The following is a 72,089-nucleotide window of genomic DNA, read 5'->3' on the forward strand; positions in this document are numbered from 1 at the left end:
TTTATTGAAATATGGAAGACATAGGTCCAAATCTCATCAGATCCAGAACTATTAATCCTTTATATATAACATCCCTGGTGAGTTCTATGCTGAAAATGCATGACTGTAAAAGGTCCTGTAATAATTTTCTTTTCATATAGGTTCTGGTGGGGGTTTTTTTGTTTGTTGTTTTTTTTTTTTTTTTTTTTGTATGTGTGTGTTTGTGTGTGTGTCTATCTTTGTTTTCTCTCTGATAGGATTGCATCACACTGCTGAAATCAGGAGGCATCTGAGGTCTATATGAGCTCAAAGCAGGAAGAGATGCCTTCTTTTAAGCTCTGAGTCAATCACACTACTTTCCTGAGAAAAACACCATCTACACCATTTGAAATTGTTCACTGGTATCATCCAAGCACTAAAAAAAAATTTAAAAAAATAATTTACACAATCCTAGATACACTGTTACAAAAAATCTGTTTTGGAAAACTGCAAACTGTGAGGACATACTTTCTCTGAACAGGTACAAATGGTACCATGAAAGGAAAATTAATTTCAAACTACTTATATTTTTTCGTACACTTATAGTATCCTTAAAAATATTTCTGCTTTGCCAGATGGAAAGGGATCATATTTAACAGATGTGCAGAAGTCATGGAAGATGATTTTCAGCACTGAGTTACACTAGTGAGAACTTTTGTGATGTTCAGAAAGTGTTTTGAGATACGAAGACAAAAAGTACTGAAAAAGTGCAAAGCATTAACATCACATTCGATGGTGAACAAACAGAAATGAGGGGTTCATTAACATGTATAAGATAATTTTTCTATTCTAGATTACTCTGTGTTTAACCCATTGCACAGAAGTGTAGATTCCAAAGTTATTCTAATAGCTCCACAGTTCTTTTTCCCCCCAAATTACAATCTTTAGACATGACTTTAACAGAAGATACAAAAAAACCCCAAGCACCTGCTTTGTTTAATATTTTTCCTGCTATACTTCTTGTTGCCATACTGAGAGACAGCATCAAAATACCCCAGTGCATTTTATTTCTTTCCAGTATAGCCTTTCCAGATTGTTTCTAAAATGATAAAACTTCTACCCATGGAGAAACTATTAGCATAAAAGATCCAGGACACTAAACCAGCTATTCATGAAACTTTTTTAAAAATTATTTTTGATAAATTTCCCTTTGGATCATGGAAGTTAGAAAATATGATATTCTTTTACTAGTGGTGGTCTTATATTTTCCACTTTCACTTTGAGTTCTCCCCTGTTTCCTCACACAAGTATTGACTAAAGACGGATTGAGCTTAATCTTATACAGTTTTTCTAGTCATCCTCTCTTTTTTTTTTTTTTTTTCACTAGCTAAATACTTCCATGAATACTTACCATTGTTTGTACATAACCTCAACAAAGATCATGGCAGACTGCAGCTGCTAGTGTCTGTTATACTGTTCTTGGGACTCTGTAGAAAATAATGAAATATAGACTGACTGATTTCTTATTTAACTACTGAAGAAATTCAGGAATCCAAAGAAAAATTGAATATCCAGTGCCATGATATAGAGCCTGATAGGTCGGGATGTGTATTGTGCCTTTGTGATTAAACCTTTACACATAACATGAGAGAGGCCTTCTGAGTTTTAAAAGTGTATGTCGGAGTAGTGTCCACAAATTTTATCTTTGTTTTCCATTCAAGCATTAACCTGGCATTGCTAAGCATTTGTGTGCAATGCTGTTCTTCAGAGTAAACCGGTTAGCTTTATAGCTCTTTCTTTCTGATCTGTATTTTAACTTTGCACATATACATGTTCTGAGTTTCCACCATTTCACCGTCCTTTCCAACTTAATTATTTAATTTGTCATTTATTAATGTTATCTATTTTTTTTTTTTTTAAATATGCAACTGTTTCTTATAGTATTTGTGTATGTTTATGTATACATGTACATACATTGCCAGAAAGGTTCACAGAACCACAGAATCGTTGAGGTTGTAAGGGACCCTTAGAAGTCATCTGGTTCAATCCCTCTGCTTGAGCAGTGTCACTTCTAACAGGATGCCCAATGACAATGTCCAGAGAACTTCTGAAAAGGTGTTGAAGAGCTGGTGGGCTTGTTTGGGTTTTCTTTTTGTTTCCATCACGTAACTAAATTTAATGAAAAAGAAAAAACTTATTCAGAAACCTACATAGAACAAAAATTTCAGTGTCAAATCAGTGAAAATCCTATTAATTTTAGATTTTAGACTCCTGTGATTTAATAAATGAACAGTTCCTATCAAGTTAATGGATTAATAACAATTTAACCTTTTTCAATATAATTTCTCATACTTTGTTATGTTTTTGTAAGTGAAAAGCTTGCTTTAGCATTGACTTAGTTCCATTAACTAAATCATACTTCCTGTCCTGTTATAAGTAATTTACAAATTTGCCAGCCAAGGAAAATTAATATGATGAATCTTCAGTAATTATTATTGGTTAATTAAAAACTAACATAACAAGGTAATTAATAAACAAACCTTAAATGCCAATCAAATCGTGGTTTGGAAAAAAAAAAGGTTGCAAAATTGTCATTAAAATCTTTACTCTCATGATTGATGAACAACAAAAAATCATTAATTTAAACTCTTTGGAAAGTTGTGCTGAATTTCTTATAGCACAACAATGTAGAATTTGGTTACATGTCACTTTCTTTTGTAGGATGTTTTATACTCACTTTTTATAAGAAATGAAACCCATGTCATGGGTCAAGGGATGAAAAGTGTTAGCTGGAACACCTATGGTGACTAGAGAAATAAATATTAATCAAACTTTCAAATGGAGAACTCAATTTTAATTTTTATCTTAATAAAATTTCTTGTATTCTGTTATTCTTTCTGAGAGTAGAAAGGGGAAAGATTACAGGAGGCACAGTATGTACCTGTTTAGAGAGTTAAAGACAAATTGGCTTCATATTGTATGAGTGATTTTCAGATCAGGCTGATATATTGGATTAAGCAGATTTCTCTTTAGGCTGGTCAGAATTGAAATAGTTGGTAGGAGAAGAATAGAATAGAATAGAATAGAATAGAATAGAATAGAATAGAATAGAATAGAATAGAATAGAATAGAATAGAATAGAATGGAATGGAATGGAATGGAATGGAATGGAATGGAATGGAATGGAATAGAATAGAATAGAATAGAATAGAATAGAATAGAATAGAATAGAATAGAATAGAATAGAATAGAATTCTAATTATCTTCAGAATCAATGAACAAAACCAGCCCTTCCCCATCCCTTACGATGGTGTGTTATATCCTAAAATGAGAACTAAGGGCTGGGAGAGGCAGGATGAAACATTCTATGGATATGTGTGTCAACTGTCATTGTAAACATGGTAGAAATTATCAATAGGTAAAATTAAGTACTGAAACCAAAACACCACCCTAAGTAATGGCAAACCTCATATAATATTTATTTTATCAAAGCATGTTTATGATATAATTTCTGTAGCTGTAAGAAAATATATACTACTAATTCTTTGTGTCTTCTGCAATCAGATGGCTTCATCAGGCATTCATTCAAAAAGATGCTCCTGTGGGGGGGTTTCTGTTAGATGGAGATTTGTTATTGAACCAGCCAGACCCAAAGGAATTTCAAGGCCAACTCAAAAGCTGAAAACAGGACCTGCCATGGGAGAGAAGCAGTCCTACAATAACAAGGCCTCAACATGACATAAATCAACAGACCTATCATCAGTGAGACTTCAGCATGTGGACAGCTCGTGAACATAGGTGATATCCAATCAGTGAATGCATGATTGGAGTGTGGATGCATGATCAGAGAATAGTTGCATATATAAGGAGGCTTGTTTCTGTAATAAATGGCTCTAGTGTGATTCACATTGAATTGGAGTGTAGGATCCTTTATTCGCTCCAACAACATCCTTCATTTTAAACCCACAAAAACTGTGTTCGCACAGTCATTAAAGAGTCCAAGCAATGTGGCCCTTGATCATCATGCACCCAGCAAGGTTATGCTGCTTTATATGGTGTTACCTTGTTTCTTTCCTAAATTTTTCCGCTGAGAAACTACAACTATTTATGAACTCATGATGCTTGATGTTTAATAGTGTTTTGAGAAATCAAGTACAGAGCTTTTAATTCCATATCGTGATTATATACATACGTGTATATATATGTTTATACAGTACGGAACATTAAGATTTATATCTATCAGCCAAATTCAGACAATACCTGACTGTATAACCTGCTCCTCTTCATGGGTTACATGAGTATTTAAATGCTACAACAGAAATGTTACACCGATAATTTGGATACTTCTTGAACGAATATATTTCCAATTCCTTCTTTGGATCCTGAATAAAGATTTTAATTAGCCTGACCAGCTGTGGAAAATTATCGTTGAGGATAAAAATGTCATAACTTTTAAATGGAGTTATTTCTGTATATGAGTACACATGGATGCCTCCTAACAAAGGCCAAGCATCTGCTCAGAGGAATCCCAAGACAGTAAGTCACAAATTTGTCTTTTACAAATAAAAATAAAAATAAAAAACAAACAAACAAAACAACAACAACAACAAACAAACACACACACAAAAGAAGCAGTAGTATATGCACAAGTTTTCTTGTATCTGATGATACCTGCACAAGATCTCTGGTACAGAGATTGTCACAGTATAAGAAAGATATTAAGCTACTGGTGAGTGTCCAGAAGAGGGCCATGAAGCTGGTAAAGGGTTTGGAGAAGAAGCTGTATGAGGATTGGCTAAAGTCACTTGGTTTGTTCAACCTGGAGAAGACTAGACTTCTCATCACAGTCTACAGCTTCCTTGCAAGGGGAGGAAGAAGGACAGGTGCCAAACTCTTCTCTTTAGTGACCAATGACAGAACCTGAAGGAATGACATGAAGATGTGCCAGAGGAGGTTTAGGTTCAACATTAGGAAAAGATTCATTACCCAGAGGGTGGTGGAGCACTGGAACAGGTTCCCCAGCGAGGTGTCACAGCCCCAAGCCTGACGGTGTTCAAGAAGAGGCTGGACAACACCCTCAGACACATGGTGTGAACTGTGGAGTTGTCCTATGCAGGGACAGGAGCTGGACTCGATGATCCTTGTGGGTCCCTTCCAACTCAGGACGTTCTATGATTCGAAGAACAATAGGTTGTTTTTTTTGTTTTCAGGATATTTGTATTTTCTATTGATGAAAATGATAGGCAGAATTAATTATTTGCAAATACTTCTGCTTCATTTCCTATGCCTATGTTCATGCCCTTCTTTCTTGGTAGAGCAGGATATTTCTCACCTGGTGGTAGGCTTCCTGCACATTTTCCTACATGGTAAACTGAAAGAGAGGTCTTAATGACAGTGAATGGTCACTTAAAGTTAGTCTTTAAAATAAGCTACTTCTACTTACATCAGTAAGCCTGCTATCAGTTCATAATCAATATATGTCCTGTGGGTGACTTACCTCATCTATCTGGAGACCTTTCTGAGGTTGTGATTATCTTTTAAAAAGAATTTAATCTTTTTTTTTTCTTTTTTCAATAATTGTCTGAACAGAATATGTGCTGATTTTTAATGCATAATTTAGGGAAAATAAATGTTGTGTATAGTTATGTGAAACCAAGGAAATCTAAGGGCTTATACAGTAGACAAACATAAGAAATAAGAGATACTGGAAGAGGACCACAGAAGACATAAACTATCATAATAACAACACCTTTTCCTGGGTATGATTATTTTGTCTTTTTGTAAATCTTTATTTAAGTTAAAACCTGTTGGAGAATGGCTAAATGAGAAAGGCCATGGATCATGGGAACGTTTATACGGGCAGAGCCAATTCTAAATAGTATGCTAGCAAGACTAGGCCTCAGGCCTTGACTGAAACTGCTAGTCATGCTGACAGCAGCAGAACAGCAGGGACACCGAGACCCTGGAGTATCGTAAACAACTTTGAAGAGGCGAGAGCCACAAGAATGAGGGGGATGTACAACTAGCTAATCTCAAGTAGGAGGACTCCGTAAATGATTAATTAGTGACTTAATCCAATCATAGATTGACTAGTAGGTATAATTAGTGTGAACTGTATAAATGAGCGCTATTGGGGCTAATAAGTTGAATCATGCTTTATCACTCACAGTGAGTTGGCTGCATGTCATTCCCCGCCGCCCGCAAAAACCCCCAAAATTAAAAAAGGAAAAAGAAAAAAAAAAGAAAAGAAAAGAAAAGAAAGAAAAAGAAGCTGTCTTTCAGCAGGAAAAGCTTCCAGCAAAAATGCTTAAATTGGATCTTGTAAGTAATATGAGTTTTCTTTGTTTTGTTTTGTTTTGTTTTTTGCTAAAACACTGTCCTCATACTCATATATGAATTCCATATTTGCAGTAGTCTTATTATCAGGAAAGAAAACACATCTATCATTTTTTTTTTTTAGTGGTTAGTGGGATCCAGTTATTAAAAAAAATCACGGGTTTCGTTTCAGTTATTGAACTACTGCTAAATTTAAGCCATTCTATCTGTTCTGTGATGACACTGGCATCTTCTGCACCATGTTTCTCTTATTGCACATTGATGACTATACTGAAGTAAATTCCAAAATTGGAGGTTTTAACCATCAAAATGGAAAGGTAATAACAATACAGACAAAGGAATTCTGCTTCAGTTGGTTTCTTTTCCATGCATGATGCTAAAATTGACTTTGCCTCATTTCTTATTTCTTTTGTTGTTTTGTAGGACTATTTATTTTCTTTATATGTGACATGTTAGTAACAGTAACAACAACTTTTTAAAAATAATTCTTACTGGAAGACAAGGTGATATATATATAATTTTATTAACTAAAAATAATAGCAAATATGAGGACACCCTCCTGTGACAACAAACAAACTCTGGAGTGTTTGTGGAATTTGTTATTAATAAAGTAGAATCAAGTATTCACTCCTTGAGGACAAACAAATTGAATATTTATCTGCTGTATAGTGACTTGCCTGGTGGCATTTAGTATTAATAATTTACAGAATATACTTAGAATATTGTGTAAGAACAGAATATGGGGGAAGATTTCTATTGGTTGCAAGGGCAGATAGGCAGGTCACTAAGGATCCTTAATAGTTAAAGGAAAGACTGAGTTAGCCTACGCATCCTGCCTTTGTTAGTGGAGGAAAAAAGATATGTAGAAATAGGCAGGTCCATAAAACAACTTGCATTTTAGACATTTAGTTAGGAATGAGATTAACCACCTCTGGGTTCTTCAATCCTTCAATCCTTCAATTCCTTTCCATTCGAAAGAGTACTGAATAGTCATATTTGATAAATGTCTTTGTTTATTTGCTTAAGGTGCCTTAGCAGTCTCTGCACTGTTAAGGGTCCTCCTTCCCGTATGGTTCATGTCACATACTTAGGTAGATCCTTTATAGAAAGTATTAGAGACATTAGCCTAGAGTAGCATTTGGTCCAGGTTTCCTCTGAACCCCACAAGGAATTTCTGTAGATGTGGTGTTTCATTTTCTGGTTTTAAGTTCTAGGTGGCTGAACTAATATGCCATGTGACATTAAATTGATGTTTGACAGCATATAGCTTATATTAAAATGTCTTGGGACACTGTGTGACTTCCAAGAGTGTTAGAAGGGTTTGCAGGTGGTATTTGGGGTTATAAACCCTGTGAAAATGTTGAAGGACAACAGTGCAGAATAACGAGAGCCCAGTCTGTTGCAATCTTTTCCAACTGACTATAAAGATTGATCTCTGAAACAAAGGTTGCCTTTTTTTTTTAATTGGAAGAAGTATATTTTGATTCATGTAATAACAAATAACAAAACAAACAAAGCAACAAACAAAAAAACAAAACAAAACAACATCACTTGGACTACTAAAACAGGGCACTTGAAAAACAGTAGTATTTCACAGGAATGTTGGCTTTTCTGAATATTTCAAGACAATCCAGACATTCTGCTTAGGAAATTTAATCTCATATTGCTAATTTACCTACCTAGAAAACTATAAAAGAGATCTTTGTACTAAGTAATTCTGGCTAAAACCAACATTTCTGCACTTTCAAGTTCATGTAGACAGTCTGAAAGCCTGACTTGTGACTGAACTACACTACAAATTCATCTCTCTTTTTTCAGAAGGTGGGATAAAAGCAAATTGTGGTTTCCCTTGTATGAAACAGGTAGCACTCCTGTTGCTGACAGACTGGTTCTCCACATCATATGTATAAACATAATAATTTAGGGTTTTCATATCTTGTGGGTTTTTTTTTGTGGTTTGGTGGTGGTTTTTTGTTTGGTTGGTTGTTGTTTTTTTTCCTAAAGAGCATTACTGAACTTTTTTATCAGTAGGAGATTTTATAATTTGTGTTACTTTTTGCTAGTGTAGAAGCAAGAGCCTGGACTTTTAAAAATATTTTTGAAAACTGGGCTTTTAGAGATTGATCAGGATGATGCTGTTCCCTTTTCTCCCCAGCTGTTGATATGCAGATTCCTAAGAAAATAATCACTACCCATGCAGTTCTTGATAATCAAACGTGAAAATTAAAAGTAACAACAAAGTAATGACCTAGTATTGGTGTTTGCCAGAGAATTGCTAAGATTGCAACGTGTCAACCACTCAAAGCCTAGAGACATGTGACTCTTCCATTCTATGAACATGAAAATATTCATTCTGTGAGAAAAGTTCAGAATCTCTTGAATCTCTTGTCTTGCTTTTTTTTGGAATAATTCTTTAAAGCAACAAGTCTTCACTGATCTTTGATGCCTTTTATCAAGCTATGTGTTACTACTTGGAAATACCTCCTGACTTCATGTACGTATTTATTTTCCCAAGCAGTATTCAATTTTATGGGCTTCATTTCAGACTTAAGAAAATGTTTTCAAAACAGTTGAATTGTAATTTAACTTAATTGTAAGGATTGAAATAATTCCCTAGCATTATAGCAATATTTATGAAGAAACTAATCGTACACATCTCACTACCAGTCATGTTCACTTATATAAACAAACTGGAATTTATTTTGGGTTGCCTATATAGGTATGGAAAAACAAATAAAATAAAATAAAATAAAATAAATTAAAAAAAATTATGGCTGGAGAATGTACATAATTATTTCATTGATACCTATTTCCAAATATAAAAGCTAATTTATTGAAATACACATAAATGCATCTACACTTTCACTCATGACAACATATTGGCTTTCACTCTTTGGGCATACAACATAATGTGAGGTGTCCAGTGTAAATAATAAGGTAGATTTGGAAAAATAACATCCTAGAAAGGAAGTAAATATTAACTAGAAGCAATGGCCTGAGACTTTATGCCACTGAGAGGACAGCCTAAGACTTCATGATCTCTTTGGATTTATGATAACAGAACTTACAAAATTATCCTAAAGGATTATTTAAGCAATTATTTTCTGCTCTGGCTGTAAAACTCAATCAAAACTTAGCTAAGGTTTCAGCATATGAAAATTTGAAATGACTAATAAGCACTGGAGTTTGGACTATTAATTATTCAGAATCCATCTGTTCTTGGGATGCTCCATACCCAAACAGCTTTGTTATAGGCAGTGTGCACACATCCTCCTCATATAAAGGAATTGAGCACACATGGACCATGAGTCTGAACAGACTAGACCAATCTGTCTTTGCAATTCTTTTTTTACAGCAGGTAGGTTAGTTTGGGTGTCAGAAACAAGGACTGAGAATAGGAAAAGTATCTCTTTTGATTTGATAACTGACACACAGGTCGTAGGGAGAACAAGAAAAAAAAAATGCCTGTTCTCTTTTGCAAGACAAAGAGTTAAAGCTAAAGACTGACAGAGGGGATGTGGGTTTACAGAAAGAGAAGCAACATGTAGTACGAGGAGCCAGTGCAAGGCAATTAGTAGGGGCCCGATATACAAAGAGGCTTTTGCTTTCACAGCAGTTCTCTACTTCATTCTGTATACAAGGTATAGAATGCCTGCATATTTTTCCTTTTTAAATCTCTCCACCCTAAGTGCTACAAGAAGGTAAAAGAACCCACAAATCCTCAAACATGTAAGCAAAAAATGTAGTTAAAAATTAAGAGATAAAGGTGGATCGAGTTTGTATTTATACAAACAGAACCAATTCAGATGACATGACAATCTAAAATTTTGCATTATCCTTCTGGGGTTCACCCTTAAAATATTTTATTGTTAACAAAGAGCTCAACATCTATTTGTATTTTTTAAAAAAGGAATATCTGACTTCCTGCTCCATAGTTCTCAGAATCACAGAATCACAGTTCCTGTGTATGTACTTTGTTTCTTTTAGATTCTCTTTATCATGTGTATATTTTACTTACTTATTTTCCCCTGACTCCTTTTCCTTTGTTGTGCTGAGCCTTAGAATTTTCTCCTCCTCTCCTCTCCTCTCCTCTCCTCTCCTCTCCTCTCCTCTCCTCTCCTCTCCTCTCCTCTCCTCTCCTCTCCTCTCCTCTCCTCTCCTCTCCTCTCCTCTCCTCTCCTCTCCTCTCCTCTCCTCTCCTCTCCTCTCCTCTCCTCTCCTCTCCTCTCCTCTCCTCTCCTCTCCTCTCCTCTCCTCTCCTCTCCTCTCCTCTCCTCTCCTCTCCTCTCCTCTCCTCCTCTCCTCTCCTCTCCTCTCCTCTCCTCTCCTCTCCTCTCCTCTCCTCTCCTCTCCTCTCCTCTCCTCTCCTCTCCTCTCCTCTCCTCTCCTCTCCTCTCCTCTCCAGATATCAAGGACTGGATCTGCAGTTGCTTCTCAGCACCAGGAGTTTCATGCTGGTGCTTTTAAGGATGCACATAGCCCCTTGCAGAACCCTCAGCATCCTCTGCCAAATCTTTGTCCTTTTCTTCCCACCACATTCACCATATGAACCTTTTCAAAAGGATTGCACTTTAAATATTTCAAGATCATGGAATGATTTAGACAAAAGTTGTTGTCAAAATCATCACTTTTTCACGTGGAAAGAAGTCCAAATTTCTCTTTGAAATAATTTCTGTGCTCTGGTTAGAAATGATTCCTGATGAACTCTTTCATTGAGGCACAATTTTTGGGCCATAAGAAGGTGTCATCTTATTGAATAGGTGGGCGGTACTAGGAATCTCAACCCACTGCGTGTTACAGTTTCTATCCCAATTCCACAGGTCTTTTCCAGATATTAAACTCATTCTCTCTGGTTAGGTCTTGCTGTGTTTGACATATAACACTGCATGAGACAGTTTATGCTATACTGCAACGAGTCCAAGTTCTGAATAAACCGTAAGATTTTATGCAGTTCTCAGGTACCTATATAGTAAACCCTTACTTCGCACTCCAATGAAGTGATCAGAAAGTTGCCTTCATTTTCTCTATCCCCTTTCCTTAGACATTAGTTGCAAAAATAGGGAGTATTATTTGCTATTTCAGAGCAGCAGAGAATAATCAAGTAAAAATGATTAAATAAAATTCATTGGTTCTTTAAGGACAAACATGTCCATTGACCTTTGAATTTTAATTTTAATTAAGCCAGTACTTTCTTCCAGTACTATCAATTTCATATGTGCTGCTCACCCTTAAAATGAAGTTCCTGAGTTTACTTAAGGAAATACAATTGTAGAATAAACCTGAATAAAATTAAACGGGGAACACTGAACTACAGCAGAAGTGACAAAACCTCCTGGATTTCTCTGCAACATATACCTCTGCAGAAAAGAACCCATACAAACATACAAATCACCTCTGGCCTGCACATCTCTGGGAAACAGGGTCACTGAGTATAAAAGATACAGCTAAAGGTTGATAATTTGAATTTTTCCTTGGGGAAAATACTGTTTCCAAAACATTTTCACTCTGGGCAAAGCACTGGGAGTAGCCAAAACAATAAAACCCTTGAATAAAAGAAGTAGCGTCAGAAAGGATGACGAAGCACAAAGTAATCTGGAGTTCTAGCAATACCCTGAGTTGTGGATGTGTTTTGGAAGCACCCAAGGGTTTTAAAGACAGATTTGATGCCTCTAACACTAGGAACAGAGAATTTTTCAGTGATATATTTCTTTACTGTCATTGTATGAATAATCTCTTGCTAAAATACCCATTTGATTATCAAAGGTTGAATTATGGAATATGGAGATAAATATGTAATTCAGTCTTCTTAGACATTCTTCCTAAAGTTTGTTTACATTTTGACACCCAGAGGTTTTTTGAAGAGAACTATCTATAGTAAGTTCAACATCTTTTTCTGTTCTAAAAGTAAATTTAGAGACCATTACTGCAGAGGTAAACTTTGTGTTATCTTTTTTTCCCCTTTGCATAACCTTGTGTTTGTAGATGTTTGATGCCATTTGCCCATTATGCAGAATAAATGCATGAAATGTCCACAGAGTCCAGTGCTCTCTTACTTTAGCTCCTCTTATTTCCTGCCTTTGTCTATCTGTTGGCTATGCTTATTTGTTGATTTGCAATTTGAAAGTCTAACCTGTCACTTGAACTTACAGATTTATCATTCTCTACAGTTCTTCCTCTTAGAATGAAGTGGTTTATTTGATACATAATTTAGAAAACCATTACCATTTCAGAATTTTCAGTTTACAGGTTAAAACCAAACTGTGAATAGCATAGTGTGTCATATGTCATATCCCTTGCAGGATCTCTATTACTATCAGTGGTTTGATGCATTAGGCAATAGATGACTTTGAGTTATTTTTTGATTGCTTTTTTCCTGGTGGTGAAAAACAGTAGCTGAACACAGTGCTGCCTTTTTTTTTTTCTTTTTTTTTCTTTTTTGTTCTTTTTTTTATTATCTTTTTTTATTACCCTCCATACACAACAGAAATAAAAGCAAAGTTCTCAAGGTCATGAACACAGAAAATAAAGACTAAAAACTCCAGCATTTAGAAGTCCTTTTGGTCTGTCAAGTGATATTCTCCATCCCCAAGGTTTCAAGTGATTGTTTTCTTAACTCTATCATGATCTAGAGGGTTCCCGACTATCCCCATTGTCTTTTAACTACTTGATTCCATTTCTCTTTACAATTACCCTGTTGGTCTCATTTATATGTCTGTGCATCTTTGGAACATCTCCATTATTAAATGATCTACAATTCATGATCTGTTCTTAAATAAGCACTGCTTTATTGAAGCCACAGCACCCACATAGGCACAGAAACTTATTAGTATAGCATTGTGCTTGTAAAAGCTGACAGATGAGAAAGACAGCTGCAAGGACAGAGCCAGACCCCACTAACCCACCAGAGATTGAATCCATCAATCAGAAAAAAACACAGTAAAAGTAAAAAGAGAGAAGAGATCTCTCCTGAATTTTATTAGGCCTGTTTCCTGTCCTCCATTCTTTCACTTTCATGCAAAGGGAGGAGGGGGAAACATCCCTGTGCTGCTCACGGTAACACCATGTTTGTTTGTGTTTTGAACTGTTTCTTTATTGATTTGTCATTCTAACAGCAAACAAATTTTCCCAACAATTTAGGTCTCAGATAACATCCCAATCCTAACCACTCAATGCATTTGCACGGATAACTCCTACAACCTGGGACAGTCCTTTGAATTTCAGTGGGATTTGGCAGCCCTGATAGCACTATTGCAGTCTTGAAACCTTGGAGTGAGACGTTGTTAAATGTAATACATAAAAATAGGAGTGCAGAAGTAATAAATTAAATAAACATTAAAGACATCTAAATTACATAAACATTCATCAGAAACCATAATTAATAACACAAAGTAATAACAAGAAATTCTTATTCTGTCTCCTCTTGCTTTCTCTGAGCAGATACACTAGAAGTAACTTTGTAAAGGATGACATTCATTAAGCATTTATTTATTCAACTAGAATGAGTTTTTTATTTTCCTTCAGAGATTTAATAGGGAATTTATAGTTATTAGTTTCACAAAATTGGAGTAAAGAATACAACTTTATCCTAAGAAGTAAAAGATGTCCTCGATTTCTGTTAATTTTGATATATGTTTAAAATGCTTAGAGGAAGATTTACTGTGGCAGCACGAGAATGAAAAAAGCTTCAAGATAGATTGTTGCTGTATTTTTTCCCTTCCATGTCTTTGGATTTATCTTTTAATAAGTGAGGATAGAGACACACCTTCTGTATATGTGATTTATACAAAACTCATCACATTGCACTATTTTTTGTTGCTATGTTTGAAATGTGACAATTATTTGAAATTACACTGCTCTGAAGTTGAGCAAATTCCCAGTCTTCGTTTTGGGTTTAAAATAATATTTGGGATTAAGGAATCAACTAATGGCTTCAATCTTAAAATTTCTCTAGTGAAGGGTAACATACAGGAAATGTATAGAAAGCACGAGGAAACTGACAAAAAAAAAAAAAAAATCACATTTTCTTATATTGCTATTATGTCTATCATTAAAAAAGTATAGACTACAGAAAAATTACTGCCTAAGGACCACAACAAATCAATGCTGCAGTTAGACTTTTAATCCTAAATCATCTAGTACTTCTTCTTTCACCTTCACATCATACCATACTAGTTTATTGTTTCTAATTTGTGTTGTCTGACAACACTCAGTAATCTTTTGCTCATATGCATAAATAGAGACAAGAATCTTAAAACAATTGGGCTATTTGGAGTTTAAAGTACATAGGAGAGAGCTGATCAAGTGGTTAACAAAGAAGTCTAAATGCTTCAAGAGCAAGTTATACACTTAGACTTTGTCACTGTTTAAGGCTGGGTTGGCAATTAAGTGGATGACAGATGCTCTCTATCAACCCCTTCCTTTCCCAGAATGGAAAAGGAGAGGATAAAAGGGAGAGAGACTTATGGGCTGGAAAATTTTTATAAAAGCTTTGAAAAACAATGACAAGGAAAAAGAGTATAATAGTAATACTAGTAATACCACTACTACCAATAATAGAAGTAATTAAATATATGCAAAACCAATATTGAGCTTCTCCAATAAAGATCCAGCTGATGCTGCAGGGCAAGCAGCAGGAAGTCCTGGACTGGACTCAGCAGCAGATAGGAAACAGATTCATGAATACATGGATCGGGATCAGTAAGGGGCTCCAGCCAAAACTCAGGTGAAAGAAGGGTGTTTATATAATGTGGAGAAAGGGACAGACCACCTGGGGCAAATATAAGTTAGAGTATGCAGGGATGCAGTGAAGAAGGTCAAGCTCCATTTGGAAGTAAATCTGGTCAGGGATGTCAAGTACAACAATAAGGGCTTCTTCAAGTTTATCAGCAGTAAAAAGGTAGTTGGGGGAAATGTAGGTCCACTGAATGCCTTCTTTGCTTCCATCTTTACTGCTAGGACCAGCCCTTAGGAATCCCAGATCCTAGAGACAGGAGACAAAGTCTGGCAAAAGGAAGAGTTTTCCTTAGTTGAGGACAATCAGGTTAGAAATTGTTTAGACAAAATGCAACATCCACAAATCTGTGGGCCCCAATGGGATGCACCCAAGAGTGCTGAAAGAGTTGGCAGATGTTATTGCTAAGCCACTCTCCATCACCTTTGAAAGGTCTTAGAGAACAGGAGAGATGCCTGAGGACTGGAAGAAATCCAACATCACTCCAGTCTTCAAAAAGGGCAAGAAGGACAACTCAGGAAACTACAGGCTGGTCAGCCTCATCTCAATTCCTGGAAAGGTGATGGAACAACTTACTCTGGACGTCATCTCCAAGCATGTGGAGAAAAAGGTCATCAGGAGTAGGCAGCATAGGTTCACCAAAGGGAAATTATGTTTGACCAACCTGATAGCCATCTATGAAGGTATGACTGGCTGGGTAGATGAGGGAAGAGCAGTGGATGTTGTCTACCTTGACTTCAGCAAGGCTTTTGACACATTTCTCACAACATCCTCATAGGCAAGCTCAGGAAGTGCGGGCTGGATGAATGCATGGTGAGATGGATCATGAACAGATTGGATGGCAGTACTCAGAGGGTTGTGATCAATGGTGCAGAGTCTGGTTGTAGGCCTGTAGTTAGTGGGGTTCCGCAGGGATCAGTATCTGGTCCAGTCCTGTTCAGTTACCTGGATGAGGAGACTGAGTACACCCTCATCAAGTTTGCTGATAATACCAAACTGGGAGAAAAGGTTGACACACCAGAAGGCTGTGCTGCCATTCAGCAAGACCTGGACAAGCTGGAGGACTGGGCAGAGAAGAATCTGATGAAATTCAACCGGGCAAGTGTAGGGTCCTGCACCTGGGGAGGAATGATCCCAGGCACCAGTACAGCTTAGGGGTGGACCTGATGGAAAGCAGCATTGCGGAGAAGGACCTGGAAGTTCCAATTGACAACAGGTTGACCGTGAGTCAAAAATGTGCCCTTGTGATCAAGAAGGCCAACAGTATCCTGAGGTGCATGAAAAAAGTGTGACCAGCAGGTTGAGAGAAGTTATCCTCCCTCTCTACTCTGCCCTGATGATGCTGCATCTGGAGTACTGCATCCAGATATGGGTTCCACAGTTTAAGAAGGACAAGGAATTACTGAAGGGAGTCCAGTGGAGAGCTACAAAAATGATTAGGGGCCTAGAACACCATTCTTATGAGGAGAGACTGAGACAGCTGGGTCTGTTCAGCCTGGAGAAGGCTGAGAGGTGGGCTTATAAATGCTTACAAATATCTCAGGGGTGAATGTCAAGTGGATGGGACCAGATGCTTTTCAGTGGTGCCCAACGATAGGATGAGGGGTAATGGGCACAGGCTGAAAAAGTAGGTGGTTCCATCTAAGCATGAGGAGAAACTTATTTACTTTGAGGGTGTCAGAGCGCTGGAACCAGAGAGGTTGTGGAGACTCCTTCTCTGGAGACATTGAAAACCTGCCTGGACACATTCCTGTGTGATCTGCTCTAGCTGAACCTGCTTTAGCAGGTGGGTTGAACTAGATGCTCTCCAGAGGTCCCTTCCAACCCTAACTGTTCTGTGATTCAGTGGTTCTGTGACTCATTTATACCCTTTCACTTGTGGAATGTGAAAGCTTTGGTGGTGTCCTTGATTTCTGTAGAGATAAGTGTAAACATGGGTCTTTCTCATACCAGTCCTACCATTACCTTACCAAAAGCCGTAAACATCAAGTGTTATGAATTCTAGGAGAAGACACTGTCTGAAAAGAAAATGTAATCCACTTCAGAAAGTGCAGTTACTTAGAAGAAACTTAATTGAAATGAAACATTTCTGAAAGGAAACATGGAGGAAGTTTCTAGATGTTTCTAACAGAAGCCACCCCTATAGCTGCCCCCAATACCAAAGCCTTGCCATGCAAACCCAATTCAACAGGTTGTTCTAAGCACCATGTGTGATCCACAGAACATGCAAGACAGACTGGAAAAAGTGATATGAGACTAAGAAGAAGCAGATGGTGTCCAGGGAGAGGGAAGGAAACACCTTTTAGGGTAAAGGAGCTGCTGAAGACACAGAAATGACATGGTGCACTGTGAGGGAATAGGAGATAAAAGTAATCTCATATTATTACAATGACCACTACAAGAGATAAGGTATCCCCTAGGCAACCCCTGGATATCTGCAGAAATAGAGGCACAGAGGCTGTAGGAGATATGGAATACAATTCCAAAGAGGTCAAACTAGGCTTCATTAATGTGACTTCTGACAGTATAAATGAGTTGATTTCTCATTAAGAATAGGCAAAAGGAGGAGTGGGAAGGGGAGATCCTCTGGCCTTTTTCTGGAAGAGGAACTTTATTTTCCTACATTTTTTCAGAATGCTCAAATCGTATCAGAGTATGTTCCTTATTAATTGTTAAGCACATTTTTCTGTTTCTTAACAGGTAAACAAACAGTATTAACTCTAGTGAAGACTATCTCTATTTTACATGGCGTAGTTTTGTTGTTATTCCTATTTATTCCTTGTACTTATTTTTAACTCTTTTTTTTATGACCTGTCCAGAAAAGAAAGTAATTCATGGTTTTGGGGCCTTACCTCTCTTACTGTCTGTTCAATGTATTACCTACAAGATTCCCTCTCCCCACTTAATATGAATATTTTTCGTAATATTTAACTTTATGGCTAGTCTATGGGCATATCTAAGCATACCTATCTACTATGACTTCAGGTGTACAGTGTTTATTCTATGGATTATAGTTAAATATTTAGGTGGTCTACAAGGAATCTTCATTTGCTATGTTATTCCCTGCCGAACACGCAAACTGCAGAAAGCCTGTATGTTAGAAGGGAGCATGTTTGTAGGAGCTTGAGTGTCTGGCAAACAGCTCACTGCAGCTATAGTTTAATCAGCTCATTCTTTGGCATTTACTTGCTGCTTTCTTGCCTGAAGGGCAAACACTATCCTAATGAATCACACAAGGACAAATTACTTTTCCAGGCTGTGATTAATTTTCACAAGCTGACTTTAATCACTGATTAATTAATAGAAGATTTGTTGATTTACAAAAAAGCACAGTATTATATTGATTTGTTTTTCATGAATTTAATGCAGTAACAAGCTTTTATTTAGAAACTAAATGTGTTGAGAATCCATAGTAGAAAGAATAATAATGTACAGAGTACAGATCCTATATGGCATGTTGTATTTGCCTGCTTGCTGAGTCTTTTTAAAAGCAGAAACAGGTATCAATACAACTTTAGCTCAAATCTGCCTGTTGCCATGCCCCCCTCCCCCCGCCCCGCTTCTACTCGACAACCAGGATTAAGACTTTTTACAATCTTCACATCAATATTTTTGTTATTAAAAATAAATGGTTAATATCAGCATATGATTTATATACCAGATGCAGCAAAGTCTACACAGAGTTCAAGACATAGATACAGTTCTCCCTACCATGGAGTATTTTCTACATAATGGTTTTATGTTATTATTCCAGAACTAGAAATTGTTTAAGACAAAATTTAACTGGAAGTACTTAACAACATCACATATTTCTCTATGATATTCTGACAAAAATAATAATTTGAATTGTATCAAATATATGCTAAATTGGCTAATGGGTTTAGATCTGCTTGGCACCCCATTGTGAGGGCTCCCCTATGCAGGAGGAGCCATAGCAAGAATCTGTGACTTGAGTCTAAAGGCAAAGAAATTTAGATAAAAAGTGAAATACAAACTTTTAAGAGTTATGCGACAATCAGTCTAGGAGATTGGAAGATCTGTCATTCAGGAACTCAGTAAAAGAGCAACATAGGGAATGTACTGGCAACATGGTCTACAACAGATCAGAACAGAGGAATTTATGGTCTCTTTTGGAGATGAAATCCTGAGGCCCATGGAAGTTACCTGACAGGTGACACCAGACTTTTCTCGCAGACACCACTACTTAAAATAACAAAATGAGCAGTGCTTATGATATAGATATATTTTGTGATAGTTAAGAATATGTTAAACTACTCTAATAGCGCTTCTGTTCTGCATACTACAAAATCCAACTGACATTGATAGAAGCCATAGAGTACATATAGCACTGTAGCTGGGATTTGTTCTCACAATAGTATTTTTCTTTTTCTTCCTACAAATTAATATCCCCCTTCCACTTATACAGAGTGGGAGAATTGCAAAGTTAAAAGATTTTAAATAGCTACTCATGTTTTGTTTGTTAGGGATCTTTTGGTTTTGGTTTTGTTTGTTTGTTTGGGTTTTGTTTGTTGTGGGTTTTTTTGGTTGGTTGGTTGGTTTGGTTTGTTGTGGCTTTTTGTTGTTTGTTTGGGATTTTTTCCTGGTTTTTTTATGTGGCAGAGAAGTTCCATTAGTTTTATGACACCCTTGAAAAATGTCACATTGTATAACTTGACTACCATTTATTAATGAAAACCAGTCATCTAGGTTCAATGTTTGCATGCTGAAATCAAGGATTATTTAGAACAAATTTGACTTTAGTTTTTGACTCTTCAGCCAAGGAGTATAATGCTCACTTAGTGCCATTATACCTGTGATTCTTCTCCACAGTAACACTTTTCTTCCAATGGCAGCAGCAGGAGGCTGAAAATGCAGTTTAGCACATACTCTGAAACAGCGAATTTGAATAGTCTTTGTTGAGAGGGAGCATTACACTTCCACTGGGCACACAACTCCATTTCATAATTAAGCATCAATTAAAATGCTATTAAAATAAAATGTTATCCTGTTGTCTTTTCAATGATGTTATCTTGGTAATTCATCTGCCTAATGTCATCAGTTAGCCTACTAGACCCAGTGCCATTAAGGTTAATGTGCAACATGTTTAGACTGTATATTGATGTGTCATAACATATGTCAAACATGAAATCTGATCATAATGATGATGGACTCACAAAAGAATATACAAAGAATAAGGAAAACATGTGAACTGACTCCTATCTGAAATATTGTGTTGGGTTTCACGTAGGTGCTTGATGATTTCAAACATCCTCAAAGAACAAGGTAAACAAAATTGAAAATGGAATGGAGCTTGAAGAAGTCTGTTCAGAGATATGCCGACACACAAACATATTCAGGGCCTAACTGTCCTTGAGTGCTCAAACAGACCTCTCAAAGCCAAACGTCAACATTTTGTTACAGTCCTCCATGGTAATTTACTGGAAGGACTTTTTTCATCACAATGAATAGCAAAAATCACAAGTGCCACGCATGTCTATTTCCCAATGTGTAATACACAATCTAACTAACGGTAAATGCTAGGCAGCCTACATTTTCTCCATGATTTTCTGTGCTTACTGAATTAGCAGCTTAATCCAAATGCTGTTGGAATAATTATTTAAGAGCATCACAAACTGCATTCACTTTTTTACTTTTTCAAGAACACTTACAACTGAGATAAATAACTGTACTAAAAAGGCACATGCAAGTTTAAAGTCACTGTCACTTCTTCTATTTATACATGTGACATACTGAAAAATAACTTGCTGTCTTACAGCAAGTAAAAAATAATTTTTTACACATTTCTTCAACAGCCATCATCAATCAAAATATAGATTTGTTGTCGAAAGATTAACCTCTTGATATGTTTGAATTTTCTCTATTGTATTATAATTTTTCAGTATGTAATGGATTCCTCAGCATACTCTTTAGCAAAAAACAATGCAAAAATCATCTTATGGACTGTTAGCTAAAGTAAAGCTTAAATACCTTAGATACAGCAACAACGTTTAACTAGTTAAAAATTAAATTTATGTATTTATTTTAAATTTCCTTTTATCACAGTAAGAGTTTCTTTGCTGATAGGGAGTCCCTGGAGGGAGACAATATGCAGTAGATACACTTACCTGAAAATGAGAGCATCAGATTTATTTGCCATATAGCACCACCTAAGCAAATCTGTGAAAATTTTTTTCTTTTTTTTTAAATGACTACCTGGAAATATAATCTACTATGGGAAAAATGTGGGTTATGGACATCTGATTATGACTTTCCAATTAAATGAATCGTGAACAGAAAATTTAAGAGAAATGCACAAAACCTGTTCTATGGTTTGTTGTTAGATACTGCTCCCTAAGTGTTAGTGGCAAAATTCCCACTGATTTGTATGGAAATCAAAGGAAAACCTAAATGTGATATATAATTTCTAGTTAATCCAATATTCTCATTTAAATGCTTAATAGTGTTTGACAGGTTTGGGAGACAATCACCCAGTTCCATTGTTATCTGAAGAACCTTTTGTTTTTAATCCATGTTTTTAATTTATGTACTCAAATGGACCTAGGTTCCCATGTCAGAACATCCGTATATTGCTTTCTGAGTCTTTAGAACTAGTAGTCATTAAGAAGGAAATCAAACAGATGTACAGCTTTTGAGTTACTCTGTCTTTATTAGAGAAAACAAATTGTTAAATAAGATTCAGACAAGCTATTGTGGAGAACAACCCTCATTGTCACTTCCCAGACACTGAAGTAAGGAGCTTGGTAGGTAAAAGAAAAGGTCAAAATCCTGACTCTGCCATTCACTATAAAATTTTCAGGGGCTTTATCCCTTTCCAAAGGTTTTACTTGCAGAGTAATGAAATTCAGAAAATGGGAATCCAATCTAACTATACAATCATTGAATATATGGGTTGATTTATCTCACACTGAAGCAGACATATGAATTCTCTTGTTAAAGTTTCCCTATATTACCATCTAGGGAAACAAGAACAATGGCCTCGACAAATTTGATGTCTAACTTTTACATAACAAAGTTAGACAAATTCTACCCTTAGCGTTCTCAATAAGGTGAACTTTTACCTAAAATACAGGTTATTTTAAAATCTGAAATCCTTTACATTCTTGTCAAAATTAATATCTTACAAGCTGTTAGGTATTTTGAATATTTTTACCAAACAGAAATATAACTTGAACAGGGACATGTTTGTAACTGTCATAACCAAAACAGCTATTGGACATTCACAAAGGGCAATGAGGTTTTGTTTGGATAAAGCCATCCTACATCCTACCATTACTTTTCAGAACAGAAAATTCATGACTGTTGATCAATACTACTCAAAGACTTTAGACCTGTTCATGTCAGTGAAGATATGCTGTTCAGGCTTCATTGTACTTCAGTCAATGACTCTCTGCTTTCTTCAGGAAAACGTTACGATGCAGTCTGTATGGCTGAGAGAACACTAATCTGCTTCTGAGTTTTAACCTGTGTCAAGAGATTTGTCAAATAAATAACACCATTCCAGACATAAGGGAGGAAGTATGAACTTGAGGATACTGAATACTATCAAATCACATTTTAAATTAGAGTTGATGAAGAAAAACCCTGAAAAACAACTGTAAAATACAGAAATGAGAATTGTCCACCTGGCACATCACAGTTATAGTGCCTTCAATCCTCTGGCAAGTGGAGGAGAAAGAAGAGCTCCCCCATGCTTAGGTAATTATCATTATCTTTTTTTAATACATAATCATGCGGAGTTTGTGCCAGGAACCATCCATCACCCATCTGTGGCCATGCACAGAAGTTATGACCGCCTAAAAGCTGGTGTAATAGACTACTGGCTGTGTGACAACTGGTTGGAAGACAGACTGCAGAAAAATCTATGATCAGAGGATGGAACCTGTGAGTTCAATCTACAAACATTTCCTAGGCTATTCTGTAACTGGCCATGGCAGATCGATGTATTTACTTGTAATGAACTTGCTTTCCATCATAAACCTAACATTTACCTAAACAGTGTAACCTCTAGGAATTCAAAGCTATGGCCTCTCAGATCATTGATGAAATACAAGTCTAATTTTGTTTGTGTATTTAAAGCAACATATTATTACAATTTCCATGTTGATCCTATATTCTTAAAATGTATCTTTATGCAAACTATAACACACACTATCAATTTTATTATTTTTGCCAAAAGAGACATTAGAACTGTGATGAATACTGAACCCTTGTTTTGCATAAATACATCAGCAATTTCAAAGAAATATTTAGACAGTGAGAAAATACTCTGATCTTTTGGAAAGCCTGTTCCATGCAAACATGAAAACCTCAGTTAGAAAAGGGAATATTCCAGAAATATCACCTTCACAGTTTTTTTTTAATTTCAACAAAACAATGGTCAGCATGTTTGGTATTTGTTATCACCAACTCTAACCTAAGCTGATCCCTTCCTAGACTTATTTCATCCAGTAGAAAGACATAGGTTCCTCCTAGACAAGAAAAGTAGCAACTGAGCTTTAGGTGATCTGAGTTACACTGACGGTGGAACAACTTTCTCCCTGTTGGCTGCAGGCAGAGCCAACAGAGCTGACCAATATCTGCAAATGCTTCTCCACTCTCCCTACTCTGTGTAGGTGGGTTTGAGTAGGTACTGGTAGAGCCATAGAAGACAGAACGAACACACAAACTGTACTACATGTGTCCCACCTTGAGACAATGTGCTTTTGATGTCAATTCAGCTACAGAGGTTAACACTATCTGCAGATGTAGGAACGGTAGTTCATCTGCAGGAAGGAAGTTCAGAGTAAAGAGAACTAGATGGAGCAACAAAACCAAGAGAAATACACTGAAGTGAAAGGATCAAAGTGAAATAGGAGGTTAGCACAAGCTCCAGCTGTCCTCCTTGACTGCTGACTCAGTAGGTCATGCCAACAGACAGATGTGGGGTCTCCAAGTTGTGGTGTGATCTCACCAGTGTTCAGACAACACTTCTCTTCTGCTATCACAGTTCAATGTTTTCAAATTCTGGTTTGAGTCGTCTAACTGGATTTATTACACTTCCTTAAATTCAGAGCATCTAATGTATTTCTTTGCACTACCTAAATATCCATAAGATAAGTGTGTTATTTTTTTCTTAAGCAGAATCAATAAAATTGGGAGGAGCTGTTGACACTCTTGAGGGCAGAGAGGCCCTGTAGAGGGATCCAGACAAACTAGATACGTGGACAGTCAGCAACCATATGAAGTTCAACAAGGGCAAGTGCAAGATTTTGCACCTGTGACACCGCAACCCTGGACATTCTATGATGCTATGAATACTTTGGGCCAACATTGCACAGACTTCCTGTGCAAAACAGACGATCCATTTGAAATTAATAGGATGTAAGTCAGTTAAAGATTTTTTGACTTTTCTGCACCACAGCTATGAGCAATGGCTACTTCCATGAGGTTTTCAACTTCAGAGAACCAAAGCTCATACAGACTTGAAAACTGTGGGCTGACGCCACTGATACCACTAACAAACCAACCTCTTTACTAACTATTGTCAGAAAAATTCCCATATTAGCCCTAAAATTTCACCACTCCACTCAGAAAACAATGTCTTGGCAATCCCTCTAGTACAGCTATTTCTCGTTTAGTTTCTTCAATTTTTTAATATATTGCTTTTAAAGAGCTCTAAGTAAATCACTTTTATAATGTTTTTATTTGAAAAACAGTAAGAGAACTGTTTCCGGTTTTCTTCATGACAATTTATACCTTATTATCTCCTTTATTTTCAGAAAAATGTGTTTTCATTTATTTGAACTGATGTTCATTTTTCATTTTATTTATAGTGTTGGATATATATATAAAAGAATCTAATTACCTCAACTTTCTTAGCTTTCTTAGCTCTTCTACACAGAAGTTCATCATAAGTAAGGGTATCTTTCTGCCTTGATTTGGAAAGGATTTTATTTTCAGCAACATAATAATTGCCACAGCTTAAGAGAAAATCAACTTCATATTCAGAAACAGAACAATTTTTTGTCCAGATGCTAATACTGGTATGGTTTTGAACAGAAGCTGCAAAAACAGAGTTATCTTGCTGTCTTATGTTTGTCAATGGTTTCAGTGTTATGTGTTGTCCCACTATCTGTCTTTCAGGACATCCTTTAGATGAATCTGGAGTAGTTTATGTCTAAATAAACCAAATAGTATAAGATTCATCAACATCCAAGACACAAAGGACGGATGCAGCTTAGAGATAGAAAGTGATGACTGAAATGGAAAAGTAAATTTTCTCTGCCTTTTTTTTTTTTTTTTGCGTTTAAGTTTCCTAATTTTAAAAGAACTTGGAGATAATAAATTTAAGATATAAAATGAAGTATTTTCATGGGGGTTTTTTGCTTTTCCCTAACCATCTGTTGCAGGCCACTTTGAGAACAGGATACAATTTGACCTGCGGAGCAATTTCTTACCTATAAACAGACAGAAATCTAGCCATAACTTTTTAAAATGGAACATTAACTTTTGCTTCCTTTATTCCTTTTGACACTGAAGGTCACAATACAGAACAGCTTCTTATTTAAAATGTACATCTGGGAAGGGTTATGAGAGTTTTGGACATGACCATCCTGCAATATCGTTAAATTGTATTACCTTCTGAAAATATTTTAATTAAAATCACACAAATATTTAAAAAACAGGGTTATCGTGGAATCATAGAATGTCCTGTGTTGGAATGGACCCACAAGGATCATCGAGTCCAACTCCTGTCCCTGCATACAACAACCCCGCAGTTCACACCATGTGCCTGAGGGTGTTGTCCAGTCTCTTCTTGAACACTGTCAGGCTTGGGGCCATGACACCTCCCTGGGGAATGTTTTCCAGTGCTCCACAACTCTCTGGGTAAAGAACCTTTTCCTAATGTCTAACCTAAACATCCTCTAGCACATCTTCATGTCATTCCCTGGGGTTCCTGCCATTGGTCACTAAAGGGAAGAGTTTGGTGCCTGCCCTTCTTCCTCCCCTTGTGAGGAAGCTGTAGACCATGACGAGGTCTCCCCTCAGTCTCCTCTTCTCCAGGCTGAACAAACGAAGTGACTTTAGCTGCTCCTCATACGGCTTCCTCTCCAAACCCTTCATCAACTTCATAACCCTCTTCTGGACACTCTCCAGTAGCTTAATTTATATTGTGGCACCCAGAACTGCACACACTCCAGGGTTATGTGTTGCTGTCAAAGGAAAACTCTGTGTTCAACATTTCAATGATGCTAGATTTCTAGGAAACTTCCATCAATAAAGCATACTGCTTTTAGTTATTTTCTCAATTTCAGCATAAAAATATACTAATTAAACATATATTAGAGAATCAAGTATCATGCATATATAAGTAAATTATCCACGAGGAAAATAAATAGAATTCAAACCCTCTTTTTGACAGATTTTTTGGTATCTTTATTAAATTAAAACAAAATCCAAAACCAAAATCCTTTCTGAAGAAAGAAAAATTACGAGAAGCATATGAATATATACTTGCATACAAACTTAGAGTTTTTTTGAGATGTCGAGCTATTGCCATGCTACATTAGGTATAGTAATTTAAAGAGACTACTGCAATATTTTGATACTTAAATAGAGTAATGTCAAGTTTTTACATATCACTGATGTCTTTGTATAATTAGAATAAAGTTGAATTGCACAATATAAAAGGTAATGCATGACGGTAATAACTACTTCCAACTGTCTGAATGATTATGAATATACTGTAATTAATTATAAAAATTATTATTATGATTAAATCATTAACTTTAAGAGATTATGGATAATTAAGCATAATTTCATTATATGAGTTACTTTTCTGTATACATGCAACTGCATGTATAGATAAAAACAAATCTTTGTAGATTCAGAGATTTCACCTTGAACCCTAATTACAACAGTGGTGTACTTTGAAGCTTTTGAGTCAAGATGGAATCAGTGTGCATTACTAAATAATTTGTAAGACCCTTTGATTTTCCCATGAAGTTTTATTACAGAATTACATATAATATGGCTCACTATAAAATTTAGAAAGTTTGAAGAACGTCTCAACTTTAAACTTCACAATCAATTAAAAATAGAATTTTAAAATATTTTATTGTGACACTTCCCTCAGACTCTTTTTAGCATCACTATATCACAACAATAATGAAAAAGTGAAATATATTATTTTCAGTAGAAGAACTAATTATTCAAGAACTAAATTTTCAATTATTATTCTATTTTAACAAATCTTCACAAACAAAATACGTGAAATATCACAACAGTAAATCTTAAAACTGTATGGTATAGAATGGACAACTTGGTAACACAAGATTTATCATCTAAAGAACAACACACATTATGATTTTTAACATTATTTTTTTATTACTGGTATAGCATTACTGATAAATAATAGTGATAATAAAGATATAATTTGTTTGATCTTGTGTACCTGCTGTTCTTGTGTGTTTCTCAAAATACCTTGCAATATGCTGATGTTTTATCTATTGCATGGTTTAGTTCCACTCCATGTAGAATTTATACTCCATTTATAAGTATGGAAGATTTGTTGATCTTTATAGTGTTTTTTCTAAATTACAAGCTTGATATGGGTCGTATGATATCCTCAAATACTCCTCAGTTTCCAGGCATTCTTCTGTTTCTGTAATGATTCTCAGGAGCGAAGGTCAGAAATAAAGTCCCTGTGCAAAGAAACACATATGCAGGCTTTTAAGCTTCTTTTGAGGAGTTTCTTTTTTCACTCTTTCTCTGTATATGCACATTATGAATCAGAATCAGTTTGGCCCTTTGTTGTTCACTGAAGTTAAGCCCAGGAGAAAAGCACATATTCAGAAAATAATACTGACATAATGATTTTATAACAAAATATTGCAACAGAAGACAAAAGTAAACTCATCTGAGATGCAGAGCCTTTCATCTCTAATTTGCCAGTCATAATCCAGCCAAGCTCAGCAATGCCTCACAGTCAATACTGCCTGATGAATGTTCAGTGGCCTACGAGAAATGAATAAGCAGTCTATTTAATTTGCTTCTAGGCAGGATTTCCTGTTGCAGAAAAACATGTTAAAACTTCACTTGCAGCCTTCAATGGAAAAATAAGGAGCACTAAGTATTTAGAAAAACTGATCTTCTGTGGTCCTCAATAAACCTTTCAGGCAGTTTGATATATCTTAGTAGAGTTTGCATCACTCTTACTTTTGTTGTACTATCGCTTGATATGGATGAAATGCTTGTTCAGAAGACTTTCATAAATACTGATAATATTATCTTTAAATTGATATCAATATAGAGGGATCACTGATTTTACTGGATAACTGATTAGTAAATTTAATGATATAAAGGTTTCTATAAAGAATTAATTAAAGTAGGCCTCATACAAAGTGCAAACAGATGGACTGTCTGCAAAGAATGTGATTACAAGGTTGAGATGACAATGTGAGAGTAATAGTCCTAGCATATGTATAAATATATATATATATAAATACATAGACATTTAAATGTAGAAACAAAATAGGAAAATGAAGTTTTTTGTTACAGGGTCACCTAGTGCCTTATAGTAAAGGTAACTTTAAATAACCAGTTAGGAATGCAAGTAATTTTGTACCACTATATAAAATGAGAGTACAAGATGAAGTATACTTTACGTTAGGTAAGGAAGCCTGCTTACTGCTGTGACGTCTTGCCGTGTCCGTAGGAAAAGTACTCAATAATTTTGCACTTCATTTCTCCTATGGACTGTCATTTTTCAAAGTCACAATATTATTAGGGAAAAAAAATTATGTTTAAAATAATAAATTGCATTTGGATTAAGATTCTGAGAATTACCTATTGATTTTGTGGAGAAAACCAGAATTTACATGATCTTGGGGCAAATAAGCTTAATTTAGATGGGAATTTCATGTTGGTTTCCACTCCAGGCAAATTTACATCAGACTTTTAATGAATGATGCCTTAGTATAGCAGCTAAGGGGATACTGAGCAAAGGAATATAATAGCAACATGAGGGGAAAAAAAAAAAAGAAAAAAAAAAGGGAAGGGGAAAGAGAATAATTCTTTAAAGGATATTAAAGAAGCTAAGAAATAAAAGAAAAAAGTGACAAAAAAAAAAATCACATATGATTGCTGACAAAGATGTAACAGTAACCTCACAAAGATAAGTGTAACATAGCAAAATATTAAAACATGAGCATTCACTTAAAAAGAGACAACTGTTCTGAAATCAATGCTCAAGGAAGTACAGTTTATGTATGGCTAGCATCTAAGTGATGAAAAGGATGGAATACAATGCAGACTTCCCAATCCTTTAAAATGAGAGGTTCGGATTTGATTGTTTTCAATAAACCAATCTCCGTTCCTATTCAAATAATGGGAGAAAGATGTTAGCAACAGAAAGAAAAAGGACACCAGAGTAACTCATATATGTATAATAGATATGTAAGACTGGAGAAGTCTTAACCCTGTTAATCTAAGAAATTTACAAAGAACGAAAGATATGGGACAAAACTCTTCACTACTTTACTAGTCTGACAGACCTGACCCTGGCTAAATATCTATAAAGATGAAGTAAAAAAATCACCCTACATGGGATGATGGTATGAAACAATGTTCACTCCCATTGTATTTAGTATGCTTTTTATTAATTATCTGGAAGAGGCCATATGTATGCAACACATTAATTACATTTACAGATAATGCTTCTGATTAATTAGGTAATGTTTGCAGATCTCTTTGATAGTGCAAAGCATTATTTGGTACAGGATAACAAATAGTCTGACAATAATGCTACAGGAGATGTTGTACATAGGTTAACAATAGAACATTAAAAATCCCTGGAGGATTGAAAAAATGTTGGCTGAAAACATGAAAATCAGCATACCTGTATTACACATCTACAGCATACATACTCAGTGTGATGGAGTTGCTCATGAAGCAACAATGTACAAAAATACCTCAGGGTAAGAGACAGCAACAAAACAGGTGTCAGCAGTTTCTGAACAGCTGCAGATTTAGAGGTGCATGGCAGTTGTTGGGAGAGCTGAGTGGGCTATAGTATTCCCATTGCCTTCCTCCTCTGTTAACACTACTTACTACTGCAAATGCTCCTCTGAGTTCATGAGAAGTTTAGAACTGCTGATCTGTGCAGCCACCTTTCCTTCAAAATAGGGCTCTTGAGTAGTAGCAGTACAGGTCCTAAATGTTAGAGAAGGGTAATTAATTAATTGGTTAGATAGAACCACAAGGATTCCCTTATTTAAAAAAAAAAAAAAAAAAAGAAAAAGCTCTGTTATAATTTTATTCACTTGTCTGAACAGTATCTTATTCAGTGTTGGAGAACCATTTTTAGCTCTTAAAGAGATGCAAGACCAAGATGTGACAGTAGTTCTCAAGGTGTTTCACAAAAGTACTAGTCACTCTACTTCTGGATTTAGGCTGAGTTCCCTGAATAATTCTAACTGTGAAAAAATGAATTAATAACTCAGTTAAACATCTTTTCACCATCCCATTGATCAGTACACATGCTGGGGATACCCTAGACCCAGCTTCAACATCCTTATTAACAGAGGAATTCTGAACCTAAACCTGTCGTCACCACTACTGATCTCTCAGACATCAAGGTGACCACATATAGGAAAGCTGAAGCTCCATTACTAATGGTGCTCTGGTTTGTAGGACCGCCTTACTGCTTATAAAGCTAGAAATTTAGAAGTCTTTTCTCTTTTTTGCTTGGTGGAAATAAAAGACTACAAATTAGTAAGGTGATTGGCAAAATAAAATTATTTCCTGTTTTTTGTTCTTAGAGTTAATACTTAATTCTTACACTTTCTTTTCTACAGCTATATTTTCTTTTTAAAAATCCTCATATGGAAACAAAATATTTTGTTTCAAGTCAAAAATTACACCTTAATATTTTGTTATAAATAGATCTATTCATAAACAAACCACTTCTTCGAATACAGAGAAGCTTTTCTTATCAAACCCAAGTAGATGGAAATAGTTTATTTTGTTTGGATTACAGCAACCCTTATATAATTTTTCAAGTTCAGCATTCAAACAAGAAAATAAACAATTTCTCAGGCCTAATTAAGAGAAAAAAAATATTATTCTTAATGTGTTTCTCTCTTCTTTAAGCTTGTTGTTTTGTTTGGTTTTTTTTTTTTTTTTTTTTTTTTTTTTTTTTTTTTGTGATTAGTAAGAAACTAGCTTGATCTAGTTTGCATGAGAACTATGTTTTTCATGGTCCTCAAAAAGACCTGAAGTGTTTATATCAAGAGTGTGGGTACTAAGCCTCATTGCAGGTCTCGTTATGTATTTGTACACAGTAGTAATTTACAGCATCAGTGGGCTATTGCACGGGATTGTACTATACTTCCAAGTACTTTAGTAAGAATTCTTTTCTCCTGCTGTACCCCCTGATATGTAAAAATAGTAAAACCAAAATTCAGCTCCTCATCTACTATGAGATGTCTTAGCTTAATTATAGAATCATAGAATAATAGAATAGTTTGGGCTGGAAAGGTCTTTCAAAAGTCACCACCATCTACAGAAGAAATCTGTATGACTAGCTCAGGTCAGATGGTATACTATATGGTCAAAAGCCAAGTGAAAGGAAACCCAGTTATCATGATTTTTTGGTATAGCTGGATTTTTTGAAAGATCTGTTGTTCATGTCAAGCATCACTTGACACTAAAAGCTTTCTCCTGTTTTGGGAGAAATTAAATGGTAGATTCTTACGAGAACATGGCATCAAACTTTCTATTCAAAACCATCTACTTAAACAGGACAATCTAGTTCATTTCTGAAGAGCTCATTCTTCATTTTTACATGCTAAATGTTACACATTTTTATATTTATACTAATGAGTGGGTAATATACAATGTCCGTACATTTAAAAATTCTTACTTTGTCAGGTGTATGGTATCAACACAAAATTACCTTCCAATAACAAACAAATTCTTGGTCAATGGAGGGATTTTTTCTATTTTAGTCTCAATCTGTGATTAAATCACTAAACTCTAATCATACTTCAATAAGAGGACTACAACAAGTATATTAAGTGATATTGTCATTAATGCCAGATCTTTAAATAACAGCTGCAATGGGAACAAATAATTTTAGGAAAACAAACAAACAAACAAACAAAAAACCAAACAAAAGTATATGAGAATGCCAGAATAAAGGCATCTCAAACTGGATAAAGTTCCCCATATCACAAGGAGAAATATAAGACCCACAAAGAAATCTCCCGTCATGGTGTAATCCCAGTAGGCAGCTAAGCACCACACAACCGCTCACTCCACTGACCCCATAGTGTGATGTGCGAAATAATTGGAAGAGTAAGAGTGAAAAAAACTTGTGGATTGCAAGTAAAACAAAACAAGGAATTCATTCACACCTTCACAGCGGCAGGTAGGTGCATCATGTCCAGGAAAGCAGGGCTCAAGTAGCAGTTACTTGGGAAGACAAACACCATAACTCTGAACATCCCCTCCTTCCTTCCTTCTTCTTCTCCTAGCTTTTATTGCTGAGTACATAACCACATGGGATATCCCTTTAGTCATTTGGGGTCAGCTTCCCCAGCTGTGTCTACTCATCACTTCCTGTGTACCCACTGCCCACTCGCTGGCGGGGTCATGTGAGAAGCAGAAAAGGCCTTAACTCCATACAAGCAGTGCTCAGCATGTTATCAACACAGTGTTCATCACAAATCCAAAACATAACCGTATACAACATACTGTGAAGAAATTTAACTACCCCAGGCAAAAGCAGTACATGTCCCAATGTAAACTATGTATGAAAACTATATGTAAATTATCTCTTATTTTGATTATTTTTTCTCTCTGAGCAGTTTGCAGATGTCAGTGTTGCAGTACATATATTATATTGCTTGAATATTGCTGCATCCAATTCATGTCACAAAAATGGTCTATTATTTTCCCATCTTTATCTCCTTATATTACATCTGTCTTGTGAGCTGTGGTGGGCTGACCATGGCCAGCAGCCACACATCTACTTGCTCATTTTCCCTGCAATGGAACAGGGGTGATAATCAGAAAAGCAAGAAAACTGGTGGGTGAATTAAAAGATGGTTTATTAAATGAAGGAAAACAAAAAAACCCCAACACCTAAACCAGCAAGCAATATACAGGCAATCACTCACTGCCTCTTACATGCAGATCGATATCCAGCCACTCACCAATGAAGAGTTCCTTTCTAAGATCAAATTCCCAGTTTTTATTGTGGAGTATGATGTCATGTGGTGTGGAATATCCCTTCAGCCAGTTTGAGTTGGCTCTTCAGGCTGTGTCCCCTCCCAAGATCTTTCCCACCTCCAGTAGACTCACTGAGGGCTGGGGGAAGACTGAAGAACAGCAAAAGAATGTGCTGAGACAAAATTTGAAAACCATTTGTTCTGATACAGAAAAATCTAGTTTTTGTTCCATCTTCAATTCCTAAAACATTTTAATTTTTGCCCTTCCTTTTATTCCATTAGCAAGAATACTTTTGACAATTCAAGGGGGTGGTGGGGAGGTGGGGAAGAGAAAAAAAGATGAGACAAATTTTTTTCTTTCAGTTTCCCCAAGTTCTTTTTCCAGTGTCTGAGGACACTCATGGATGTTTTAGATCCATGTCTGATTTCATATGCTTTTCCTTCAAGCTTCTGGTGACACGTCAAAATTGGTAGTTAGTCTTTTTCCACATCAGTAGTTCTGTCTTTGTTAACTAAGGCAGGTTTTTCTTATCTTGTCATATGGAATCCTTGTACCCTATTTCACAAGATGAAACATTAGTAAAAAAAAAAAAAAAAAAATTCAAATGATATGCCTGTAGTTTCAGCAGGCTTTTAATGCTTTTACTATAATAAAGTACCATTATCGAGAAGTGTCAGAAGTATCTTAACATCAGAAACATAATTTTGAACAGATGCAGCTCTAATAGCTACAGTAAGCAGAGAAACGGCCTATGTCAGAAATGCAGAGAACTGTTCTGCTTGCAAGCGTAAATATACAGGCAGATACATCAGCATTTCGTAACTTTCCTAAGAAGCCAAAAGACTTAGATAATGTTGCCTGTCAATGTTACTTGAAAAGGCAGCAAGGGGAAGAATTTTTTTTTTTTTTTTAATTTTTGCATGTTTCTAGATTCTGCTCTGTCTCTGTTTCTGTCCAAAAGAACTCTACATTCAAAAAAAAAAATGGTAACATTTAGAAATTAATACCTATTTTGTAGAAAAGATAAATTTCTGTGCTGCTTCACCAGTGAAAATCCTGTAAAATGTAGGTTCTATAAGGAACATTTTGCAGAAGACAAAAGAGCTTTCCATAACATTATTATGGAAGGACTGCTGCCTGAGAGCTGACTCACTGCATAATGCCTGGACTGGTCAAGAAGAAACCATGGGAAGATGAGAAAAAAGTTTCATTTGGATACCAACTGCACAACTGATTAAAGCTCTATTTAATTTTAGTAGACACTACTGTTGAAAACAGTTCAATCCATCATTATAGATATGAATGCATATTTTCAGACAAATTATTGGTATGTAAATGATGAGTTCCTTTCCTTTTCTGCTCTTACAGTGAAGTCAGGGATGTGTTATTTCAAGTCACAGCATCTCAATATACTATGACAATGTATGATGACCCTACAAAGCATATAGAGAAGTAAATCCTCATACGAAGAAACTGACAAGCTACAGCCGTGATGTGCAGACTCACTCTTCTCTGCTGCTTTAGAACATAATTAGGAAATTATGTTTGACTTAACTTTGTAATATATTCTGCTATACTTCTTATTCTAAACAACATATATTCTTCTTGTTAATCAACTGAATTTTTTGAGCAAGTAAAAAATAAATTAAATACTTCGCAGAAATGAAAAGATTTAAAGGTGAGAATTACAGGATTGTTTGAAGTACTGCTGAGAATAAAAGGCTTAGGTTTTGGCATGCTTAATTTTGTCTGAACTATACTTTAAAAGAGAGGAGTCAATGCACAAAAAATTCTAATCAGAGCCAATGCAATCTTTAACTTTTTTTTTTTCAATTATTTCTCTGCTTAAATTTTGTTGAATAATCAGAAAAAAAACCAAACAAACACCTCATGAAAAGGGGAAAAATCTATCCACATGTAATTGTTTAAGCAATAATAGAATACATTTTTCTTATAGAATAATATGGTAGACATTGTCATATTGGACACTTTGAGCTATTCAGAGAAGGAAAACATCTGGATCACAAATGTCTTTATTGAAATTTGTTTACCATATGATAGAAAGCTGCTGCCTGGGTAGTTTGGCCAAATCAGTTGTGATCAAATCTGTTCTTCTCTAAAGATGCTTATTAATTAAGACAAGAGGCTAGAATAACTGGACTTCTTTTAAAACAGTTTGGATTAATTCAGAAAGACTTCTTAATTCAGTCACAACTATGAAATCCAAACAGTAGCATGAAAGTTTAACATATCTTTTAATAAAATATAGCACACTGATATAAATGGAGCAATGAATATTTCCTTATCAGTTCCTAGACAACCATCCTACAGAAAATGTGTTTGAAGACTAATGAAGTCATAAGTTCTATTAACCAGTATGACAAATTTTTAAAAGCAACAGTCACATAAAGATGCAAAGTTCTGTCCAAGCTTCTGATTGTACTACAAATATGACTTAAAGATGTGACAGTGAAATGCCTTCTTTCTGCCCCTTCAGGAGAGACCCTGCAAGACAGATTTTTGGCTTCAATTTAGTTATCTAAGGAAAGGTAACATAAAACTTACACTATCTCCCCTTCTCTCCCCTTATAGCAGCTCTGCTCCGAACCATAGCTACTGCCACTGACTGACCACTTAGTCAAGTCTTTTTATTATTGAGAAATAGTAATTTAAAATATTAACAGTACCACTAGGAAACTAAATTGCTGAAACATACAGACATTGAAATGCATTTACTGCCTTTTAGATATCCTATACACAAAAGATCTGTTGTGTGTTGTCTTGAAAGCATATATACAAATATACATTCAAGATTGAAGCTGAAGGAAGAGAAAAAAAATCTGGATTTGTTTATATTTTTTAAAGAGTCTATGAGACAGTTTTCAACTCAAAGTGGATTTTAAAAAAATCTTACTTCTTGGATATCATGCTGTTAAACTCTAAGAGCCCTTCAAAACTCACACTAAACTTATCTGAGAAACATGTTCTCAAGTAAATTAAAGTGACTCTCCAAAATGACTAGCTGATCATTTTCAGTGGAAGCAGTGGGACAGTGAATATCATAGAATCATAGAATTATTTAGGTTGGAAAAAACCTTTAAGATCAAGTCCAGCTGTAACTCTTACACTGCCAAGTTCATCACTAAAAGATGTCCCTAAACACCATGTCTCCACACCTTTTAAAACACCTCCAGCCACAATGACTCAATCACTTCCCTGGACAGCCTGTTCCAATGCCTGACAACCCTTTCCATGAAGATGTTTTTCCTACTATCTAAGGAAAACATCCGCTGGCACAGCTTTAGGCCATTTCCTCTCATCCCCTCACTTATTATGTGGGAGAAGAGACCAACACCCACCTTGATACTACCTCCTTTCAGGTAGTTATAGAGAGCGATAAGGTCTCTCCTCAGCCTCCTTTTCTCCAGGGTAAACTGCCTCAGTTCCCTCAGCTGCTCCTCATAAGACTTGTGCTCTCGACCCTTCACCAGCTTTGTTGCCCTTTGGACACACTTCAACACCTCAATGTCTTTCTTGTAGTGAGGAATCCAAAACTGAACACAGCATTTCACTGCCTCTGTCTCTGTAAGAAGAGCTGTGTTTGAACTCTGAAAAACTATTGTATAGCAGCATTCGTTCATTTATTCCTCATTCCTGAAGCAAAAGCAGAGTTAATCTTAGACACAGAAGACATAATGACTGGTCTAGGTGAAGTTTTGTTTGAGAGTAATTTGGAGAAACTGCACTGTATTTTCAGTGAAGAGACAGTAAACATTACAGAGTCTAAAATTTGTGTTCCCATATTTAAGCAGTGAGTTACAGTGCCATTTTTATTTCTTCCCTGACTTGCTCTTCTGTACCTTGTATAAAGGTCTTGCTAGTAGAGACACTAGGTACCTAGTATTTCTAGGAATGTATGAGGCTGAGATTTTATTATTTTTTAAAAGATTTCATGGAATTTCCAACACTCATTAGAAAACAAAACTTCGTTATTGACTTCAACTCTGTAACCTGTAGCTGACATGCAGTACCAGCCCCATTCTCCTCACACCCTGGCTCCTTACCAGCAGGACTGAAAACAGGCCAGGCTTTTATATTGGCCTCACTGTAGGATCAGCTAAGAGGGTTCTTGACCCTCCCTAATGAGTTGTCGGCTAGAACAAAGGTTGCAGACACCCTTGGGTCAAGGGCAGGTGACTGAGCTCATTAGAGGCTACTGGAACTTCCTTGGGCCCACATTGTGTTCTCCTTACCTGGCAGCTGCATTTCCATTCACATCTCCAACTTTACAAAATCGACAGACACAACACTGGAGCGGAGATCAGTTTTCCCACTGATCTCCTATTCACAGCCAAATAAGTTCACCTTCCTAGTTTTCCATCTCTCATTCAGCATTTCCAGTTTGGTTTGCTTCAGTTTTTTCAAGCTTACTGAAGTAAGGACTTTGTCTGTTTGATAATGCCTAGGAGAAATGCTCTTCCTAAAATTAATTTACTGGATAATTTTTTCTTATTTTTTATTGACCTATTTTGTCTTCCAAACTTAACCAAATGACTCCTATCAGTCTATTCCATTTTTTTGTTCTCCTATTGTGTTCACCTCAGAAAGCACGCCAGTTGAGGAGACTGATGGGTTTCATTTATTTATCAACTTTCACAAAATAGGTTTACCACTGTTCATGAGTAACTCCCACTGATTTTTGCTGTATAATAATAAATGAACAGGACATGATCCTTCATTATTTTAATGGCTGTCACATGAAAGCTGAAAGCTTTTTGTTTTGGTTTTATTTTTAAAGTTGTCAAAGGCTAAGGCTACAAAATAATACAAGCATTTACATTTCTATTTATTTTAATTTTGGTCACTGTTGTCAAAAACTGTCATCTTGAAACCCAAAATTCAATGTCACTGAATCTTGGAGAAGTCCTTTTTTACACTGCAGTGTTACTGATATCATTTCTGGGTATGTCAAACAGTGATAAAATTCAACATTAATAGAGCTTATTGGACCAATACCTAAATCATTCTCAACTTCTTCATGAACTGCAGGCTTTTAATCCTTCCATGTTGTCTGAATGTCCTATGTATGTCTTACGTTTTCAGAAAGGTGTACGTTCCATGGCACTGTCACCACCTTTTGTAATTCAAGACCTAAATATTTAGAAATCAAAATTATGATTTGTAAAACTTGCTTTCAAACCACTGTTTTGCTTGAATATGTTCTGTTCAAAAAGACAAAGTAAGGTTTAAATCCTGTGTGTCATTACTTCGGAGAAAGTTACAGGGAGAAACCCACAGAGCTACTGAAGCGGAAACTAAATGACAAATGTCTTTTCTTCTGAGTGACAGCTCTAATCAGTAAGCTAGAAAATCACACATATGGTTATTATCTCCCATGCTTTCTTTCTGTCTTTGGTTCAACAATCTTTGATTATTGCATGAAAAATGAAACAGTTTCAAAATGCAGGACTGACAATGTCCTTGATCTGTGTATGTGTCCCTCAGGCAGAGAAAGACATTTTAAGTGTACTTCATACGAATATATGACTAACCACTAAGTGATAAAACGGGAACAGAGAGGTATCTTCTAAACTAAAGGAATTCTATAATGTTATAAAATGTTATTTAAATATTTGGAAAAATATGTGTGACTATCATGCTTTTGGAAGGGGTTCAAAGGTCCAAATCCCATCAGAGGAAAGTACTTCTCAAGGAGATACACCTTAGACACAGTCAGAGAGATCATACCTGTGTCCTCAGATATGACCTCTTCTACTTCAGTGTGCCACCTTCTTTTCATCATCCCATGCTTTCCAAGGATTTCTTAGGGATGGACATTAAAAGCTAAAATGAGATTGTAGACTGTTCTTTAAGGATCAAAGTTAAAACTTAAGTGTTACAAGCACTCTGATATATATTTTTACTTAAAGATAAAATAGCTAATGGGTACGTTTTGCTGCTACTTCTCCTCTGCTTCTAGCTCCCCTTGGAATATTTTAAAGCATAGCTATAGGCAAGAAATTTGGAATCTGATCAAGTGAGGTGCCAAAATCAGAACCTTAAACCCAAATATTTAATCCAAATTTTAAGTCGTCCCATCTTAATTAGACAGTTTTTCTAGAAGGGACTCCTCAGTTCAGCATGTCATTATTTCTTCTTTTGAACGTCATACAATATTTAATTAGTAGGAGACATTAATAAATAATGGATCTGTCACTTTCCTGGGATTATTTCATTTACCTTGGTGGAAGTATTTAATCTAGCATCAGTTTGGACATTTCTCTAGAATGTTTCAATGATAAATGTTAATGAAATAATTACAAAATATTTCTGAAAATTAACACGTTATCCACTCTAGTACCAGTCTGTGAAATTAGACAGTAGATTGGCATCAATCTAATAAGCATTCAGGATCACATAGTTCCTATGTAATCTCCATAGTTGTCATACTTTTAGTTTATTACTGTTTATAGTAGTAATTTTTTCCATTAAGGTCTTGGAATTTGCAAACCATTTTCAGGACTTCGAGGTATAGCACCAGATACTCATATTGTTCAGTTCAGTTGGATCTGGTTCATGAAAGTTGCAACCAGCCTCTTTGCTATAGATAATTGACTTTGACATCGTTGAGATGAAGTGACAGGAAATTACCAATCATTGTGAATGACATCGTCTGTCATTGCACCTGAGACAAAGTATTATGGACTTCTACAGTATATAATAACTTGTAAGTAAATTATAAAAAAAACCAGAGGATTGCTCTTTTCAGGTTTGATCTTAATGAGGAAAATGAAAGTTTATATCAAAATTTTTATTTTTGTATGATCCATACTTCTACATTTTTCCTATTTAAAATTATTTTTAAGATAATGTAATTTTAACATTTATTCTGTAGATTTATAAGGCAGAAACATGAAAATAATCCTGAAATAATCCTCTCTTCATTGAGGTTTACCTATTATTTGCAAAACAAAGGCATCAACTACGTTTGTATGAAAGCAGGGTCATTCACTGATCAGAACCAGCTAGGGGGAAATCATGAATCACCAGTTACCCTTAGAGGACCAACCGACTCACTTCTGAGAACAACTGACTCACTCCTGAGGCCACCGATGCATTGTTTGGACCACCAGGTCATTTCTGGAACAATCTTCCTAGTTAGCATGAGGAGCGATCAAAGGGAGGGGATGAGTCGCCCTCTCCTATCTTACATGCAAATTAAAGTATATAAAACTTCTCACTTGGGACACTTGTCGGTGTTGGGTGGTGTGGCATGGATTGGCATTGCATCACACCTGCCATAATGAGAACTACAAAGATCTTTGCCAGATCGACTGACCTTTGGAATGGTGAAATCTTATCTCTCTTCTGATATCTCTCTTTTTTCTCTCTTTCTAACTTTATTCTGGGCACATAATTGAATCTCTCAAGTAAATGTCATTACTCCTGTTATCACACAGAGTATTTAAAAGTTAACTCTGCCATCACCCCACATGGCATGGGTGCATCGTATCCATGGCACAGAGCTTAGTCAAGGAACAGAAATGCTGTCCAGGCATGCCAGGAAACAAGTCTAATCACAGATGAGACATGTATGTAAACAGGAGGTTGAAAGTCATTGAAGCTTCCTTTATCTTTGCACTTTACCAGGACACTTTCTCATATTCCTGCTCAGTCTTATGTGCTACATCTAGCCTCTCTTTGGTATATATTCTCTTCAGCTGGATACAATTGATTACAACAAAGCATTATCTACCTTGGGATACAGGAATTAATATTACTTTTTTTTTTTTCCCCACTTTAATTTCACTTTTCTTCATCTAAGTCAGTAACAGTTTCACTTCCTCTGTGGCAAGAAGAGGTAATTATCTGTAATTTCTGCCTGTCAGCATTTCTGTCTCTCTCCACACTGAAGAAGCTTTGTTCGTGTCAGTTATATGTAGCTAGTAATTCCCTGATTAGCATAAATAATCATAACCAGAAATTACAGCCTTTTTTCACTGTATTGGGGGCTCTGCAATACTGTCAACTCAAGTAGAGTGCTAAATCCTGCCTCTAACAATTGTTATCTTCTTATCTATCCAAGGGATCTGTGATCCACCCTTTGACAAGAGTGACACAAGAAGCACTTTTCATAGCACTGGTGTGCTTGCTCACTCACGATTCATCAGTACAAAACTAAGGGGTTTGTTGCTAGGGTATGTGTCCAGATAGTCAACCCTGACTAGCAAAATAAGCCACACTAACAAGATAATGGCACAAGTTGTTAAAAGATGTAAAAGTAGTAGCAAGGCAAGAATATTGCCCATGCAGAGATAACCACGATAAGAATATGGGAATATCAAAAATGAGAAGTGTTATGGATAACAGAAGAAATTACAGGTAACAACTCAATGGAATTGCTGTCTAAGGTAGAAATTACCAAATTATCATATCACAAATTCCAAAGAATTTTAAAAGTCAGCAAAAAAACAGAGGCAATGGAAAAAAAATAAACATATGAGGTTTGTTTGGGAGGGGTTGAAGATGGCAAAGGGCAAGAACCTAGGATGGGAAAAAGCATATGAAAAACAACACAGGTGGAAGAAGATCCTGTGATCAGTGTTGTACAGGCACATACTGAACATCCCTATGCCTGATCATTGCAGAAGAACAAACTTGCTGTTCTCACATATGGGTATCTAATCTAGGGGACATTTGGAGTGGTTTCTCTAATGCTAATGGGGTGTTGCTCAGAGAGAATGTCCAGAGAGTCATAAAGGTCACTCTGTAGAAGTAAATTCACAAGAAAGGGGTAAAAGGGTAGGAAGATGTTTTTTCTTTGTCATAGTAGGATTCTATAATTCGAGGTACCACCAGTCTTCATGTGGGTAAAATTCCTCTTTTCTTTCTCCTAAGTGTTCACAATTATTGTCCCTCTTATATTGCAATGTTGGAAATAATGAAGAACATTCATTATTACATGTTCATTTTGCACAATGCATTGCCAAGCTGTAGGATGTTTTGGAGCCTTGCAGAACTAGTTCTCATTTACAAAGAAATAAATTTAATGGATGTGGGGTATTTTAAATGTTTAATTAAGCTTTTTATTTTATTCCATACTTGTATTTCATTAACAGAGGTGGTGAAAAAAGAAATCTATAAACAGACATACTCGTGCACACTAATCCATGGGTATTTGAACGTATTCACACACAACAAACTCCAGCTTTGTGCGTATGTATATGTGATATATGTAGAGGTATATCTATTAATTTCGCTCTAAAGTTAAGTGAACTGTAATGCATATGCATTTCTCAACAGGCAATTCACTGAAACTCAAGAAGTCTGTCCTCATCCATGGCCTTGTGGCACTGGTTCATTGTGAAATGTCTCTGAGGGGTGTCCCACCTCTGAAGGAGATGCTGAGTCACAGCCCACTGTGACCCAGAAGAGCTCAAAGGGCCTCACTGTGGCATTGTTATTTATAAGGGAGCAAGATCATTGACTTTAGTCAGTATTTTTCCACTGTAGCCACTCTTAGGTGAGGTAATATTTTGGCAACACCCAGAACCTTCCAGATCATATAGCTCTGGTACCATTTTGCTTGGGCTGTGTCTGAGTAGATGTCCCAAACTGTCAAGAGACAGATGGTTGCTACCTTTCCCAGGCAGAAAGGGGATCTCTTCCCGTATGTTGGGAGCTCCAAGAGCATGGACGCTATACCTTGGTGTCTGGACTCATCACACTTGTGTCCCAGTTTCCCAACTTCAATGCAATTGCACAATGGCGAATAGTCCTTGACAGGAGCTATGGGAACACAGAGAGAGGGACCTCAGTGTCCTGTCTCATTGCACTTGCACAACGGTAATTATTCTCCCCAAATCGTGCCTCACCTGCCCTAGTAGCCAGGTAATTGAGTAGCCCAGGAAGCTGGGGGAGGGTTGAGAGTAGTGGTCGTGTTGCAACCACCACAATCTCTCAGTCTTTTTTAACTGTTATAGTAATCTGAAAGTGATCTAAAAGTCATATCACTCATACTTATTACTATCATTATTACTACTACCAATTATTTACTTTTATGGTGGAAATTAATTCAAGTTTGGAATCACCTGCTTGTATGTGGCAACATGATGCTCTAATCAGACATGAGTTTCAGTCCATGTAAAGAGTGACATATTTATGCTTACCTAGTTTTAAACAAACAAAAACAATTATTTGGTACCATCAACACCTTTAATGACTTCAATGATTTTGCAGAAAACTGAGATACTGAGGAAGAGAAAAGCATGATACTTCCCTGTAGAGGAACAAAAATTAAAGAAGTTCTCTATAACTGTGTACTACTATATACTATGTAAGACCAATGGTTACGATAGAGAAAAGGGTATTTTGTGTGTTCCCAGGAGGTGACACTGCATATATGAATGTAAGAAAGTGTTACATAGTCATGTGAATGAGCAAAAGAAATATGAATCATGACATTACTCTTCAGGGACATGTAAAGGTCTTAGGCGAAGTCTGCCGGTTCCCCTGACTTCACTGGCAGGGATTAGTGTAGCAGGATTTCCACAGAACCCCTTTTTCCTCACTAGTCTTTTCTTTTGCTGGTTTTACAGACCTCCAAAGAAGGGTGTAACTCTGAGGCAGTTCACCCTCCAGTTTCCCAAACCCACTGACAGCTATCTCCTTGGGGCTCTGGGAAGACAAGGGTAAAGTGGAACACTTTATATTTCAGACTGCTGCTACTTCCTCAAGCAGGAGAACAATAAAGGATGCTGGCAAGTTTTCTGACATTAAATCAGCAAATAACTGTGGCCTCAAACAAGAGCAAAACTGTCAACTAAAAAGACACCAGAGGGAACTCATCAGTGAAAAAGAGCACCTGATTTCTTGTTGGGCTCGAGGACTCCTCCTCAAAAGCTGTTAGTCTTTGTTTGTCTTTCACCAAAGGCACCGTCTGTGGAATGGGGCAAAAAATAGCTTTGAATGAATAAGAAAAAAAAAAAACAAACAAGAACTGACTCAAAAAAAAAGAAAAAAAAAGACTTCAAATGATTACACTGAATCAATTGGAAACAGTTTGTACTTCTCCAATAAAAGCTGGGAGAAGAATGAGGAAGGCGGGACCATTGGAGTGATGATGTTTGTCTTTTCAGGTAACTGTTACGTGTGATGGAGCCCTGCTTTCCTGGAGATGGCTGAACACCTGCCTTGTCCATGGGAGGAAGTGACTGAATTCCTTGTATTGCTTTGCTTGAGTTCACAGCTTTTGCTTTACCTATTAAACCGTCTTCACCTCAATGCATGAGTTTTCTCACTTTTACCCTTCTGATTCTGTCCCCTGTCCCACTGATGGGGAGTGAGTAAGCAGCTGTGTGGTGATTAGTTGCCAACTGGGATTAAACCATAACACAGAAGCAAAAAAGAAAATCCTAACATTAATGGAAATTAAATCTAATTAACAAAAGAAAAATCTAGACAAATTTCTGAAGTCAAGACAGTTAGATAAACTCAAGTTACGTATTTAGAACATTTTTATCTTAAATGATTACTCCAAAATACTTTCAATTTTTTAATAAAAAAACTCAATTGACCATAATATTCTAAAATTTCAACAAACCATTTTTGCCTGTGAAGCTGCCATATGCACCTGAGATGTTGGTAGGATCTATTACAATTTGCTTTCAGTATATTAAATATTCAGATGAAATTACTTTTTTTTTTTCTTATTTTGGTTCTCTCCAGGCCTTTTCTAACTACTATGCAAGTTCAGTTAACACGGAATTTTTGAAAATATTTTCTTTTATGAACCCCCAATGCCTAACACTTGACTGAGAATAATAGTAAAAATGGATTCTAGGTTATTTATTTAATTTCTAACCAAAATGCAACAATTACAAGAATATCTATTTATTTATTTGTTATTTCAGTTTCCCATGAAACATCGATACTCTTCTTGCATGCCTCCATCCATCCAGTGAGTCACCCATTCAATAAAACCCCAATAACATAAAACTGAATAGAAACTATAAAAATACATTTCCATGAGCTCTTGGTAAATGCAATGTTCTATTGATTATCATCTTTCTTTTCTTATGAAGATGTCCTAATTAAATCAAGAGTACCATATGTAAAATTTCACAGATCTTATAACAGTAATGTAACATGCATTAGTTTTCCATATATGTAATTTTCAATAATACTGTGACTGCAAATTCTGTGCATCTTTTTCCTAGTTTTATAGTTTATTGATGAGATGATGAGATGAGATGAGATGAGATGAGATGAGATGAGATGAGATGAGATGAGATGAGATGAGATGAGATTTCAAAATCTTCACAACTATTATTTTATTTGATCCTCTGCATGCAAATCTGAATTTGCAAATTAGAAAATTGGCTATATTAGTGAAATAAAATATGCATGATTGATGCATCTAATATCCTGCCTTTGTATCATGCTGTATTACAGTTACTTTTCATTTCCATCATTAATTAAAATTAAGACAATAAACCAGTCAGTGAAGAAACAACAAATCACAGTAGCACCTTGAATATCTAAATACAGTGACAATGAAAATAAACAGTATAGTTTTGACAGATAAGAATTTACTTCAGAGCACACTAAGTTATTTTTTTCTGAGTTTTGCAGAAAAAAACAATTTAGAAAGGATGAAGAAAGCTAGTCTTAATGACATTTTAATATCAGACATTCTCATTTGCCAGAATAATTGGTTATTAATATCTGATCCTGCAAGATGTTGAATATCTTTGGTGATAAACAGAGCCTCTTAATTCTCAAGGAAATACAAATTGAGACACTAGACGCTTACAGAGCTCATTCTGTGTTTAACAGGATCAGGTCCTAAATGAGCTTTTCAATTCATTGGTTCCACACCACTGCATTTTTCCATTCAGCATTTATCAAGAACATTTATTCATATTGAAAATGGTTGCACCATAGGATGTCATGCAGCTATAGTAAATAACAAATAGATTATTCAATTTCTATATACAAGCAGAGACAGCAAAGTATGGCAAATATTAAATAAATTCTTTGTTGCTCATGCTTACTTGTTAAGACTTCAGCAGCATTTAAAATCCATTAACCTGTCTTGTGGTTCATTCTTCCTTCCAGAAAGGTTGTGTTTCTGAGAAATTTGACATGGGCATGATAAATGAGTTATATTTGCAGATGTTGATTATATGATCTGCTTAACTTGCTGTTCGCCAGTCCTGTCATGTTAATAGATGTCTGGTAGCATAAATAAAGATAATTCCCGTAAGTGAGTAGCAACTGTCATTAATAATAAAGTGTATCACCTAAGATGCTCAGAACCCCTGCAGCACATATATGCTGAAGAACTATGTATGACAAACACTATATGAGCTTTTAAGGAACAAGAAATTTTATTTTCTCTAAGGAAGAACATTTTCAAAACTATTCCAAAGGACTGAATACATATCTGTAGTTTTTTTCATTGCTAAAATTTTTCAGCTATAAAAAGTGATTAAATGGTGTAAGGCCTGACAGTAATGTTTTTGGTGGGTGTTGTTGTTGTTGGGGTTTTTTTTGTTTGTTTGTTTTCTTTTTTTTTTTTTACTCTCGTGGATCCCTGCTTACATTGCTAAAAAAAATGTCCTCCTGGGGTAGTAGGAAGCAGTAATGAGATATTCTGATCAGTAGAACAAGGGAAGAGGAACTTTTCTCTGACCATACACACATTCTTTCTAGGTCAGACCACAATCCAAACAGCAGTTACTCATGTAATTTCAACAGAATTACTTGGTGTCTTGTATTTTATTAATTAGCACTTCCAAACCTACAGAAGTTCATGTTCCTAAATCCCTTTGGCATTTTTTAACAAAGCATTTTACTAATTTGTTTAGGCATCAGAGATTGTGGAAGCCTTTACTGTACCTTTTTCAGTAAACAAAAAGAATATGAGCTTCATGGGCTGTAAACCAGTCAGATTTATATCCAAGCGTATATTAGGTAAAAAAAAAAAAAAAAATGCAGCAAAAATATGCATAATAGAGACAGATTTTCCCTCCAGAAGCTGCCTTTTTGACTAGCCAGAAAAACAGCAGAGAATCAATTTGGAGGAAAGGAGCCAGTTTGTGCATTATTTAATAACATAAATAGATTGTGAAAAATACTTAAAAGTGTCCTTCATAAAATCACATACTCTTTAACACTACCCATGAAACAGTTCTTACCATAGGGACACAGTAAGTTGTGTCAGAGAGAGAGTGGCAGTGGCATTCACTGAGAAGTCGTTGATATGGGACAGGTCAGCAGCTCATGACAAGCATGGAGGATGATGGAATGAAATTTCTAAGGAAGGTCAAAGGAAGAAGTAGAACAATGGATAAATGCAAATAATGGTGTACATAATGATCACAGTTCCTCCAAACATGTACACATGCACATTGCTATCTTTATGAAACTCAAGCTAAGGCAAGAAGACCAACACTTCTTGCTATTTATTCATATTAAAAAAAAAAAGTGAAAGAATAATACCTGAGTCTTTAGAATGTTCCTACATAGATCCCCATCAGGTTACAGTGACTATTATTTTAATTTTGTTTCTTTCTTTCCCTACTTATCATCAGTGTAGTCCCTAGCCAGATACTATTAGACTGTCCTTGAAACTTCAGGAAAGGAAGATACTGCTAAAATTCTCATCAGTCATTTGGAAATGAAGTAATCACAGCTGAGGAAAGGAAAGAAAAGAGGAAAGGAAAGAGGAAGGGAAAGGAAAGAGGAAAGGAAAGGAAAGGGAAAAGGAAAGGAAGGGAAAAAGGAAAGGAAAGGAAAAAGGAAAGGAAAGGAAAAAGGAAAGGAAAGGAAAGGAAAGGAAAGGAAAGGAAAGGAAAGGAAAGGAAAGGAAAGGGGAAAAAGGAAAGGAAAGGGGAAAAAGGAAAGGAAAGGGGAAAAAGGAAAGGGGAAAGGAAAGGAAAGGAAAGGAAAGGAAAGGAAAGGAAAGGAAAGGGGAAAGGAAAGAGGAAAGGAAAGGAAAGAGGAAAGGAAAGGAAAGGAAAGGAAAGGAAAGGAAAGGAAAGGAAAGGAAAGGAAAGGAAAGGAAAGGAAAGGAAAGGAAAGGAAAGGAAAGGAAAGGAAAGGAAAGGAAAGGAAAGGAAAGGAAAGGAAAGGAAAGGAAAGGAAAGGAAAGGAAAGGAAAGGAAAGGAAAGGAAAGGAAAAAGGAAAGGAAAGGGAAAAGGAAAGGAAGGGAAAAAGGAAAGGAAAGGAAAAAGGAAAGGAAAGGAAAAAGGAAAGGAAAGGAAAAAAGAAAGGAAGGAAAGGAAAGGAAAGGAAAGGAACGGAAAGGAAAGGAAAGGGAAAAGGAAAGGAAAGAGGAAAGGAAAGGAAAGAGGAAAGGAAAGGAAAGGAAAGGAAAGGAAAGGAAAGGAAAGGAAAGGAAAGGAAAGGAAAGGAAAGGAAAGGAAAGGAAAGGAAAGGAAAGGAAAGGAAAGGAAAGGAAAGGAAAGGAAAGGAAAGGAAAAAGGAAAGGAAAGGGAAAAGGAAAGGAAGGGAAAAAGGAAAGGAAAGGAAAAAGGAAAGGAAAGGAAAAAAGAAAGGAAGGAAAGGAAAGGAAAGGAAAGGAAAGGAAAGGAAAGGAAAGGAAAGGAAAGGAAAGGAAAGGAAAGGAAAGGAAAGGAAAGGAAAGGAAAGGAAAGGAAAGGAAAGGAAAGGAAAGGGAAGGAAAGGAAAGGAAAGGGAAGGAAAGGGAAGGAAAGGGAAGGAAAGGGAAGGAAAGGGAAGGAAAGGGAAGGAAAGGGAAGGAAAGGGAAGGAAAGGGAAAGGGAAGGGAAAGGGAAGGGAAGGGGAAGGGAAAGGGAAGGGAAGGGGAAGGGAAAGGGAAGGGAAAGGGAAGGGAAAGGGAAGGGAAAGGGAAGGGAAAGGAAAGGGAAAGGGAAGGGAAGGGAAGGGAAGGGAAGGGAAGGGAAGGGAAGGGAAGGGAAGGGAATGAAACAGAAAATTAAAACAAAAACAAACAGAACATTGGCGTGGGCCTTTTTTGTTTTTCATTTTTTAAAAGTTTCTGGGTTTTTCCCAGTGAAAAATATTAATATTTACAATTATTAAGAATTTATGACCCTTATATTCTTAAAATTATTAAGACTATAAGATACTCATTCTTCAGCTTCTGAGAAAAATTGTCTCACAGATAATTTGGCTAAGAAATCCAGCTCACTTCTTAATTAACATGAACACTGTGGAGACAGAATATGACTTTAAGGTTCTGTCTATATTCCTAAAATGATTGAGTCAGGAGTTGGTCTTTAGTCCTGAGGCCAAGTGACAGAGAATGGCTACAACCACATAGAGTAGTACTTTGGTTCTCCTCTGGACCCTTTAAGGACTTCTGTCGTTTTATGGAGTGAGCATAAATTTGTGTGTTGTATTTGGTTCCAATAATCTGAAATAGTTATTATACGTCATCAAAGTGATGTTTTCATGGTACAATACTGAAGGTACTTATTATATGTTCTGGAGCATAGCAAAAAGGCACCTGCAGGTGTGTGAGAGACCAAAGTCCGATGGCAAAAGTTGCATTTTTTTCCTCTATTTTATGTTTACTCTGTCATCATGTCATCATTATTGAAATACAAATGTTCCTAAGAATGTTCCTTGTCTTTCATTTTTCATGCAATTGAGCTACAACTTTCAGAGCACATATGAAGCTAGAATCCACTTGAAGCATTTAATAAACTGTATTTGGTATTTAATTTTCCTGCCAGTTTCTTCAAAGTACACACACTGTGTCCTAAACTGTTATACTGGGAATCTATAAAACAGTTATCACTGTTTTACCATCAAATCACATTTATGTTGTGCCAATTTGTTGTGACGAAAACAGAGTTTCTTCTGATAAACTGTGATCACATCTACAGAACACAACAGAAAAATGGTATTGTTTGACTTATTTAATTTTTATAAAAGTGGAGTCCAATATTTTTCAACTATATCTTATTTGTCTCTAATATTTTTTAGAAATTAAAAAAAACCCTCCTCATCTAATTAATTGTTACATTTTCACTTCTGTTTTCACTGAGGTTTCTATGGAGAAATTTCTATATAGAAATAATCAATCTGAGTAGGCTTTACATAACTGTCATAGTGGACAATTCAATTTGGTTTCATTGCAAAAAAGGACACCGTATATATGAACATAAAAGTGACCAGAATAATTGGTCGAATTTTGACCTCAGGTGCTTACAGGAACCTGTGATACCATTGTTCTGTGCTTTCCCCTTCTGTGTGGAATTGCTGCTGCACAACTATGGCAGGTACTCCACTGTTTTATTAATATGTAATGTTAGATGTTTTCAGTGATGAAGTGATGAGGAGAAAAAAAGAAAAAACTCAGTAAGAGAAATGAAAGATAGATGAATAGTGATGTCACTCATGTAGGTCTGAATACTGTGTCTTGGCTTTAAGTCAGTATTACTTCTACACACATGCTATTTTCATAATTTTACGTATTTCAGAAAAGAAGGGATCTCTGTTATCAAACTCTTCAACAAAAGCCATAGACCTTGCCCTAACTTCAACAATATGTAGATGATTTCTGTTTGAGACATAGCTCACATTAGGAAGCCTTCTTGATTATACCTGCACAGCAGGATAGGTGCCCTCGCTGCCCCAAAGACCTGGTTTCCTGATTGTCTGGATCAAGGGACTTAGTTGGAGCACATCATATCTCTCTTTCTCATCTTCTACTTGGTAGGTTTTCTTCAAAAGGAAATGTGGGTGGCCAGGGTTATGGTGCTCCTTCTGCTTCAACTTACATTAAAAATACACACTCAGGATCCAAGCTTACAGAGAGCACCAGGAAGGATGGTTGTCCCACTGGGAGGAAAAACACACCAATTCAGCCTGAGCTGCATGGAACAAAGATCTTACGTCTGGTGACAGATCCTTCTAACAGCTAAAATATCACTTCAATTAAAGATGTATATTATTTCTATTCCTATTTGATAACTACTGGATTTTGCTATGCTTTCCATGACTGGATTAAAATTCTTTCTACTCCCCATCTTCATCCCAATCTAAAATTCATTCCTCATGTGTGTGAACTGAATGCATTTTTTGTTTGAGGATAGTATTGTAATCAATATATTGTTTGTCCGAAAGTTTATTTCCAGACAATATAGCCTTAAACACCAACTATATTGTGCCCCACAGGGACAGCACCAGCTCAAGGCTTCTCAATGGTACAAGAGAAATGGCTTCCTCTCCCTCACTCCAGCAATGAGTAAGGAGTGACACACTCCTTACTGACACACACACAAAAAAGGAGAGAATATGAAAGAGAAGAAAAAATGCAAGGATCCTTTCAAGATGCTGTGGCTCTTCATGTCTGTATTGAGATAGCGAAGAACTGAAGTCAAACCCTGAGCATATCTGTCCTACGTACCAATGTTTTCACAGGAAAAAAAAAAATTGGCTTTCTATAGTTCCTGGCTTAGGCAAAACATGCAGGTTTTTTTTTTTTTTTTTGATCCCTTCAAAAGGATAAAAGCAAACAGTTTACTCAGGATAAACAAATGTATATGTGCACATACCATGCTTCTGAATAAAATATTAGTTTACTTTTATAAAAATTCATATGACTGAATGAAAAGGGAAAACAAAGGTTTTACAGGAAAAAGTATCAGAGGAACTCCACTTCTAAACAGTGGCCACTTTGAGTCACTAAACACTCTTTGAACATGGTAGATGCATTAGTTTTCCACCTATCTTCTGGTCTTTCTATATAATCCATGTCTCACCAGACTGTCAAGAAAGACATTGTTGGAGACTGCATTGCTAAAATCAAGGGACTTCTACAGCTCTCCCCTCATCCACCATGCAAGTTAGTTCATCACAGAGGGCAGTCACATTGATCAAAAACATGATTTACCCAAGCAAAGCCACCACAATAAATGGTAACATACGTATACACATATGTTGAAGTCCATGATTTATGTAAAAATTACCTAAAATGAATGCCAGATTAAATCCCATATATGTCTATGGTCTCATATGTGACCAAAATAAACTTAAAAAGAAAGACATATAGCGATATGTAAACAAATGTAAGAAATTAAAAATAAATATTTAGATTCAGGTGGGTGCCTTGAAAATGCTTTTATATACTTCAATTAAAGTTTAGTTTGTCTCTGAAACAAAAGTCACCTGATTTTTGAGTTCTCTGACTGTTGTCAATATGCTGACAGAGTGGCCATATTTAAAAATGCTTATTAAGAGTTTGATCTGAATCTGTTTGCTGAAGAAAGATGTATTGCCTTTCTGCCTTATTTTGTAAATAAAGTCCAAGTTGCCTACCGTTTCTCAGCTGCCATGTTAATCTGTTCCATGTTACTTTCACTGGTGTACAATAGGTAGAAAAAATACCCCACTCATGGGTTTCCATGGAGATATAACTCTTCTTCCAATGTATTCTAGATCTTTGCTTCAGTGTTGTTGTAAAAACACTAGTTAACTCATTGTGAAAGAGATGGTCTGTCATTGAAAAATATTCAGCTCAGTCTTGCAAAGTGAAATCCAAAAATCCTTTTAGAAAATTTACATTTATATATGAAGGGGTGATGCTGTGAGTTGCCCACTATGATCTTTTAATACAGAAATATAATTGTACTTGAAAGAACTTAATATTCATCCATGCTTCAGATTCATGAGCAAAGGACAGTAATTTTACAAAATATCTTTATATAGTGCAAGCAAAAAGAGTATACCAACTTATTTTTATTCTGCTTGAATAGAATATTAAAACATAGCTCACAAATAAAATAAATCAGAAATTCTAGCAGTCATCTTGTGCGAGTGCCCACTCACTCACTTCACCCTTCCCTCCCCACCCAAAAGGTCGATGCTGCCTTCAGTTCCTAGCTAATAATTAGTATGTACAGAGAATAGATACCAACACGATCTCTTATTTATATTTTTCCTTTCAGCACAGTACACAGTGTCAGGGTGTAAGTTTCAGATTCTTTATGGATTTCCACAACTTCAGAGCAGTGCTCAGATTAAGACAGTTAAAGAATAGACATTAATGCCAACATTATCATCCAGCCACTAACAGTCAGCCCAGCTTCCAGCTGATATCATGTCATGTAGCATAAGCTTCACCATTCCTATTCCAAAACAAGTATTCCAAATAGAGAAAAAAAAAAAAAAGAGGGGACTAATAGAGTAACAGAATAACACAGTAATTTTCAGTTACCATTTCACTTTGCCTCTTGTTTTTCAAGCTAAGTGGAAAAAGATACAATCCAGAGTTCACTAATACCTACTTCTTCGTTACCCATTAATGACAACTTCTGGAAAATAGGACTCATGTGCAAAAACATGAATATTACAGTAGATAAAAGTCTTTCCTTGCAGTAATTAACTACAGTTACATCTTCAGCAATTGTTTGATGAGTTTCCTGGAGCAAAATAAAACTAATGTTTCCTTTTCCACCAAAAGATTTTTTTTCCTGCAAAAACTTATAAAATCTGTACTTATAATTGTTATTTCAAAATCTAATGTTACAGTAACAAGAAGCAACCCTGCTGTGATGTCAGCAGCAGTTCTGTTTCTTTCTGCCAGAGGCAAAATAAATGAAATGCTTCTGTGATTAAATAAATGGAAACCACTCCAGTTATAATAGTCCCTAATGATAAGTTCGATGATGTGGAAAAAGTTTGATTTCAAACCACTTTCAAGTAAATAAGAATATTTGGATTAGTCAAACGCATATTGGTAAGAACAATATACTCATTTTTAAGAGAATTGCAATTGTATTTCTTCTATAAAATGAGATAGCTTTGAATCTTGCAGACTCTGTTTCTAGGATGACCCTTTTCTGCTTATATCTTACAAAAAACACCTATCAGAAAGAAACTGTTTAGTTCATATTCCATTTCCTCAGGGATCATATCTGTGAAAATTTCCACACTCAACATAGAATTCAAGCACTTGTTTTTCCTGATAGGAATTTTGTCAAGTTTGTTTGTTTCTTTGTTTCCTAGAAATGGCATTTTTTGTCTTTTGGTGGGTGTGATGAGATTATGCACCATTATTTTCTTGATGAATTAAGCAGCAGAACAGTTTGACTGGGAGGGGGGGTTGACTTCACCAATATTTGTCATCAATCACTTCTTATTTTTTTGAAACATTGGGCATTGATTATCTACAAAGGACTGAACTTAGGTGGATATAATACCTATATATATTCAGTCAATTTACATGTTACAAGTTTACATGTTACATGTTTACATGTTACGTGTAAATTTACATTAAGAGTTCTAGGAGAGGTGGAGGACCCAATAAAGATTAATGGAAAAAGGAAATTGTAGACGAAAAAATGCTAGTTTGTGGTTCAGCAGATTTTGATAGAGTTAAAAAGCCAGCAGATGTAGTGAATGGATATTTCTCATTGCCTACACTTCCACCAATAAGTAACTTTCAACTTTAAAAAGTGAAAGCAAGAACAGAATTTTCTAAAATACATGAATATGGGAATAATTAAAAAAAAAAAATCTGTTTTTGCTCCCTCTTCATTTTAGTGAGACTGTCACAGTACTTCTTGTGCTGAAGAAATCATGTCATAGGCTTCTTTCCCTGAAAATACTACAGCTTTCAAGATTTGTGGATCTGCTCTGGGGAGAAGCCTACCTGTGCTTTTGTATTGAATCTGCCAAGGTTTTTTTTCCAGAAAAGATAGTGACATAGTCTATATCCAACCACCTAATAGGGATCCAAGTATCCTTGTTTTGTCAAACCATGAGAGGTTACAATGTCACTGTGTCTCTAATTGCAGTGTTCATACAGCTGTTCTCACTGAGCAACACTTTTAATTTGCGATAACATTTTTTAAAGTGATCAAAATTTTTAATTGATGTCCTGATACCATAGTGTGCTGCAAAAGCACAATATAGTGGACTTAACGTACTTCGTTATTTTGACATACTTGTGTTCCGTATCTCCATTTTTATGGATGTTGTATACCTTCTTATAATTACAATTATTTTAAAGACTAATTTCAAGTTTTCTCAAATGAAGAAGTTTCCAATATCATATTTTTGCATGACAATAAATAAATAAATAGTTTCTGTTCACTTTTTTTTTGTAAATGATGGTAATGTATGACATTGTAAATCACCCTGTTACTTAGAAACTGTTTTGATGTGTCTCCAAAATAAGAATCAAATTTCAATATCGTAAATGTGTTTTGCACTGATCTCATAATCCTTAATTGACACTATTTTAAAAGTACATTTTTCTCCCCTAAAATCCTGGTTTGACCCATTTGCAATATTAATAATTACTTTTTTTCAAGATGCCAGATTTTGAGAAGAGCTTAATATACACTAATGTTGTGTGTTTAACAGTATTTCTTCTGAAGATGAGCAATTTGCTGAAGATCAATACCTGGAAAGTAAACCTTACTCAATGTCCTGTCATCTCTGATCTCTGCCTTTCTTTGTAGCAGATAGACCTTTCCTGTTACTGGGAAATTTTTCATGCCAACCTCACAATGAATGAACATTTAGAATATAAGATTCATATCTATAGTGACACTGAAGGAAGTGTTAGGACTTCATCATCTTAACCGAGTCCTTTTTCAGTTTCTAGATCATCTCAACAAAAATTGATATGAAATGGGACTAAAAAATTAGGACAATTTATCCAAATAAGAGAAATACAAGGAATGAACAGAGGAAAGCATAAAAAGAAATGAGGAGTTAAATTGGAGTATCCTATTTTCAAGTGCCAACATCATAGGGTATAATTAAGTTTTAGTGTTTTGCCTCATGCTAAGGATTCTTTTTAGTTTTTGACTACAGGCTTCCTGCATGTATCAACTGGGATCTGAGATGACAATTTTTACTTCTATAGTTTTTATTGCTGTTGAAATGCTATTGGTGAGAGATCATAAGAGAAAAAGGAATCTGCAAAATTAGTGGTAATACTAGTGATAAGGTCAGGTATTTAATTAAAAGTTCAGAAATCCCTGTAGTATCATTCACATAAATTGAGAAATGACTGATATGCATAGTTGCAGTGCAGCTACCTGCTAGTGAGAGAGAAAAGGAGTGATAAATAGGCTGAGGGATTTGAACCAGAAAATCTATCTTTACAGAAATCCTACCAAAAGCAAATTCTCATGACACAAGTTTAAAGTTCTTTATGACCAAAAGTCTGGTTTCAGTCGACTTGGAGAAAGCTAGTGATGCATAGTAGGCTCAGGAAATTCAATCCAACAATATATTTACATTAGTCCAGTGAACATCTTGTAACAGCACCTCAGACAGTCTTAGAAGTGCTGGCTCCTCAGCAAAGAAAGGTTACATCAACTTATGTGCAGGTTAAACAGCATTCTCTACACTTGCCAGCACTACAGGAGCAAAAGGGAGTATAATTTGTAACTTGTTAATCCCACATGGTTACATTTAAAATCAATATTTTCTTTTTTATCATACTGTAGGTAACGTACTCTTGGCAGTTAAACCTGTCAATATGGTAGATGTCCTTATAAATGAATAATATGAACAAATTCGGGGTTTTTTTGAAGCTTTTGATATTCTAAAAATGCTGGTATAGCCTTCATGAATGTATAGAATCAAATTACATCTTATAAAAGCTGCCCCCTTGGTCCAGTTTCCTGTATTACAGGGAAATGACATGGAGGGTAAAGCAAAACAAAGAAAACCAGCTTTCTTCTGTGCCAATTTATTGTCAAAACTGAAATAAACCAGGCACCAAAATCACTACCCTCCCAAACAAACAACTCACACCAAACTGTCAAAATCCTAGAAAAGGTTGGGCTATAAACATTATTGCATGTAACAATACTCATGTACATAGCATATATATGAATACACCCCACAGCTCAAAATGTGCTTAGTGGGGTTTTGTTCTATTGCAACATTATGAATGACAGAAAAATACAGGGGCTGCTGCAGCAATGATAGTTACTCTTAGGTGACTTTCACATTTCTATGCAACTTTTAGTAACTTCTGTGATATCTCAAAAACTTTGATCTAAAAAAGTGATCTCATCTAGCAAAGCTGAGACATATGGCATGTTAAAAATTAAGAAGATAACATTAAAATTGAAAGAACATTATTGACAGAGTATGTGGAAATTACTGTTTTACAACAGTATTTCCTCCTATTGCAATTGACAGTCTGAAGGGGGTATAGGTTAAAACTGGGTTAAGTAAGGCCATTTCTCTTTTGTTTAGGATTTCTAATGTAAAGACACATCTACCAAAAAATACTATGAAGTCTGTTTTCCTCTTTCATTTTTCAAATAGTTTATTGCCATGTAGTTTCTCTTGATTACTCTAGTCTAGCAGTACAATTGAGATTCTCCTGCAGCCTTTTTTTTAATAATAAGCTCCTACTTAACTTGAAACTTTCATTTTCTAATTTTCTAAAGATTTTATGCTTCTTTAACTTCCTGCCTGTTTTCATGAAACTTGTAAAAAACCTGTATTCTGAAGATTCTATTCAATTGTGTATTTTAGAACAACCAAATGCATATTTTTAAGAACAACAGTTTTGCATCTGTCTTATTTCTTAAGGATAAAACAAAACAAAACCAACAAACAAATAAACATCTTAGAGAATTCTGTAAGTAATGAAAAAAACATAGATGTCTTTCATTGAACCTATCAGTTGCATGGCACTTTGAACGAGTCTTAATTTCAGTCTGAATGATTTATTTTACATCATACTGTAGGTGGTTTTCTTGGCAGGTCTATATATTACAAAATGTTTAAGAAAGCATAAATACTTGCAAGGTGATAAATTGCTATAAGGTATTTTCACTGTATTTTCTGTAACATATAAGTATTTGTTTAAATGTGAATAAGGTGTCAGAGGACATATTCTATTTTGTTTTTCAGAACTTACCTTTCAGAAAACTTTGATGAAATACAAATAATTAATTTCATGTGTTTGAATCCTCAAATTATATTGTACCTCTAATGAACATGCTTCCTTTTGCAAATAAGGATAAAGTGTATAACAGCAAATTTGTACATGCAACATGTTCTTTCTTGATAGTAGTTTTATAGTAAAATAGATATCTTAAACAATGAACCAGTGCTGCCTCCATAGTGGCCTTCAGCAATGTGCCAAAATTATTGTATGATAATGATTATCTTGAAAGGCTATTCATCATTTAATTAATTTCAGTTCAATAACCAGTGACCTTGCTTATCACCCCACCCTTTGCACCCTTCAAGATCAGAATGGAATACCTCAGAACAAGTCTATCAAGCAGGCTTAAGTCTCTTTGAAAAAACAACACGACATTAGTGGACTCAAAGGGGTGATGGGAAGATCAATTTCTGCTGAGGTTGTCCGATCAGTCATATGCAACTGCATTAACATTGCTCCGGTGTTCTCCTTGTCATTACAGTCATTCTTGTCACCCAATGCACTGACTATGAATGTGCTAAAAGACCTGACCCAGATGCATAAGGAGATCAGGAATAGCACAGTACTTCATCTGGAAAAAGAAGAGGCAGCAGTGGCTGTTTATTCTGATGCAGAGACATGTAGTCCATATTGATTAAGTCAAGGAAGCCAAGACTATGTGACCTTTTAAGTCTGAACAGCAGATATCTTCCACAGTGAAAATGACAGGAACTACATTGTAAACACATTCTTTAATGTTTTACATTAAAGTACTGGGGAAAAAAAATGCTTAATACTAGTTAAATATGAATGTGGATTTGTATTATGTATACACATACAGTAATAAATATTTTATTATCTTAATATTTGGTATTGTAAAAACAAATAAGTAAAAATACCTTCTCAGTTTCTTACTGAAATATGAAATCACACAACACTGCAGAATTTGAAAGAATTGACCTGCCTGTGACAGGCACTTCTTATCAAAAGTAAGGAATACTGAACTAAAAGCTTGTTAGCAGAGTTTTAAAATCAACTGTCTAATTGTTTAACCAGATCTCACCTCAGCTACTGCTGTATATGTTTTTGAAAGAAAATAAAAGAGGTTTGGAAGAGGGCACAAACTAAATGACTCCATGCACTTTTAAAATAAAAGATAAAGTTTAATACATTGCAGTATGTAATCAACAAAGTTAAGAATTTGTTTTCCTGTTAGTGACTACCTGATTTCAACTGGGATGGTACCTTATGACCTATAAAACTTTTCTAAGCAGTATCTATGGTGACAAGGAGAGGAAAATAGAGAACCAAACAATATTATTCAGCTACAAACAAGTTAAAGTACTTTTTGTAAAAAGCTTAGGGCATTAGTAAGACTTCCAGTCTTTTGCAAATTGTTACTGTTTTGACTCATGTGAAAAAAGAAAAAGCAAGCCACAATTATATGTAAGTGTAGACTCACAGTTGTGCTATGTTTCAGCTTTCTTTTTGGATAATATTGCAGATTATTAATTGCAGTTTGACTGCCAAAATAAACTTATCAGGTAAGCAACGGCCTATTCAAAGGGAATTGAAATAAAATAATTTTTGTTGAGGTAAAAGAGATTCATATGAAATTTCTCAACAACAGTCTCTCAACTGCTATGGTAAATGCTTTGTAAATGGAATAAAATCCCGTCATGTAGTATTAACATTCAAAATTAAAGTGGTGTTTAACTGAGAAAACATTTAAGTGAAAAATACTGCAAGTTGTGGAAGAGCTGATTCCTGTTTCCCTGGAGATGATTAAATACTGAATAAGAGGCAATACCTAAGTAAAATGTAGGAAAATTCAAGGTTTGTTTATTTTATTTTTGAGTACACAGTAGTCTTACTTACTGCTTTAAAAAAAGGTCTATTTGAAAAGTTTGCCAAGTTGAAAAGTACTAAAATGAGCATTTCCATATCTGGCTGTATCTCTCTGTGGAACCTCTGTGATGTAAAGGTATATGCCCTCAGAATTACTCAAACAGATGGATAGAGGCTAGTAAGGGAGATGCAAACGGTATTTGGAAATTTAAATATGCCATAATTTACAGTATGTGTCATTGGAGACTTTTCCTTATTTAATCATCACACTTTGAAGAATATGCACTTGAGATCAGTAAGGACAGATTTCTCTCCTTTGTAAAGTTAGGGTTAATTTACCTCCTCCACTCTCTCAAAGTAAAAGCCATAACATCCAAATAAACGAAATTGTCATCAGGCTTTATCACAGCAATACCAGCATTTGAGTGATGGGCTTAATATTGGTAATAAAATTTGTATCTTAAGATGTGTAAGAAGAGTATATTTTGAAGGATACAGGCTTTCTGTTTCAGTTCTGCTGTATAAGACATACAATAAAGCATGATAGAACATGTTTCATTCCATTGCCATACTTTTCAGAGGTGCACATTAGAGATTAGTGCTGGCTGTGATGTACTTACCACAATTTCTGTAAAAATGTGAGCGATATAATCTGTAGAACTTTCTTTTTTCTAGAAAAGTCATTAAAAGCAGAATTTCTTTTCTATGTTGCTACATACTTACTGGATGCCTTAAAACTTCTCTATAACCCTTCTGAAAATGAGATCACTTATACAACTATTATAGTTCCAGTTGCCGGTTTCTGTCTCCAGATACTGGTGATTTGAAAACCATGTTAGAAGATGCAGAGCAACTGACAGCTTCTGCCTCAGATGTAATAAGCATTTGGGAAGAACTGATGACTAATATGAAGCAGTATTGTGCAAATAAACCCACAGATTCCAAAAAGGGGCAGAGAGCAGAAAGGGAACCATCCTGACATCCCGAGTTATCAGGGTCACCACATTGCCACTCTGTGTCACATACCTTCAGAATTTGAACAGTCAATAAAACCACACAGGATCATGCATTAACAAAGTGTGACAGCATCATAAAAATCTATAAGCTCAATAGTATTACTGAGCTTACACTATTGAAATGATCCTCGAAGATGAAGTAGAAGAATCTTCATAATTACTTTGTAAACTCTGACTGCCTTGTTTCTGAAATGGGACAAGAAAAACATAGCAAGTTTAGCAGTTACTGTGCCGCAGGCCATTCAGAAGCAGGTCTAATGGAGAAAACACACAAAATAACTACTTCATATTAAATAAAATAGAGTATTTGCACACAGAAATAATTATACAGAAATGGAAAATCATTTAGGAACATATAAAGAAAATGCATGTGGAAAGATAAAGTGCAGAAAGAGGAAAATAAGTTAAATGGTTGCAATAAAAAGGGACAGAAATGCCAGATGGAAGAAACTCAGTATGAAGAAAAAGAAAGAATATTCTCAAAACTCTGGATGCTAGATTGTCCAGTTCTGTAAAGTGCTAGAAACAAAACTAATAACACACCATTTAAAAAAACGAAGAGACTAATGAAAGAAAAGTGATGATGTAATGAAAAAGTAATTTCTTTTCAATATAATATTGTTGAAGAGGTAGGAGATTTAAGATGGTGTGTTCCTTTTCCAGATAACTCTGATGTCACTTCTGAGGGAGTCCCTAATTTACATGGCTGATCTTGGTGAACTTGTTCAGAATTCTTGAAAAGGAAGATAACTGCCAGAGTGTTACTCAATACAGTGTGATGAAGGTATATATTGTACAATATTATACAATAGAATATTTTTCTTGTACAGATACTGTACAATATTGTACAATACAATATTTACTTAAGTGTCATATGCAACTACTCTATGCCACATAATGACATTTACTATGGTAACCAGAAGTCAATTTTGGTCTTAAATGCTAGTTTTAAATAACTAATACTTATACGTCACTAGATTGTTCATACAGAACTTACACATTTCTGTAAGTTTTGCATTTTCAACTGAGTTAATCAAGTTGCTGACATTTTGAAGATACATGAAGGACCTGAACAGTAATTGCCCTAAAGAGTAAAAACGAAGTGTGTCTACAAGGAATTTTAATGTACTCAAATGAAAGAATGTTTTCTATAACTTCATTGCTACATTTTGCAGACAAAACCCTGTTTACCTTATTTGGGACTGAGAGCATATTATGAACAAGACATTATCTATTGTGATGTACTGCATGATGAAAATGGGACCTGATGCAAATATGATAGTGTTGGCTAGCAATCACATTCTGGAGCTGGAAAAAGAATAAGGAGAAAATAAACTTGTTTGAAGTTAATTTCTGTGTCAACTCTTTATATATCCTCAAGGGTTTAATATACCATGTTTTTAAGAACTCTATTTTCTGAAATCTATATATATATATATTTTTACATATATATATATATATATGTACACACAAACACACACTTTGCTGAATCTTATTTATTAATCATACCAGTTATTGTTTTTATTTATTTAGGTTACAGCTTGTTCTATATATGGATATTCTGGCACTAATTATAGAACAGATTGTGTTGTGATTTCTACAGGACTGCACTATGGCAATACAGATTAAGCAATTAACCTTGCTGTCACTGTAATTATTAAGACACTTTAGCAAAATGAACTAATTTCCCCACAGGACATTCTGCTGAAATCAACTTCCACTCTTCTTAAGATGCCAAAATAGAAAACGTTAACGGAAAACTAAGTTTGCAATTCGAAGAATCTGCTGGGTATACAGAGTTTTCAGCAGTCGTCTTAAAGTGTTTCACACAATAGTTCACTCCAAACACACAATATTAATTTTTTTCATAAAGTTTCATTAAAACATCTATATTTAATCTGACAATTAAAACAACATGCAATAATATTCTGTGGAGATCAGGGAAAAAACAAGGAAAAAAATAGATATTTTTTCTTTACTGTGGTTTTACTATACAATTGACCTTAAACAAATCTTATTCTAAAATATATAGCTAAGAGGAACTAACTCATATTTACATTTGGTACAATATCAGCCCTTAATATTCAGATGATAAAACTACTTGTATCCAATATCATAATATTATGTACCTAAGTCTACTATATTAGAAACACAATAACATAAAATACTTCGGTTTCATATTAACATACATATTTAAATTTGTAATCCTCTTTAGAATATTACATTTACTTTATTACTTTAGTTTACTAAAGATAAAGTAATTTATTAAAAAAACTAGCTGTTTTTAGTTTGTTTAGTTGTTTTTTGTTTGTTTGTTTAAGTACCTCAAATATGAAATCAATATTGATCTAACAAAGAATTTTTAAAATATAGGAATAAAATATATAGGAAGCAGAATATATGTCCTATAGAAATTTCTTTGGAAAGGACAGTCATTTTCTTCACTCAGCCATTACATTTCAATCATTACATGTAATGTTGCGAAGACTAATTGCAAAAGGTAGACTATATACACTCGAAGGAATAAAAAAAAAAAAATTAGGTCATAAGGAATTATTTCTTTATTATACTACTTAAAGGAACTTTTTAGCAACTTTCCTGTGTTTTCCAATACAGTTTTATGAAATCAAATTTGAATGTATTTCAATTTGCATTCAAAATTTAGAGTAGTTATTTGGCAAGCTAATGAAATATACACATGGAATAATTACTATAATACATTTAATTGTATCCGTATTACAATAAATAGTAGGCATGTAATTTATTCACATTACTGGTATAAAAAGGGTTTGATTTACCTTTCTACAAATAAATTTTTTGACATAAATGTATAATGCCAAAAGAAAAAGAATGCTGAAGATGAGGAAAGAAAATTCTTAATCTTTTTATATTAGGGAAAAAAACCAGAGTTGGCCTTTTTGTAATTTTTCCAGTTCAGAATTTATGTGTAGTACTGAAGGGTGTAGAAGCAACTAATCAATTTGTTTATAAATGGAAGCAAAGCTATTATCAGTTGCATTAGTAAATCTCAAAATACTTTTTTTTTCAATAGAAGGAACAGTTCTCCGTTTCATAGAACAATAACTTTTTTTTTTTGTTCTTCAAACCTTGATGAAATTAAGGGGAAACATACATTGTTAGCAAATTGTTGGCTTTGTCAGGCTGGTATTTCCCAGGTATATTTTTCAGAGGAACTCAGAAGAAAAATGACACCTCCATCACTGACGCTTTTAAAATATATTATTGAAACAGAAGAACTAACCTCCTGAAGTACTGTTCCCAAGAAAACTACAAGAAAACAGTAACCACTTTCTCAGATATAGGTCCAATAACCACTATTTTTGACCAGTAAATTCTATTGGCATCTTAAGCTCTCACTAAGCCATATGAGACAGTTAGAAACAATGATTTTTTAGAGAGTCTTAATTATTGACCTCAAAGAAGCCAGCTTCTGTAATATACTAACAGATTGTTGCTGAATCATTGCCAGGAGGCCTCCCAAAACTAAAAGCTATAGTTCTCCAAGGATGAGCTTACACTGCAGTAGGCTGGACACTATTGTAAGTGCAGTTCTCATCAATGCAGCACTCTCTGTGGTCTCAAGGAACATTTAAGACTTTCAGAAATTATGATTTAATATATTTAAAACATACTTTTCTGAGAGAGTGGAAAGGACAAGAAAAGCAAACTTTGAATAAGTATTTGCTGTATACTATACTGTAATATAACTCTTATTTTTTTTCCTTTTTCAAATGGAATTTTTTATCATAGAGATTCATCATAAATAAGTCATTTATGTGTTAGAAGTGTGATAAAAACTGATTTCCTTAGCTCCTCATCCCAATTTTGCAAGAAAACTGATTCCATGTTATTTTGTCTTGGGAGGGTTTCTTTTACAAGATTTTGTATTTTTCCACAAATTATATATTAGATTAAATTAAATTGGATTAGATAAACTAACCTCACATTATTTTGTCCATCAATTATTACTTAAAGTATTTATTTCAAAAATACTTTTGTCATGTCATGTGTCTTTGTAAATAAGGTAACCAAATTGCTATTTAATTTTGCGACTCCGTCTTCTTCCTACCATACTTGCATTCTGCCTTCCTCCAATCTGAGATAATATAAAACAACTTATGTGAAGAAATAAAATTTGGAAATGCTTTAACATGCGTGAAAGTGTAGAAAAGAATTATTGAAATTATGCACTTCAGTAGCAGAGTTACAGCACAAAGTCATTTTAAGACATACTTATTGCATGATTTCAGTGTCAAGTCTAATGATATAAAATTATTCCAGACATACACATTTTATATTTATCAAAGATAAGGACACATAAATCAATTAAAATTTAATCAGTTTTTCTACGAATCAGTTCTACCTCAGTGAAGTCTTCTGAAATTTGAACAGATGTCTTTGGATTTGATTAGTTAGTGAAAAGATAAGCTATTTGTTTTTAGAAACTTTTATTCTTTCATGGTCATTTCTCTTAGACTTGTTCGAAGCTGTGAAAGCATAAACATCTTAGCAGAAAAGTATTAGCTTCTTTAATGGTCAGAGACAAGACAGTCAGACCTATTGATGTGACAAAATAACTATGTTGTAGTTTTAACAAATTGGTCATACCTTATTTTTTATAGAAAGGTTACATATAATTTTATTTTAGGATTTTTCCCCTTTTGTTCTGTAAGGTTAGATCATTTAAAAGACTTGACATTATAAACATTCAAAATCCAAGAAAGATGAAAATATTTAGCCACTACATTTAGAAAATAGCATGTGTAATAAATAAAATTTTAGATAATTTAAATGGACTGGTTCTGTATTTCTTCTACATGAGGATAATACGGTAAACAATAGAAGAAAACTACAAGGTGAAACATTTTCAGTTAGATCCATAAGCACAACCTGCCTCAGTTTAATAGAAAGGAATGCAAGATTTTCTTTGGGTGCAGGTGCCATTCCACCATTCAATTAATTTGTTTTTTAAAGTATTTGCTTATATTCAAATACTATTCATAAAAGATCAGATTATATTTTCTAGCATTTATTAAATTTCCTAAACATAGTTTGTCATTATCTTGTTATCTGATATATGATGGCCTCAGGGAACTATCCATCTGCTTCTCTTGAGAAGACCATTTGGGGCTTTTTTGACCCACATGAAGATGTTTAATTTAGAGTGTTTTGCTTTGTTCTGTTTTTTTGTAATACTGACAGTAGAGGAAGCTCCTTTTACATACTGACAAGGGAAAAGAGTGAGGTGAGGTGAATGGGGTTTTTTTGTTTGTTTAAGTGTGAATCATTCAGGTTTTTCAAAAGTGCTTGAAACTCCTATCTGTCTTAAGGATGAAAAGCCAGTCTAAACAAACAAACATTTTTAAAAATCAAGTATTTAATCTGTAGAGCTGTCAAAAATCATTCTTTAACGAACAGGGCAGCATTTATTTGTTCATACATGCAGTCATGTAAATTTAGACACTTCAACTTTGTGATTTTCCATATTGATTTCAGGACCATCGGTACTTTCCTAAGCAATCTATGAGTCAGATTCATGGACTCTTTTAAAAAGTTATTACTTTTGTGACTTCCAGAAGTTTTTTCCATGAATACCACTGTATAGACTTCCTCAAAACTGTAACTTTTGATAGAAAGGTTTTGAATAATCAGGAAGCAATAAAAACAAGAAAAGAGCTATTAAATACGAAGATATTATCTCTGGTCCATAAGCCTGTAAAGTGCGGACTTGTTGATGTTAGACAAATGTTTTGAGAAAATTTCTCTACACTTTTTTTTTTTTCTCATACTGTCAGTTTACTGATAACCACAGTTCAAGATATCATACTTGATGCAAAAAGAGCTTTTAATTCTTATCATTTGAGGGTAATGTTCCACCTGCTGCTGAGCGGTCTGGTAGCCTCAAGAAATGTTAGATCTTTGAAAGAAGATCTCTAGTAGGACATAGATTTTTCAAGAGTTTTTCGGGGAAGTTGTACTTGCATTTCCTAGAGGAGGCCAGCAGTTGTTCCTTCCCTCCATGCTTTAGTTTTTTTTTTTTTGGGTGACAACACCATTACCTTGTACTAGGTAGATTAATTCAGATTTGTGCACATTATTGTGAGTTTTATAAGATGGAGAGTACAGAAGCATAGAAAGATAGAATCATAGAATAGTTTGGGTTGGAAGGGACTTCTCAATCAGCAATCTCTTCATACAACAGAGGACAATATTTAGAGTAGTAGGTTTAGAATAATAAATTTGAATTCTAGTGGTGCTGGTATCTAGGTAAATGGTAGCCGTGCTCTGAATGTGTTCATGCTTTTTTTGCAGAACAGCTGAGGTTGACAGGGACCCTAAAGATCATGCAGTCCTGCCCCATACTCAAGGCAGGATCACGTTCAGTTGGGTTTTGAATATTTCCAAAGATGGAGACATTGCAACCTCTCTGGGCAACCTGTATCAGTCTTTGACCGCTATTACCATAAACATTATTTTTTTTTCTTATGGTTGAGTGATATTTTCTTGAATTTTTGACCATTAACTCTTGTCCTGTCACTGGGTGTGACTGAGAAGAGCCTGGGTCCATCATCTTTACCCCTTCCTATCAGAAATTTGTAGACGTTTTCCTCTCTCCCTCTTTCAGTCAACCTTACATGCTTTTTTGGGGACTTTGGTGGGGCTTGTGGTGGTTTTTTTTGTTTGATTGGTTGGGGTTTTTTGATTTTTTCCTATCATGTAGAATGTTCATGTTTTAGAACGAAAGTTTCTTAGGGTCAGAGAATAAAATCTTAGACCACACCATAATTTTCAATTAGATAGCACTGGAAGAGAAAACATTTGAAGACAAATTTCAGATTCATTAATCATTATGGATTCATTTTAGTTCACTGCATTTCAGCTTTAAAAGCTTAAAAATCTTTGGTCTGTATTCCTGATGGATTTGAAAACGTATTTAAAATATCCTGGCATACTGAATGTTCTGATAATATAAAAAAAATACTTTGACTGAATAGAGAACACATTTCTTTAAAAGTATGATGAAAAGTGAAAGCTGTAATTTAGACCTTTTCAGATGAATCTCTAGATTTATTGAGTAAAGAACAATGTCTTTTGGGGTAATTGTTGGGAATATGTACAACAGCACCTGCATAAACGAAGGAAAATTCAAACTATATTTCTAATAAGTTTCTATGGACTTCAAGTAGTAAGAAAATTAATGAGACCTACACATATATTTTGTTTTATCATTTTAATTCCTCCAAGTCTGTAACAAGTTTCTAAACTTTTCACAGAATAGTAACAAACCGTTCTCTTTTTGAAGGACCACTATTTACAGGTCTGTTTGTCCTGAATGGTTTTGTTCATCGGGTATATAAAACGGTTTTGGAAACGGTAGTAGTGCCACAAACAAAGGTGTGTTTCACAGGGAGCATACAGCTACAGTGTATGAAGTGGGGAATATCTGAAGTCAAAGTTATTGTCAGGTGAAAGGGAATTTGTGTACTCTGAGATAAGCATCTGTTTGGGGACCAATTGTAGCATAACTTTTTGGTCTTGGTATGGTGTTGATGCATTCTGGGACAAGGGGGTTGTGAATACTGTTACATATAAATAGACCTGCTCAAATAAATGGTTCTTTTGGCTTTGGTTTTGCTTTATTTTGTTTTGTTTTAAAATTATTTTATTTCTTCTGAGTTAATTGAAAAACACTGTGAATATTTTCTGTTTTGTAAGGTTTGGAATCAACTTTACTATGTAAAAATAAAAGGATTTTTAAATGTTTTTTTTTTTTAATCTCAGAAATTCTTTGGTTGTAATTAATGACAAAGACAGATTGTCATAGTCATTAAGTATGTAACTGAAAGAATTTTGATGACCTGAGTTACGCAGGTCAGACCAGATTAACTAATTACTTCTGTTAGTACAACCTGAAATCCATAATTGCATCTGAGAAGCCAAAAGTATGAAAGTGAAGACCGACAAATGAGACAAATGCAAGAGTTTAACATTTAGACTAAAATTCTCTCTAGTAGGTGAAACATCATCTTAAAACCTATAATCTTCCCAATATTAGGTATGTATTCTCATATAGTTTATCATTTTCCACGTTCCAGCAGAGAGAAGAAGATGTCTCCTAAGCTGATTAATATTAACAATATTTAAAAAACAATCATCACCTTGAAAAGGAGGTATTTTGACTGGGTGACATGATTCATGGAGGAACTGACAATTAGCGTTGCACCAGGCTTTTCTTTTGGCTGGCTGAGGTTAAATAAAAATATATGTAAAAAAAAATTTAAAAAAAAGAAAAAAAATTAGGTGATTAGGTCAAGCAAGTGAGAAGACTATGCTGTTTATGAAATTATAAAGGTTCATTTGAAGGGAAGTAAAAATACAATTGTAGAAAATAAATGACCAAATTATGAGTTCAGGATACATTATGTTTCTTATAGAGCGTAACTATATAATAGTTGTGTCATCTGTTCAGTTATATTCAAAATTATAGCAGCACTTATATTATAAATCCTATATTTCAACGTTTTATAGCTTGGCAGAAAGAAATGTACTTAGCAGTGAAAATTAACACACTAAGTGTCAACTCTAGAACATGTAATTTTACCATCTTTCTCATTTCTTAACACATGGGTTTGCAAAACTAAAAAAGAGGTAGACAATAATTGTTTCAGATGTGTGTTATTTTGGTACTACAGGTAAAAATAAGAGTGGATCCCTTACCTCCTTATTTCCTAAAATTAACACAAGTATTCACTAGCAGGAATGTTAAAATGCTACTGTGTGCTTTTTCAGTAATAGAAAATAACAAAAGTAAATGTCCTCCATGTTTTCACCACCCATGACAAAAAAGGTACTTTTCTTTTTTTCTCCTTTTGTTTGTTTGTTTTTAAATAAACAGGTTTCTGTGCAAATTTTACCAGGTTTCCTAGTACAGAGGCTACACCAAAGCTATTATACATATATTTGCTTTCAGGTTTTCTGAAAGTTGAACTGAAGTCCTCACCTCAAAGAATGGATATGGAGTTTATTCCTGGTTTATAACAGCTTAATTCTATAAATAATTTCATGCAGGCTGATAGTAACCTATGTACTTCTTGGACAAGGGTCAAATTTTAAGTATTTCTTGAGGAGGTTGCAAATGTGTTTAAAGTAATAAGAATACTTAAACAGTTAGATAACTGAAAGAACTTCATCTTTTTATAAAACCAGTATTTCTTTCTGAAATTCTGAGTTGTATTTTTATTTTTTTTCTTATAATGTCTACATTTTTCTCCTGAGACTGGGTCTCTGCTGAGGTTTTATTTTTTGGGGACTAATTTACAATTATTTATGTTTTTAAATATTTTGCTGATTTTTAATTACTGTAAGAAGTAATTAATTCTTATATTTTTTTAACCCGATAACTTCACTATAGGAAATTTTTGGCCTTTACTTTTAATTCTGTGTCATTGCATATTTTCAACTCTTCACATATATAGATTGCAATTGTGAAAACTCCTCAGAGGCACCAACCTGCATACAAGTCTGCAGTATCTGAATTTCATTGTTGTAAACTAAAAATGTGTTGTGCAGCACTAGTAGACATGCACACAAACTTTTCTGTTGACTGTGCCTATTATACTGGTAGCATAAAGATGGAATATGACCCCACTCTAGTTTAGAAAGCAAACAGATAGTTAATCTCTGACTAAAAGGTCTAAAGATCTCTGACGTTTCACCAGGATTTCTTTCCTAGAAGACTCAGTTTGTCTGTTTTATTTTTAGGCCACATTTCAGCTGTTGGTTATGTATTCAAATATGTTCTCTCTCCTACTCCCTCAACCTGCAAAATGCAGTCACATATCTTAGAATGCCAGGTGTCTCACATAATGTCACTAAGATTCATAGGAACAATGAAAAAATCCCAGAACTACCTATAAACAATGTTAAAAATTAAAGAAGACAAAAAAAATATAGAGTATCATAAATTGTGCAGACTAAGAAGGCTATTTTGGAAGCTTTTTCTTGCACAAGTGGTGAAACTTGGAATTTAGTTTTCATGGTTTTATGTGTGTACACACACACTTTTGGTCCTGAAATTTTCTCAAAAAATAAAATGTACACTCTGATAGAAGTTTTTTGGATAGGCCTACGCTGAACCTAGCGAAGGTTGCATGTCAGGGAAGAGTTTCTGAACTACTCCCAGGATTACATTTTGCAAAGTAATCAAGGAAGTTTTAACCTTCATTTCTTTTTGATGTGGATGTGTATGGCTTTGCAGCCTTCTTAGAGCTGGTCGTTACTTTTTCCTGGCAGCTCTTACAAGTTGGAGGTAATTTTAAAGTTACTGTGTTAGGCTTTTTAATTAAAAAAGGTACTGTCACACTCAAATGATCTATGTAAATAGAAAAGGTTAAGATATATCTAAATTGGTTGTCTCTGGTATGTGGTGTGATTACTGCACATTTCTTTTTCATATTATATTTAATATTTTGGAACATAACACTTTCACTTGTCTACACAACAGAAGGAGTGATGAGACCATCTTACTACACTGCAAAGAAATGATGAGTCTGTAATTAATTTTTTAATGCTTGAGTAAGGTTATCTGAAAAGTACATAGTGAAATGTAAGAAAAAAAAGTCCTGAGGCATCCAAGTGTATGCTGAGTCTGCATTGCCTTGCAGCAAAAGATATGTTGAGAGTTACATGTTTTGCCTATCAGATCCTAAAAGAATATAGCACATGCACAGTAAAAAATACTTCTGTGCATAAAACTAATGATCCACTAAATGTGATACAATTTGTTAACATACATAGAACTGAATCAACAGAACATCATTTACTATCTAGAAAAAACTTATTGCATACCATCTTAGAAGTATGACAAATAAGACAATTTGAAATCAACCCATAGAACACTATTTAAATAGTTATTTTCTTATTAAAAAATGCATACTTGACCTTACCTAAATTTTCATGAGGTTACACAAGTTTACACCCATGACCATTTAAATGAGATTGATTATATTTGCCCTCTGTTTAGGTGAAAGTTCCTTG

At 35.0% G+C, this 72,089-nt stretch overlaps 1 long non-coding RNA gene across 2 annotated transcripts; it reads left to right on the forward strand.

The window, feature by feature from the left end:
- Positions 1-6,197: 6,197 nt before the first annotated feature.
- On the forward strand, positions 6,198-46,773 carry LOC139826932 (uncharacterized). 2 transcript variants are annotated; one of them, XR_011737057.1, is made up of 2 exons: positions 6,198-6,279; positions 43,858-46,773. It is a non-coding gene; the product is annotated as an uncharacterized lncRNA (long non-coding RNA). The 2 variants fall into 2 exon arrangements; XR_011737058.1 differs by having other exon boundaries at positions 44,398-46,773.
- The last annotated feature ends 25,316 nt before the right edge of the window (positions 46,774-72,089 follow it).

The sequence above is a fragment of the Patagioenas fasciata genome, chromosome 1 (genome assembly GCF_037038585.1).
Source record: "Patagioenas fasciata isolate bPatFas1 chromosome 1, bPatFas1.hap1, whole genome shotgun sequence".
Classification (NCBI taxonomy): domain Eukaryota; kingdom Metazoa; phylum Chordata; class Aves; order Columbiformes; family Columbidae; genus Patagioenas; species Patagioenas fasciata.